Source organism: Astatotilapia calliptera, chromosome 8 (assembly GCF_900246225.1).
Source record: "Astatotilapia calliptera chromosome 8, fAstCal1.2, whole genome shotgun sequence".
Classification (NCBI taxonomy): domain Eukaryota; kingdom Metazoa; phylum Chordata; class Actinopteri; order Cichliformes; family Cichlidae; genus Astatotilapia; species Astatotilapia calliptera.
Genome location: NC_039309.1, coordinates 24549150 through 24621238, shown reverse-complemented (window position 1 = coordinate 24621238; position 72089 = coordinate 24549150). Strand labels below are relative to the sequence as shown.

Sequence of the window (72089 nt, the reverse complement as noted above, 5' to 3'; positions counted from 1 at the left end):
ATTTTACTTGTGAGCAACGGCACATTTAAATCTTACAAATATAGTTATTTGGCTTATATCGTGATAGATATCGTTATCGCCTGAAATGAAAAAAACATATCGTGATATGAAAAAATCTCATATCGCCCAGCTCTACCTACAAACGTCACTGCTGTTTAGTTTTCTGTCTTCATTTATGTTGGAAGTGCTCACGTATGAGCAGTTTGTTTGGGATTTTAAGGCGGTATTTCACCACCCCCTGCGCTCGGATGAGGCCGCGTGGCAATTGCACGGGCTCCGCCAAGGGGGCCGGTCGGTGGCGGAGTTTTCTATTGATTTCCGGGTTAAAGCCGCGGAGACGGGGTGGGGTGAGGACGCGTTGCGCGGGGCTTTCGTCATTGGATTGGACGATCGCATGAAGGATGAGCTCGCCACTCGTGACGAACCGGAGAGTTTCGAGGCTCTAGTTAATCTGGCTATTCGTATCGATAATCGCCTTCGCGAGCGTGAGAGGGAGAGGGGTGGCCGGGTCTGTGCTGGGAGTGCTGAGCGCGCCGCGGTGCGCACAATATTCCGTCCTTCTCCTCCCGTTCCGGCCCGCGCACGGTCTCCTCCGGCGTCCGCCGCTGAGGAGCCTATGCAGTTGGGTCGTACACGGCTGACGCTGGAGGAGCGTCGGAGGCGGTTTGAGGGACGGTTGTGTTTGTATTGTGGCCAGTCGGGCCATTTTGTGTCCACCTGCCCGTTGCGGTCAAAAGGCGGTGCCCACCAGTAACTGTGGGGGTGCTGGTGGGTGGTACTTCCTCTCTTTCCCAAATTCCCCGCATGCAGCTTCCTGCTATCGTGAACGCCGCGTCTGGCGCTTTCTCTACTAACGCACTTTTGGATTCTGGCGCTGAGCAGAATTTTATTGACGGCGGTCTCACGAGCCGCCTCGGGATTGTGACTAAACCCTTGCAGGTTCCCGTCTCTGTTGTGGCTCTCACCGGTCAGTTACTGCCCTCCGTCACTCATGAGACTGAACCGGTTTCGTTGATTCTTTCTGGTAATCATCGTGAGGTTCTTCGTTTTTTTGTTTTTTCCTCCCCGGAGTCTCCCATCGTTTTAGGTTATCCGTGGTTCGAGCGTCATAGTCCTCATGTCAATTGGTCCTCCTGTCGCATTGAGAGTTGGAGTAGCCACTGCTTGTCTCACTGTTTACAGTCTGCTCTTCCGCCTTCGCCTGTCTGCTCGTCTAAGCTGGCGCCCGAGGAGGTGGATCTGTCGTCTGTACCTGAACAATATCATGATCTGGGGGCGGTTTTCAGTAAACGCTGTGCGCTCTCGCTTCCCCCCCATCGTCCTTATGATTGTGGCATTGAACTGTTACCTGGAGCTCCTTTGCCCACCAGCCGGCTGTATAACCTTTCTGGTCCAGAGAAGGCAGCCATGGAGAGGTATATTACGGAGTCGCTGGAGGCGGGCCTGATTCGTCCGTCGTCTTCGCCGTTGGCGGCGGGTTTTTTCTTTGTGGATAAGAAGGATGGATCTCTCCGACCCTGTATTGATTTTCGGGGTCTTAATGACATTACTGTGAAGAACAAATATCCTCTACCACTGATCTCTTCTGCTTTTGAACCTTTACAGGACGCGGTCATTTTTACGAAGCTGGACCTTCGCAATGCGTACCATCTGGTGCGCATGCGCCAGGGAGATGAGTGGAAAACGGCCTTTAACACTCACCGTGGACATTACAAATACTTGGTAATGCCTTTTGGCCTGACGAATGCGCCGGCAGTGTTTCAGGCATTGATTAATGATGTGCTTTTTGAATCGGTGTGTGTTCGTTTATTTGGATGACATCCTTATTTTTTCGCGGTCGTTTGAGGACCATGTTCAGCAGGTGCGCAGCGTTTTGCAGCGCCTCCTGGAAAACAAACTTTTTGTGAAAGCGGAGAAGTGTGAGTTTCATGCTCATTCTGTGTCGTTCCTGGGCTATGTCCTTGCTAGGGGACGGGTGGGGCCGGATCCTGGCAAAATCAGGGCGATTGCTGATTGGCCGACTCCTTCCTTGCGCAAACACCTGCAGAGGTTTTTGGGGTTTGCTAATTTTTATCGCCGATTTATTAAGAACTTCAGTCAGATCACCCTTCCGCTCACCCGGCTTACATCCTCGGCTCGTGTTTTCAGTTGGTCTCCTGAGGCCGAGCAGGCGTTTGCTCGGTTGAAGGAGTTGTTTTGTTCCGCGCCCATTCTCGCCCACCCGGATGGTGCCAGACAGTTTGTGGTGGAGGTGGATGCTTCTGATGTGGGTGCGGGGGCGGTGTTGTCGCAGCGCTCGCCCGATGATGGCCGTCTCCATCCGTGCGCATTTTTTTCGCGGCGGTTTTCTCCGGCTGAGCGGAACTATGACGTGGGTAATCGTGAGCTGCTGGCGGTTAAGCTGGCTTTGGAGGAGTGGCGTCACTGGTTGGAGGGGGCGGAACAGCCGTTTGTGGTTTGGACGGACCATAAGAACCTCTCTTATATTCGGAGTGCGAAGCAGCTTAACTCCCGGCAGGCCAGGTGGCAGCTGTTTTTTAGCCGGTTCCATTTTACGATCTCGTTTCGCCCGGGTTCTCGCAATGTTAAGCCGGACGCTCTGTCCCGTCAGTTTTCCCCCGCGTCTGAGTCCACGGGGGTGGTTCCGATCATCCCCTCGTCTTGCGTGGTGGGGGCCGTGACATGGGAGATCGAGAGCTTGGTGCGCCAGGCGCAGCGGCAGGATCCGGACCCGGGTTCGGGCCCGCTGGGTAAACTGTTTGTTCCGGTGGCCGTGCGCGCGCGTGTCTTGCACTGGGTGCACGCGTCTCGTTTTGCTTGTCATCCGGGCGTGCGTCGTACGGTTTCCCTGCTACGCCGCTCCTTTTGGTGGCCCGCTTTGGCGAGGGATGCCCGCGAGTATGTGCTGGCCTGTGACACTTGTGCGCGCAATAAGAGCCGTCACCTGGCCCCTCCCGGGTTGCTGCATCCCCTGCCTGTCCCTGGTCGACCTTGGTCGCATATTGCAGTTGACTTTGTTACCGGGTTGCCAGCTGGTCACTCGGTGATCCTCACCATGGTGGACCGGTTCTCCAAGGCGGCACATTTTGTCCCTTTGTCTAAACTTCCTTCTGCCCTGGAAACTGCTCGCGTGCTCGTGGATCACATTTTTCGGTTGCATGGGATTCCTTTGGACATTGTGTCGGACAGGGGGCCTCAGTTTGTTTCTCGGGTGTGGAAGGCTTTTTATACTGCGTTGGGAGTGGGGGTGAGCCTTTCCTCCGGCTATCACCCACAGTCTAATGGACAGACTGAAAGGGCCAATCAGCAGCTGGAGTCCGCCTTGCGCTGTGTGGCCTCCTCTGACCCCGCTTCCTGGAGTGGTCATCTTGCTTGGATTGAGTATGCTTATAACTCTCTCACCTCGGCAGCTACGGGGTTTTCTCCGTTTGAGGTCTGTCTGGGATATCAGCCGCCGTTGTTTCCTTCTCAGGAGGCGGAGATTGCGGTTCCGGCCGTGCGGTATCATCTACGTCGCAGTCGGAGGATTTGGCGCCGGACCAAGGCGGCGCTGCTCCGGACCGTGTCTCAGACTCGCCGGGCTGCTGATCGGAGGAGAACGCCTGCGCCTCAATACACCGTGGGCCAACAGGTTTGGCTGTCCTCTGCGAATGTTCCTTTGAAGTGCGTGGCCAAGAAGCTTGCCCCTCGCTTCCTGGGTCCTTTCACCATCCAACGCATCATCAATCCTGTTTCTGTGAGGCTGCAACTACCGGCTTCCATGAGGATTCATCCTACGTTCCATGTTTCTCAACTGCAGCCAGTCTCTCGCAGCCCGCTGTGCCCACCCGTGGAACCTCCTCCGCCCGCCCGGGTGGTGGATGGGGGTCCTGTCTATTCGGTCCGGCGGCTGCTGGATGTGCGCCGTCGTGGCCGAGGTTTCCAGTTTCTGGTGGACTGGGAGGGGTATGGCCCGGAGGAGCGCTCCTGGGTCTCTAGGGCCTTCATTGTGGACCCGGCGCTTATTGTGGATTTTTACAGAAGGCATCCTGACAAGCCTGGAGGACCGCCGGGTGGCGTTCCTTGAGGGGGGGATACTGTTAGGAGGTGGTGGGTAGGTGTATTGTTGTTGTTTGGGTTTTGTTTTCCTTTTTGGTTATAGGTAGGCGAGGCTGGGCTTGATGGCATTCCAACACACCTGCGACGCATCGGACGTCATCAGTGAGCGCTCTTAGGGAGCTGAGTCACGGACGTCTGGTGTCGGAGTATTGTCGCTGTCACAAGTGGTAACTAGTCAGCACAGGCTGCATCTGTTGATTTTACGCTGTGGAGCTGTATGTTTTAAAGGATCCACGTTTCGCCTACTTTTCTTTGTCTTAGCCTGTTCCATCGCCTGCCCGCCTACCTAGGATTTTGTGTTGACTATTGTGGATCCGCGACGGAGTGCTACGTACCATCAGGCGGCGTTCACCGCAGCGGCTGTGGTTTGGGTGGTCAAGTAAGCTCTCCAACTCTCTCCGTCCACTTGTGTTTAACATTCGGCTATCAACGGTATGTCATAAGCCCTGTTTTGTTCCCTGTTGTCAGGTAGCTCCGGTGCGTCTGCTGCCTACCTGCATGCTTCGGCTCCGTCTCATCGCCTCGGTGTTTACCTCCTGGCACATTTTTATTTATCACTGTATATAGCCCCTTCCCTTGTAAATATTCCCCCTTACTCGTGTATATAAAAACTTGCATCACTAACTATTCTGCGTCCGTGTGTGTTTCTGCCACGTAATCCATCTGTGTAATCCAGCCCACCTAACAGGAAGTGATAACAGAGCTGTACGTTTTAATTTGTTTCCAAAACCCCGCAGTCAGGACATGCTATATTGTATTTAGATGGAAGCTAGCGAGCTAACTCCCTGCTAACTTCTAACTCCGTTAAATGTCATAAATTCCGTTTTCATGGATGCCTGGATGTTAAACTCAATTGTTACACCTGGTAGAGCAGAACGCTGATCATTTTATTAAAGATGAAAGACTTTAGACAGTTTTTCAACTCTCAGTAATGCCACAGTGATCGTTTGATATATGGACCTGCAGCGGAGTTTAGGCCCAGACACGGCTAGTGACGTCAGACTGAACAACCGGATTCCACACTGCATCTTTTTGTCTGTCTTTGATCATTTTTTTATTGCCCTGTACAGTCTCTTATATCCTGTTTTTTATTTTATATTAAAATACCTGTCACTTTGCTGCTGGAACACATGATTTCCCAGTGAGGGATATTCTATTCTATTCTATTTCATATTTGAGATATAATGTTCCCATATAAAACTTGTAATCAGATCAGACTTTGTAATGACAGCATTACTGACTAAATTACTGCATTTCTTTTTAAAAATGTATTGTTAATAATACAGAAAATTATTATCCACAGAATATTTTTCTTTGTATTTATGCCTGCAGTGTACTCTTCCCCATGGTCTTTAGAATTTTCAACAATTTTAAACAAAATTCAAACAGAGAAGAGGAAATGACTAAGAACAAACAAACAAAACTCTGTTTCAGAGACTTTGCTTTAGTCTAGACTTCCTGAAACTGATATTTTAGGTGAGCTATGATTTAACATGCACTAGGTGCTTTACCCTGATTTGTCACATGACACTTTCCCAGAAGAAGACAAAGACTTTTAAATGGATGAGAATTTCAGATGAACTTTGTTGTCTGCGATGTATTAGAAGATGCAGTCCAAATGAAGTGATGAACAGATGGGCTCTGAAACTCTTCATATAAACCGTTCCTCTGCCTATGATCCATCAGCTGTTTTACAGCTACTCTTTTAAGGAGCTAAACTAATCATATTAAAGACTGAAGCATTAATTAGTCTGCTCAAAGACTCAACTTTGAGCAGTGTTGTCAGAGTGGGACCTGTTAGCCAGAAGTTAAAACTGAAAGATCAATCAGAGACAGGAAGTCTAAATAGATTAGTTGTATTAAAGGTAGCTGTATATAATGGTATGTCTATGGGATGGTTATGAATAAGTTTTTCACTAATGGTTAACATTTTATTTCTGATGAAATTCATTAAATGAATAATAGTTAAAGGTTAAAAGAATGTCCGGCTCGACAGAGCTCTGGATCTTTGTCAGCCTGGTTACAGTGCTGAGAATAAGGCCAGCTCCTCCTGTATAACACTGAATAATGCTTATTCCAATGAACTTCAGTGACCGACACGACTTCTAAGCATCTATCTGTATATATCTTCAACTTAAAAGAAACCTGAACATGACTGTTTGATGACTGACATCACTTCTTACATCTTTCCCCATAAGTCAGAGCGGTTCCCACAAAGTGACTCCAAACAAACAGTTTTGTCTTCAGAGCGTTAGGACATGAGCAATGCACACACACACACACACACACACACACACACACACACACACACACACACACACACACACACACACACACACACACACACACACACACACACACACACTAATAAAGTGAACTGATGAATGGGTCTACTTTCAGTAAGGTGGCGTTTGTAGTGGAATGATCCGTCATTTAGTAGAGATGGCCTGATGTTATAAGAGACTGAGAGAAAACAGAGAAGAGACGGATGACGAGGTGAATGAGACCATAACAGATCCATAGCCAATATTTCCACATCACTGGCTGTTGCTGTTTTGAACAATAAACACACACACATGCAACAGTCTGCGTGGGTGAGCCACGTTACAAAACAAGCTGTTGCACCAACTGGTCAGAGACGTTCCCTTTCTCAAAGGCAACTAAGCCATACTTCGTCACATCAATACTTTACGAAATTTTGATTAAATGTCAACATTTAGATAAGAATAACATTAGGATCCAGGGAATTCAAGGTCAGTTGTGCCTTTGTGTAAATGCACATTGTTTGAAAGGACTAACACAATATGGGTTAGGAGGCAGGCACACCCACGAGGCTGTTGGTGGGACACTGGTGCAGCGGTGCTGCCTGAGCAAGAAGTTTTTGATTGGCTGATTCTTCTTGAGTGGAGTTTGCATGTTCCTCCTGTGCCTGTGTGGGTCCTCTTCAGGCATAAACACAGCTGAACGATGGGGTGGCTGTAGCTCAGGCGGTAGAGCACAAGGTGATCGGAAGGTTGGTGGTTCGATTCCTGGCTTCCCCCAGACTGCATGCCAAATATCCTCGGGCAAGAGACTAACCCCAGATTGCTCTCCAATGCATCCATCGAAGTATGAATGTGTGTGTGAATGTTAGTTAGAAAGCACTAAGAAAACGTGCTTGTGCACAAGTTGTGTAAAGTGCTGTAGGTGTAGAAAAGAGCTATATAAGAACCAGTCCATTTAGCTGAACCAAAGCATAACTAGAATAAGACTTTTTATGAACCACTCAGCCTTTCTGTAGTGTCACCTTTGGAACCGCTGCTAATTGTCTCAACCTCGCTTTTATTGAGGGGCAATTATGACACACCAGTCATTGTTTGCAACATCACCTTTTTCTGTGCTCGACCACATATTTGACAAATTCACACATGTCGTGGATCTTACAATACCAGACTATTTTTAGCAGCATGACTTGTAAATACTTGACTTGCACACATAGATCCACATACACACAAACGGAGAGTAAGAACTTGCAATCATCTTTGACCTATGATTTGGCTTTGATCAGTCGGTCTCACTTCCTTGTTTTGGATGTGTGGATTCCCCTCATGACACACCACTGCTTCTGCTTATGGCAATAACAAATCATGAGATATCAATCACTCCATTTATGGCCAAAATACTTAATGTTCAGCAGCCCCTGTGACATAAAGCTAAGATTTGTCCTTTGTAATCATCACAAATGTGGTGCAGGAATTTGCTCTTTGCCCAGTTCAACAATGTGCAATACTGACTGATTGTACATATTAAAAGCAGATGCAACTGATAAATGTTGATTGGTTGACAAGTGGGCTGGAAGGGAGCAGGGAGTCACTGGGGAGTTCACAGGAAACGGGAGAACTGCGAAAAAATTTCAAAAAATAAAAAATGAAACCACAGACAGTGGCTGCAGTGGACTCTTCGTTGTTTTTAACACGGCTGTACTTCAGCTCTCTGTATGCTATAACTTTGCTCTCCTCCCCAGCTGGCTCACGGGCCAACAACAACATGAGCAACAGTGGCCCATAGACCGGTTATAGCACATATACAGAGCTCACTGCAGGCAGACCGACGGGCCCTGGAGCAGAGCAGACAGCAAACACTTGCTCTGTTCGACCTTAAGTTCTGTTTTAAAGCTGAAGGCTGACAAGATCAGTTTTATTGCTTAAATGACACATTTTGACCTGTGGTTTTCATCACGGTTAACACCGCTGAGTACAGAGTATTTAGATAATAACGAAATTAGATATCCTTTATTTGGATCTCTCAGCATGAGATCCAAAAAGATGTCAGTGAAAGGCTAAAAAACTAAATAAACCTATGAGAGAAATATCAGAAACTTTAGGAGTCTAAATAAACTATCTTGTACATTCAGGCCTGGAAGAACGCAGGGGACAACCAAAATGGTGCCAGGGTCTATCCGTCCTCCTAGACTTCTGCCCTGGGTTTGTTTGTTTCTGTCTGTCTCATCTCTCTGTGTTTGTTTGTGTGCTTCTGTGTTCATGGGTGGAACTCATTGCTGGTCCCTGCCCTTGACTGAGCACACCTGCTCTGCGTGAAGCCACCATCAGGATCAATCTTCGCTGGGCTGTTAAACTGAAACGCTTAGTTGAAACCCTCACTCCAGCTACTCTGTGTGCTTTTGAGCTGCCTCTGCTGTTGTGGATTCTGACCTTCTGCCTTCCATGTGCACAGGTTCCTAGAAAGTGGTGAGCCCAACCCTGAGTTCATGTTTGGACCACCATTGCCGCTGTCACATTTGTGGTTGTTGTAAATTATTTAATGACTGTAAATAAACGTACTGAACTGATCTTCCGAGTCTGCGCTCGAGTCCACCCGTCCTTTAGCCTTGACAAATCTTTCTTTGGTTAAGAATGACCCTTTCATATAAATCGAGAACAAAGCGCACTCTCAGATAGGTAGGCATATCATTGTCCTAGTCTACAATCAAGCAATGCCTCTATGTATGTAAATACAGAGGATTTACAATGAAGTGGAGAAGGAAATCACATGTTGGAGGCAATGTGTATGTAATGGGCATGTTGCCTGTGGAACCCAGTCCCAAGTGTAATACTGATGGAAGCAGCAGGATGCACGATGCAAGAGAAACATGTATGTGTCCCACACGTGGGGAATTTTTTGGTCATGGCAGAAAGTACAAGAGCAGTAAAAAATTCAGAGAACAAAGAGAAAAACAACAGAATAGAATAAGATCAACAGAATAACAAACTTAGATACAAAATAGAAACAATACTATATGCAATAGAATAAGTACTATACAAATAGAACAAAATACTTTGTTACATAGGGAAAATTGCGATTGGTGGACATCAAGGAGACAGGGTGATAGTTACAATTGTGTATGGGATGTGTGTGTGTGTGTGTGTGTGTGTGTGTGTGTGTGTGTGTGTGTGTGTGTGTGTGTGTGTGTGTGTGTGTGTGTGTGTGTGTGTGTGTGTGTGTGTGTGTGTGTGGTCCTCTGCAGAGACCATGTTGCAGGATGAATTCTGAGGTGTATTCAGTAGTATAGTCTACTCAGATTTAGCCAAATTATTCAGAAATCACTGGACAGCACTTCACTGTGAAGATGTCTAATCACAGAAAGCATACCACAGTGTATCTCATCATGTTATAGCCTTATTCCAAAAGGGACTAAAATTGTGTCCCACCTTAAAATTCTGCACACAATACCTCATAATGACAAAGTGACAAAAGTTTGTTTGAAAGTTTTCCAAATTTTGTTAAAAATGAAAAAAAAAAAAAGAATCATATGACATATAGATAAGTATTCAACAAAAGCAAGTATTTTTTAGTATAATGCCACAAGCATTGTACTCAACTGTTATTTTGGGACAGTTTCTCCCATTCCTCTTTGCCGTCTCCATCAGGTTGAATGAGGATAAGAGAGCGCAGGCCTTTTCAGATCTGTCCAGAGATGCTTAGTTGGGTTCAAGTCTGGGCTCTGGCTGGGCCACTCAGGAAGAATCACAGAATGGTCCTGAAACCACTCCTTTGTTATCTTGGCTGTGTGCTTAGGGTCATTGTTCTGCTGGAAGATGAGCCTTCACCCCAGTCTGAGGTCCAAAGTCCTCTGGAGCAGGGAGGATATTTCTGTATCTTGCTGCATTCATCTCTGTGACCCTAACTAGTCTCCGAGTTCCAAACTGAGTCTCCGAGCTGCCAAAAGAAATACCCTCAGTGTGATGCTGGCACCATTATGCTTCACTGTAGAGATGTTATTGGCCAGGTGATAAGCAGCACCTGGTCTCCTCCAGATATGATGCTTGGCATTCAGACCAAAGAATTCATCAGACCAGAGAATTTGTTTCTCTAAGGCGTCTGAGAATCCTTTAGATGTCTTTTGGCAAACTCCAGGCAGGCTGTCATGTGCCTTTTACTGAGGAGTGGCCTTCATCTGGCCAATGTACCATATAGGCCTGACTGATGGAGTGCTGCAGAAACAGTTTTCCTTCAGGAAGGTTCTCCTCTCTCCACAGAGCAATGCTGTAGCTTTGTCAGACCATCATGTTCTCGGTCATCTTCTTGACTACCCCGATCACTCAGACTGGAGAGACCGCCTACAGGCAGCCCTAGTCATTCCAAACTTTTCCCATTTGCAGATGATGGAGGCCACTGTGCTTATTGGGACATTCAGTGCTGCACAAATGTTTCTGTTCTGACTATTGTCAAGTTTGTACGTTTGTTTTGTTTGGGTAGTCCACTGGCCCTTTAAGAGAAAGGCATGGCTGTGTGCGGACAGGAGAAGTGTCAGAAAGACTCAGACAATCGACTGATTAATGTGATCTATTCTGTGAGAGGCTGATAAAAAGGCATTCCCTGTGAGTATGCATTATTATTCTGCACTTTATGTTGATTAATAGCAGTTACTTAGATGCTGTATTACGCATGCTAATTCATGGTTTGTAGACAGTTGTTTGGTGTTAGCATTAGCACTTGGTCACGCAGCTCCTCAAGTAATTATTTTAGTTTTTCACTCATATACACTGTATTTTGTTGTTACAGTTTCACACCTGCCATATAAAGCAAAGTCTAAACCCACTCTGGCGTCAGCGACTTTTGTGTGGAGGTGTTTAACTCCTGGATAGTAGAAAGTGGTTCTACGAGGCCAGTACAGTTTCTGTTCCCTTCCCCCGGTCTGTGCCATGCTACGATGATGTCTCAGAGGTGTTCAGACAATTTCTTAAACTTCATGGCTTTGTTTGTGATGTGACATGTCTTCTATGGAGCCTGTGTATGTGCCTTTCCAAATCACTGCGAATGAACAGAGTTTACCACTGGTTGACTCCAATCAAGCTGGCATGTACAAATCAACTCAAGATTGTTTATGGTGCGATTAGGCCAGGGTGAGGCAACTCGAGGCCTCAAGTGCCCGTGTCCTGCATGTTTTAGATGTGTCTTTAATTTAACACAGCTTATTTAAATGGCTAAATTACCTCCCCAACATGTCTTGAAGCTCTCCAGAGGCCTGGAAATAAACGAATCATTTGATTTGGGTGTGTTGACACAGGGTGAGATCTAAAACCTGCAGGACACCGGCCCTCGAGGCCTGGAGTTGCCTACTTCTGGATTAGGCTATTCATTTCTGACTTTACCGATTATTTATGCTAAGCTATGCTAACAATGTCTAGACTTTTATTTTATAGATACTGGTTATATTTCAGGAGCAGCACAGCCAGTGGTTAGTGATCTTGCATATATAGCAAGAAGGTCCTGAATCCACTGCTTTTCTGTATAGAGTTTGAATGTTCTCCCCATATCTGCATGGGTTATCTCCGGGTACTCCAGCTTCCTCCCAGTGTTCAAAGAAACAGTCCAAAAACATGCAGTTAGTGATTTTAGGTTAACTTCTGACTTTAAATTGATGGTAGGTGTGATCATGGATGGTTGTATCTGTGTTGGCCCTGTAATAAACGGTCAGCCTGTCTTGGGTTTTAGACCTAGACAGACGTAGATAGGTCTCTCACCTGATGGCAGCTGGGATAGGCCCCACCCCTTCCACCCCACAACCTTCAATTGGACAAGTGAAAGAAAAAGGATGCTTACTTTCATTATTAGTGATGAGATCACCGTCTCTGTTAGTAGGAAGCGGAGCTGTCTTGGCCTGATTTTTAAAAACAGAACAAAATACATCATTTCTCAAATGTCTTCCAGTTGTAACCTTTTCTTTTCTGTTCTTAATTAAATTAAAGATTAAACTACCATTGACATAGCCTCTAAATCCTGTCTGCCATTGTAGCTGGCCCTCTATGTATAGATTCATGCTTTAATGACACTATTATCGTGGTCAGAGGAAATGATTCATCACAAACGTGTGTGTGTGTGTGTGTGTGTGTGTGTGTGTGTGTGTGTGTGTGTGTGTGTGTGTGTGTGTGTGTGTGTGTGTGTGTGTGTGTGTTTATACTAGATGCGTACAGATCATGACTCAGGCAGGAAATTATTTTTATGATCTTTTAGAGATGGAGGCTCAATTATTGAATGGATAATACAATATAATATGTGAACAATGTCCCCACTACACCACTACACAAAGACACGCACACAGAGCACGAGAGCCTGGCAAAGAAGAGCATCCAAACAACCTCTTGAACAAACATACTGTGCTTTCTCTCCCTGCCACTCCACCTGTATCAGTCCTGTTCCATGTTTTTCTTCTCATATTCTTTGGTCTTTTCATCATCCATGCATCACTCTATTTTCTTCTACTTCGTCATCCCTCTAAAACTTGATCATTATTATAATTTAGCCAGGGGTTTCTTTTTGGTCTTGTTCAACATAGAAGTTTTCACCATCACATCAAACTTGCAGTTTTTCCTACAAACTACATGTTACTGCTTTATTTTTATCCAGTTCAATTGATCAGACTTGAAATGCACGCACAGAACAATAGGAGGAAGCAAGGGGATGTAATACACACTCAAAAATGACAATTTTACAGTGTAACAACCAACATTCTGATGATTTTGGCACCATTAAGCTAAACGATGTTGGGTGACTAGGAACAAAGGTGGTGTGATGTTTTTATATTATATTTGAGTGACTTTGACTTTGATATCTGAACTGAAAGGCAGATGTAGTTACTCATTTGTTGCTGACTGCAGTTTGGCTGCTACCATGTTGGATTTTTTGAGACATATTTGAAAGAGAGATTGAAGTGCTAAAATATTAGCTGAGGATTACAAATTTGATTAGCAAGCTGCACTTGGAAACTGCACTTAGCACTTAGTGCTGGGCTACTAAAATACTAGAACTTTATTTTTTTTAAAAAGCAGAAGAACTAATTTCCTGGATTGTCCACATTGTCAGATAATAACATTTGAAATTCTCCAAAAAGTTTTAGGGCCCTATTGAACAATGTGGAAGATTCTGACCTTGCTTCAGCGAGGTGGGTTTCCTGGGGAAAGAGGGGGCAGGAAGGCTAAGTGTAGGCTGCAGAGATCCATGTGGTAGTGAGAAGAAGAAAGAAAACAGCTTGAGTTCTTACCAGAGTGCAGGTAAGTTGATTTGTGAGCCAGCAATTCCAAACGGGCCTCTCAGATGAGCAGCTATGAAGAGCATGTGGGAAAAGGGACGGATCAAATGAAACTTTGAAAGGATTACAAACTGAAGGAGCTGAAGAATCACCACATCAATGGAAACAGTCTGGCACCATGTGTCTTTGTTATACTTGCCTTCAGGTGAAGACCTGAGTCAAGAACAAGAAACTCAAACAAAAAAAACCAAAATGCAGTTCTGTCGAATCACAACACCTTAACAAATCCTCACATATTTTAGGACATGCTAATGGTAAATGGACTGATTCTTATATAGCGCTTTTTTACTCTCCCGGAGTACTCAAAGCACTCTATACAACTCGCCACATTCACCCAGCCAAGCACTACTTCTATACTGAGTGCTTTCTAACTACACTCACACACATTCATGCATCGGATGGATGCATCGGAGAGCAACTTGGGGTTAGTATCTTGCCTAAGGATACTTGGCATGCAGACTGGAGGAGCCTGGGATCGAACCTCCAACCTTTCGATCAGTAGGTGACTTGCTCTACCTCCTGAGCTACAGCCAGGAGCTGTTTTAATGCTGCCTGTCTGATTCCTGCGCATTAGTAGTTTCTGTAGAAGTTGATTACACTGATGAAAAATGTGAGGGGAAGGGTTGTGCTTGAATTTGTTAAGATTTACTAGTTTTGGCCGTCCAACTGGGGTCTGGAGTGTGGGGCCTCCCTGCTGCTGCGGAGTCGAGGCGGTCTGCTTCTCTCCACCGCAGGGAAAAGGGTAACACCACCTGGGTCTGGGTGCAGTTCCCCCTCCAGGGGCAAGGGTACCTAGACCTGGTTCGTAGAGTACGCTTGGGGAGTGTGATCGTGTGTACAGCGTCTCTTTATGTCTGTCTCCACGTTGGTTGAGTGTGGAGTAAGTGCATATGAGAGCATGAGGGGGGGAATGGATGTTTGTATCTGTGTGTGCCTGTATGTCTGTGTCTATATGTCAGGTTGGGTATCAGACGCCACCTCTCTGGGGACATCTCAGGCCCTCCAAGGTTTGGAGGCCTATCTCCCACCACCACTTCCCCTGCCAGTGGCGGACGCCCTCAGACATCGGTGCGTTGGTGGTTCTTTGTGTCCGGGGATGGGCGTCCAGGTACACACCGGCTCACTCCTTGGTGGCTGCTTATCGGGGCCTGGAGCCTGGGGCTCGCTCGGGCCACTTCGGCCACCATACCTGCGTCATGCCCTGGAGGACGGGGCTGTGGCCCCCCCACACCCTCTAGCAGATCATTACATGAAGGAACCTTTTAAAAAGCACGTCCATGCTCACAGGTGTACACACGGGTGATCACACACACAAACTACACCCTTTTTGGCTCCTACCTCAAAGCACACTGTGTTCTGTTGATCTTACGTGCTGCACAATAATGTTTAATATTTAGTATTTACTGTCATATTCCCATATATCATTGTGATGTTGTTTATTGTGTTGCTCTCGTTACTTCTGCTTGTTTTCTCATTCATTCTCAACAGGTGAAATTAAAAAAGTATCTACTGTTATCTATTGTTAGCTAGTTTATTGTGATGGTGTTGTTTTTAATTATGTTGCTCTTTGTTGTTTGTTTTCTCTTCTGGTTTTTTATCTCCATACAGGTGATCCAGGTGTTTTGTTTGTTTTTATTTCTTTCTTCCCCCTTTCTCACCGTCTCTTCTCTCCTCTATTTTTCTTTCTTTCATTCTTTCTCCCTGTCCTTTCCCCCAGTCATGTCTGTCCCATCTTTAAAAAACGAAAATAAAATAAATACATAATTATAATAAAGGTCAATCAAATGGACCAATATGGCAAGGCCATGATGATCCACTTGGTAAAGTAACTCCACTTGGCATCTTTCTTGGCCTTCAGACAACAAATCTGATGGCTAAAGATCCAAATGGAACAGGCAAAAGAATAAAAAAAAGATTTACTAGTTTAAAGTTAGATAGTTAACACTTGCTGACTACGAGATGATTTGAGGAGCATGTCATATTTTGTTTCTTGAAGATATTTGGCCGTAGATGGTATTAATTGAAAAGTTACGAAGCGCTATTACAGTTCCATCTGGATGAGTCACCAATGGCTGGACTAAAATTCCTGGCATTCCATCCAATATTTGTAGTGACATTTTATCCAAACAACAATCAGCTGACATATATTTGTTACTCGTTTTTTGCTATTACTATCCACTGCAATCCTGCTTTGCTGTAGTTTGATACCAGAAATCAAATAACCCTGGCTTGCAGAAATTGTGAATGTGCCAAGGAGATTTTTGCAAACTCAGTCATCTCAGGAATGTTCAACAGGAACTAGAGGACCAGGGATCCCCTCACCTCTCCTCTACTGGTATCCAGCCCACAAAGACCTGTGCAGGTCTTCATCCCCTGATATGCCATCCATCCATCCACTTGTCAGGCTGTGGCAGACCCAGCATCACCAACATACGCGAGCTGCTGTCAGGTTGACTCTTTTCTTACGACAGTCCCTGTCAAAGTGTCCAAGGGCCCCATTGTGCCCTGGAGTGCAGCACCAGCTCAATCTTAGTAGTAGACAAAGTGAAGAGCACTGGAGCCATCCCATCAGTCTCCATTATGAGACAGAGTTAGTGCTCTGCTGTCATATTGCTGTGGTACTCCAAGGGAGATGCTGTCTCATACATCATCAGGGAACAAAGGGCCTGGCTGGGGGTGGGGGTGGAGGAGGTGGGGCCTTCCTGTTCCTCAGACACTCTTACTCTCTCCTTTTAGAGCTCCACAAACATCTGGGGGAAGTTTCACATTGAGCTCAATCCAGACTAAACCTGCATTTTCTGAAAATAAAGCTTCACATTGTGTTTCAGCGTGGTTGGTTCAAACATTGATAATAATGACAATAATGAAGTATTTCAATCAGGGTTTGGATGTGTGTGGCAGCAGTTTGATGTACTTAGCATCAGGTAAATCTTCACGAGCTGTCATATGCAGAATTAATGAAAGGCTGTACAAAATGCACTGTAAAGTTTAATTCAATCCAGTTATATTTACATAGCACTAATCTCCACAAATCAATGTTTCGAGTTGATGGTTGCTCTGATTTGGCGCCATGAATTCAAATCAGTGTTTTCTCTGATTTCTCTGATTTTTTCCTCATTAATATCCAACCAGTTTCCATTTTCTGCAGCAATTCAGAGGTTTGGGCAGTATTTGCAGTTTTGTCTGTATTTAAACAGGAAAAGACGGAGGTAGAGGGTGTGTCTGCGAGAGTGAAGCCTCTGGCATCTGACAAACACAACGTTAGCATAGCAAAAGGCAGCCCTGCTGTCACTACATTATCTGCAGTGAGCCATCCCCCACACAGTTAGAAGTAGTGACAAGTCATGATCAGACCAACTTAGACTCTATTTGAATAAACATTGCGCTCTAATTTGTTTAAGGGCCACAGGGATATACTACAAATGAAGTTGAACACAGCCAGGCTTTTGTTGTCTTAGCTGGCTCGACAAAGCCAGATAACAGATATGATGATGATGGTTATCAACTTCTCAATTTAACTGGAATTTTTTCTTCTAGGCTTGGTGTGCCCTCATGTAAAAAGAGGCATTTTGTGAGTTTTCCACAAAAATGATCAATCAGGGATTTAGTCAGGCAAGGATTTAAAAAGGTGATTAAAATCTATAAAGAATATATAAATATAACAGTAAATACAATTCAGTACCGTCGGAATGAAGACAAGAAATTAGCCCTGCCAGAAATAACTCATTTGGTGATTTCACAACCAAGTTGTGTGTTCAGGGGAAGTTACCACGGGTAAAAACAGAGCTTTCCGTTCTATAGAAAACTGACTTTAATCTTGACACAGCTTAATTACAAATCACAAATTATCCTAGTTTCCAAATGAGATTGTACATCCTGATGGGACACTCAGAGTTCAGGAGCAGCCTTTCCTCTCTGTAAAGGAGAAAATCAGCTTCACCTCCACGCGAGTTTATGTGTAATGGTTACAGATAGGTTAACCATGTATATCCTGTGCATCCTGGTCCCTGGCTTCTCTGTTTATAGTCAAACATAATTTATGGACCTGCAAATGTGTCACTTTGCATACAGGTTTCCATTCGGACAATGAGCAGAGAGTTGTTTTCCCCCATCGCAAACATGCTCCCATGCAGTCCTAAGTTACTGGATGTGGATGACCAGTGGAATGGTCATGACGGTGGAATGCACGACTCGCACGTTCCAACAGCATCGCAAGCAAGAGTGGCCCAAAAACTGCTTGTACTACATCCTTTGTACACTGCCTTTGACACTATCTGGAGACAGGTGTCTCCCCCTGCTCGAGCACAAAACAAGCATTACCTTTCATGTCTTGTATTATCTGTCTTTGGTTACTTCCTGTTTTACCTTGTAGGTTAGTTTCCTTCTATCCGTCCTGCCATTTCCTTCCTCTGTGACTGTCTGTTCCTCCCTTGCTGTTTCCTGCTGTGTTCAGTCCTCACCTGTCTTCTCTGTACAGTCATATGAAAAACAGAGTTTTCACAGGACTCTATGCAGACCTGTGAAAAACGATGATTCAGTAGCTTCAGTAGAACAACCTTTAACAGCAATAACTTTGCATAACTGTTTTCTGTATGACTTTATTAATTAAGAAATTTTGGCCCACTCTTCTTTATAGTATTGCTTCAGTTTGTTGAAGATTTCATGCAACATTTATACACATCTCTCGTAAGGGCCTTCCACAACATTTTAATCTGGCTGAAGTCTGGACTGGGTCTTTTCTTTTTCAGCTGTTATGTTGTGGAATTATTGTCTTGACACAATTTTGGATTTAGCTGTTGGACAGATGACCTCATATTTGACTCGTTGACTTCAGGTGATGGTTGACTCACTGACTCAGGTCCTGTGGCTTCAAGATAAGAAGAAATGGTCACCTCTAATACATTAACTGAGATCCGAGATGTTGTTCTTGGGTTTTGTGCACTTTTCTCAGCATTTCGCTGTCTGATCTTGGAGTAAATTAGCTAGGAAAGTTGTGACACTGTGTTTATGCACACCTTAACGCTCCAGGCCAACAAACTGCTGAAAGCCCCACTAAAACCAAATTTTATAAAGGTGGTTATCCTCGCAAATGATCATTTAATTTAGTGCATTTCATTAGCAGCACCTGTCTGCTACTTACCCTCTTAATCCCCATGCAAGCAGTAAGGAAATAATGACATAAAGCAGGAAGGTGTACTGTTTTTTGAGGAATACACACCATCACATACAAATACCACACATTACAGAGGAAGCCACTCGAGTATACACAAAGGTAATAGTTTCTATCAAAGCAGCAATGGCAGTGATAAATGGGCTGGTTCCACCCCATTGTTTTACACTTTATTGGTGGTTCTGAATGCTGACTGATAGAGATGCAGTAGATTATAGCTTGACCTTCAGTTTTCCCCTCAGAAGAGACAAAAACCAAAAAGTATTCAAAATTATTACACAAGTCAGAGAAGAAGTTAACATCAAATGAAGAGTAATCCAGTGCTCCAAAAACAACTGGATCCTCATTTCAATGTGAAAGCTGAAATAAGTGAAGTACCACTGTATCACTGACTCTCTTATCCACTGTGAGCCAGCACAGCTATGTTTCCCGGCACGTTATTTATAATAAGGAAACACTATACAGGACAGGATGAACTCTTAGAACCTGTTTTATTGTCAGAAATCTCAGCGTGAGAGAGGGAACTCATTCAAACCTGAGGAAAACCTGAATAAAATGATTCTCAATCAAATCTTTATTTTGACATATAAGTAAAAAAATGTTGAGCATGAAATTGCAAATGAACATAAAATCAAAGAAAACGATCACATTCACATGAATATATCCTATGTAGAGTAGGAGGAGGCAAATGCTTGTTAATTCCTACACCTATATAACTTATAATACATATGTTTTGATTATAATATACATATATGGTAACTTACACTCCATTGTTGCATTTAAATATGCATCGTTATTCACTGATCTGTAATTATTTAATTATACCACATGAAATACAAGTACAGCAGGTTAAATAAGTATCAAATCCATCACCAATTTTTAAGTAAATGTGTTTCTAACAGTGCTCCTGACCACCCTACCAATCCTGCCACTTAATGCTAATTAATATCAGCTGGTTCACTCCAAAGTGATGGAACACACAAAATATCTCATGATGGGTAAAGCCAATGAGCTCTTGCAAGACTTTCACAGCCGTATTGCTCCAGAACATACTGATGACATTGGTTACAGAAGAATTTCTGACGGTTCCAGTGAGCGCTCTTGGTGCTATTACCCAGAATTGGAAAGAACATCATTTCACCTTAAACCAGCCACAGCTCCCCACAAGATTTCAGATAAGGAGTGAGAAGAACTGTCAGAAGAGTTGTCCAAGAGCCGAGGACCACTCATGGAGAGCTACAGGAAAACCTGGAATCAGCAGGTACAACAGATTCAAAGGAAACAATAAGTAATGCACTCAGCCACCATGACCTGTGCGCACACTCACCATGCAAGACTCCAGGGCACCAAAGTTTGCTGAGCAACATTAAAACAAGTCTGTGTAATACTGGGAGAATGTAGTTTGGTCAGATGAGATCAAAACTGAACACATTATGTTTAGATGTCAAAAGGCCTTACCAACACAACATAACACTGAAGTCTGGAGGTGGGAGCATCCTGGTGGGGGGCTGTTTATTCAGCGTACAGCACTGAGACATTAAATATAACTCCAGGAAGGATGAATGGAGACATTGTTGATTAAAATCTGCTGCCATCTACCAGGATGATGAAGATGAAACAAGGATGGATGTTTCAGCAAGACCATGATCTCAAACACAGCCAATGGAAACCGTTGGTTTCAGAGAAATCAAGTAAAGCTGCTGGAACGGCCCAGCCAATCACCTGAGCCGAATCTGTGGGAAGGATCCACGGAGCATTCGGGATTTAGAGACCGTTTGTGTGGTGAGTGGGTCAAAGTCATGAGCAATGATGGGACTGGTTTCTCCATACAGAAGCTGCCATGAACTGTCATCACCAACATTTGTATAAAGTAATAAATGTCCGTGTGTTTAATGTCCCTGTGTCATTTCTCATTCTTGCGCAACTGAATTTATGGACATCTGTGGTTTGATTTCTGTGCATGTGTGGATTACAAGGGTTGATCCAGGTATTGGTAAAATGTTAGTCAGTATGCTTCTGTCAGGCGTTGTGTGGAGGCGAGGAAGAAGGAACCCAAACGCAGGACTGGCAGGTAGGTGAAGGTTTATTATTGGGAGTGGGTGAGCAGAGGGTGAACGGACACTGACTGGCTAGACAACTGAACGGCTGACTGAACTGAGGGAACACACGGGAAGGACAACGTGACATCAACATCAATGACACGACAGTGAACGAGTAGAAAGAGAGGGCTTAAATACACAAACTGATGAGGATGATAATGAGAGACCGGTGAGTACACAGCTGAACATAATCTGGCTAATGACACAAGACGAGCTGACACAGGAAAAGCAGGAAGTGAACACATGGAAGTGGCAAAATAAACTGAACATGAACAAAACTGAAAACACTGGGTCACCGACCCAGGAACCCTGACAGCTTCAGTCCTGCTAGGCTCTGCTTAGTGTGGGCAGCCCACACTATGAGCTCCTGCCATGTGACTGACTCCCCTCTGCCCTCTACCTAATGTTGAACTAATAATTACTAAATAATTTACAGCAGATACAGAAGCATTTAACCTGCTTGTGTGTTTTGTGTATGTCTCTCTCAGCGAGTACCTTTTCATGTCATTATTCATGGAAAGGTACATCTCAGCTGTGTGGTCGAGGTCTACAGCCGAAGAATCAGAGACATAAAGAAAGAGGTTGATAGATGAGACAGTACAAACCTTTATTAACCTGCTGCTGTGAAACAGTTTGACTGAACCAGTTTATCTGGATGTGAAGAGATTATCAAACCTGTCATGTTAAAAATACAACAACAACCATTCTAACAATTCTTTTTTAAATTTTCAAACGTAGTGACATAAATGCACACAGGTAACAAAGCAAGCGAAAGGTTCTGAGCCACTCGTGCACCCATAGCTCGTCCTCCACTATCCACGGCTTCTCCAGGTCTCTGGAGCGATGAAACACAAACATAAACAAAGAATATTCCATCATTTGCTGTTTTGATGATGATGCTTAGAGCACTATCTAACACACTGGCCTAAAATCTCCCACAGGTGTTGAGATGTGGTGACTTTAAAGGCCACAGCCATGATTTCCATCATTTGATCCTCATTAGACGGTTCAATGAGCCCTCTTGTCCTCTTGTCCTATGGATAGAAATGTTTAATCAAAGGATCATTTGCACAGACTCTTTCAACTAAGTGGCCCTAAATCCAGCGAGTCAAGACTGTATGATTTTCTTGGAGTGCACCACACGGTGGAATATCCTGCATACCGTCTCAGCCCTGCTTATAGTTAGCACAGGACCAGTAAAGTATAGTAGTGGTAAGTATTACCCTGTATTGCACTGTTAGAGCCCTTTTTCTGATTTCCGGAGAGAAATCCTGTTGAATTTCCTTCCCCAGTCTTTAAACACTTGGGATTTCGGTCAATGAACCAATTTACAGTTGTATCCGAGTCCATTTTTAAGCTTGTGTTTCACCATACGGTCAATATGCAATCACAGCGAATGTTTAGGTTGAGTATTTATTTCTAACAGGACCTTTTCAAACTTCTTACCAACACGTCAGCAGAAATTGTTAACCGCTTTATAAAACCAAAAATGTTTGATTTGCTTGTTTTCATTTGTTTGCTCATGGCGCATGCATCTACTTTTACCCAAAGAAATGAACAGGTTGGAAGCATTTTATTGACTGATTGGTGTAATTGTATTTGTAATTTCTGCTTTCAGTTTGAAATTGTGAGTATTAGCTGCAGATTTTTTAAAGGGGTAAAAACAATAACCACTCTATATCATGTCTATAACTGACAGTGTGTATTTTGCTGCTCTCCAAAGAGTATGAGGGAACACCTTTAGGCTTAAGGTGAAAAGATTGGAGCCCAAATAAAACCCAAATTCAAAAGCCCGAATAATACAATTGTGCATCGTTTGGTATATATAAACATGTTCATCTCTTGCCTCTCACAGTTCGCTGACGGATGAACAAAATCCCCAGAAAAGCTTGGTCTAAAGAGACGTCTTTTTGCTGGAAAGAACAAACATTAGCATTGCATTGTCTTTTTCTGTAAGATATGCAGACATTTTTTCCAGCAAGCTAATGAATTTTCATGTTTGGCCCAAGTTGTTAGCATTTTATTATGAACAACAGAGTTCACTTCTTTCTCAATGATGGCCTGATTCACTGAGGCCACAGGGGCCAACAAATGAAAGACTCCTCATATGCTTCACAGTGGAACACATCGCAAAATAATGACAACTCTGATGACAGAGAACAGGCTGTGTATTGACTGAATACAAAGGCCACTAAGTGATCCATAAGCAGCTGTTGTCATTGTCTCATTGTCCCAATATGCTGATTCCAGAGGACAGAGGAATGTGTGTGTGTGTGTGTGTGTGTGCGCTGTGTTTTCAAAACCTTATTCAGTGTATTTAGCATACTGTTGATTTTCACCCTTACATATGTCAGCGTCCACATATAAACATTATATATGCATCCTCAAACATGCATTTTTTGCAATGCAAAAAGCAGATAGCGAGAGAATCACTTGCTTCATTCAGGTCCTTGGCTGCGACTCTGGCAACGGCATGATGAAGCTTACTTGACTTCTCTGCAATGTCAGTCATGCACATTTTAAACAGCCAGGGAATAATGTTGGCTTTATGTGTGCGTACCAGCACCAAATGCAAATAAGATCTCAAACAAACACGGGTCTTTGCTGCTTTGTCCTCGGTGAACACATAACTCAATATTGTTTTATGCAACTTATATTCTGGACGGTAAAATGAGTACTAGCTGCAATATTTGTTCATTTCTTAAAAGTATCAATAATAAGTTTGTCAAAGGATTAAAGAAAAATACTAGTTCATTTGAACCTGTGCTATTGCATTAATCTTTCTATTGTGATTCCAAGTCAGACACGAAGTTGCTAATTAGTGTATCATCTCCTGTAACGTTAGAGGTTTTATAACATTTTGATATTCCTGTAGTAGCAAATATTCATCCATCCAAGAAGAGATGCCCTGAATTCCTTTCTGGAAGAATTCCAGCTCTGCTGGCTCGTTCTGAAGCAGAGCAGCAGCAGATCTGCTCTGAGCTCCTCACCTTATCCCAAAGGGTAAACCCAGACACTCTTTAAAGGAAGCCCATTTTCTGATCCCTACTCACAGCTTGGCGAGGGTAGCAGTGTAGATAACACTACATCAGCAGCCTTGTGATTTAGCTCCCTCTCTCAACAGTCCTATACAGCGTCCACATTACTGGAAATACTGCACCAATCTCTATACTATACTGCAGTACTATACTGCTATGGTAGCCAACGTTTCAAATGCAGGTTTGACAGGTTTGTGAGTGTACACTTTATCCAAAACCTAGTGATGGTTTACTCAACGTTGCCAGTGGATGGCTGTAGCTCAGCAGGTAGAGCAGGTCACCGACTGATCGGAAGGTTAGTGGTTTGATCCCTGGCTCCTCCAGTCTGCATGTCGAGAGTGAATGTATATGAATGTAGTTAGCAGAAAGTGTGTGATTGGGTGAATGTGGTATGTTGTATAGAGCACTTTGAGTAATCTGGGAGAGTAGAAAAGCGCTATATAAGAATCAGTCCATTCACTGTCTGAACAGAGTTTAGTCACATGTTGTTATTACATGGCTTGATTAAGGTACACATTAGGCTGACATCTGGGGCCAGAGCTGAAACTGTTCTGGGCCAGCACAGGGCCAGCAGTGTGTCTGCAACTGGCCTTGTGCTGGCCCATGTGTGGGCCAGATCTGGGCCACCAAAAGGCAGTCATTCTTTGCGGTGTGTGGGCCATGTGTAAGCACATTGTGTGGGCCAGATCCGGGCCATACCAATATTGCTATGTGGGAAGAGACTGAGATTACCAAACCTAACAGCCTACATGTCTTGGATGTACCTTTACTGCTAAATACTATGAAGTGAATTTGAAACGTCTTTATGTTGTCATCCAAGCTTCTATGTTTGGTGCAGATTTCAGTTTGACAGATTCCACTGCACACTTTAGCTAACAAACTAGCTGATACAGAGTGGCACAAAAGGAAAGGTGATGATGAAAGCAGACAATATAAAAAACATGAAGAAAAGATAAAACGTCTGCAAGAAAAGCTTGAGAAACAGGTTGTTGTGAGCTAGCAGCAAGTAACAGTACTGGAATGGTGCCGTGGGTAAGGAAACTGACTTGACTGGTTAAGGCCTTCATGTGGGTCACATCGTACACACAAAGCATCTGTGATTTAGTAGTTACCACTAGCTGTCTGTATTACCAGCAAAAGATCCAATTTATGCATTTATTATTTCCTTGGCTGTAGTAATCCTTTGATACTAGAGAGAAAAACCACAACAACAAAATGGTCAACTCTTAGGCTGTGTGTGTGTGTGTGTGTGTGTGTGTGTGTGTGTGTGTGTGTGTGTGTGTGTGTGTGTGTGTGTAGATGAGCAAAATACTTTTTTTTGCATTTTCATATCATTATGTTTTTGTATTTGTATTAGAACTGACATCCTGTCGCTTTCAGTTTATGCCTTTCTTTTCTGCCCTTTTATATAAAATATCATATACCATTCAAAGTTACATTGACTTTATCCAGCCTATTTTACACACATTACCCTGTCTTGACTAGTGTGCTTAGTGTGCAAAATATAATAAGTACATTTACACTGAATATGACACCCCCCTCCCCCCATAAAAAAAACAAACAAAAAACTAAAACAAAATAAATAAATAAGTAGAAAAAATGTTTAGCTACTTTGCATGGAGTTGTGCTCACAACCCTAAATGGCAGGCTGTATTACACAAGTGTGGAGCATCACCTCGCCACATGGATCCTGGAATATTTTAACAATAAACAGCATTCTTTCAAAATATTCTCTCACTTGGTGTTTTGATTGGTGGTGCAGAGCACTGTCCCTCTGTAAGAACTGAAGATATGAGTTGCATGATTTTTATCCTGATCAAACCATTCATTCATAGTTCTCTTTGTACTGACGTGCAATGACCTGTCACTCTGAAGCAGGGGTGGCCAATTAACTTTCCCAAGGGACCACATGAGGAACTGAGGCCTCTGTCATTAGGACTGTGAATGGCAGGATTAGGACCCTGGAGACAGACCATGAACTCGAAGGGGACTTGACATTGGAGACAGAGGGGGACGACAAAGAGGACCAAAACTGAATATCATAAAACCAATAAGAAGATCCAAAATATAAACAGACAACAAACAGAGGATATAATAATGAATCACACACACTCACAAACAGCTCAAAACATTGGGTCAGAAATGCAGAAACCCTCATCCTATCTGCTTGAAGCGTCTACAGGTGCATTTCACTGTTAGTGCTTTATGTCAAAAAATGGCAAAGCTTCACACATCTGTTGTGTAAAATCCTTATGGTCGTGGTGTGTGTGGGCGTGGATGGGTGTGAAAAGTTAAAGAGAAAAGAAAGCCTCAGCAGAAGGAAAGAAACGGAGACGGAGGATGTGATGCGGGGGAGGGCCACAGAGAGTTCAGTGGCCTGTCTGGCCTTCCCCTCGACAAACTCGGCTGCGTCCTCGGGACCTCTGGGAAATGTAGTGTCACTGACAGACGGAGCTGTTCTTTATTGTTTCGGGCTCATTTGTACATCCGCCAGTTTTCCACAGTTGCACAAAGGTGTGTATTAAACAGGATCCGATGGCGCAGTGGTTCATTGCTCGCGTTAACGCGAAGAAGACCACGATAAAGTGTTCAGGTTACACTTCACATCCCACGCTGCTTGTTGCTTCATGCGCAGGCTCTTTGAGCGAGGACGCGGAGAATGAGTGGAGGGAGGCTCTGATCTGGGCTTCAAATCAGACATTTTCACTATGAATTGCGTTTGTTTGTTTGATAAAAGTCGCACTTTTTGAACTGGCCGAGCCTACAGTACATCTGCTCACACTGCAGGATTTATGTGGCACTTCAACAAAGGTGGTGGAAATCCTGGCAGAGAGACGCCGAGAAGTTCTTTGCTTTTGTAATTTTGGGGACAGCATGCCGCGAGACAACAAAACTCCTCTCATCCAGAAAATAGCGAAACAAGCCTATACGACGTTCAGAGGCTTGCAGTCGTCTGCCAACGGCGACGTTAAAGTCGTTGAGGACAAACTTAATGGGCTAATCTCCTTAGTAACTGCCGTCAGGGCTTCCGACGTGAAAATTGCTCCTCGGAAAACCAACTCGAGCTCCGGGGCAGCGGAGCTCCAGAGCCCCCCGGTCACCTACATGCACATTTGCGAGACGGAGGTGTTCAGTATGGGTGTGTTCCTGCTGAGGAGCGGCGCGTCCATACCGCTTCACGATCACCCGGGGATGAACGGGATGCTCAAGGTTTTTACACCTCTGTGTTCAGCTAACGCCATTTAAGCTAACTAGTTGAAGCCTTAACTAGCTGGACGTGTGCGTAACATACCTTTAACTTTCCACTCGAACTCACGTAGGGTCAGCAGGCTAAATAACTACGGTTAGCCCACACCTTTAAATACTTGATGGGTGGAGTCATTTATGTCCTTTTTCCAACATGGATGCTGCGTTACACCGTTTGGTGCCTTTCTGATACAGTCAGTTGTGGGCCTATTGTAAAGAAATGTAATTGGTGGCTGTGGTCACAGCATTTGTAACAAGGAACATAGAAATGGAAGTATTTTACTGACAGACAGAAATACATCTGGTGCTGGAGCCAAAGCTCTTCCAGGTCAGACTTCAGATTTGGTGAGTGTGATCACCTATATACAAGCAGACGTTTTGCTCTTCTGCTGGTCTGGAGCGTTCAGGTGTGCACTAACACAAGTTCACCTCGTAGTCAGACCATGCAAAGCTCAGGTGTGAAAAACCCAAGAGCTCCATCTCAGATTGTGCAGGCCTCAGTTAATAAGTTATATGATACAGTTCATGTCAGTACAATTGGGGAAAAGTATGGCTTTTTTGTATGACATGGCACTACAGATAAGTCGTGTGTGAATAAACCACAATGTCCTTTGGACAGACTAGTTAAAGTAGTGATGTCTGCTAGAATGCACAGTGCTACGTTCAGTGAAAACAAAACACAACACATCTGATGTTGCAGCCAGAGGACCTCGGTGCAACCAAAGCACAGCTAGAGCTATCTGTCTGATAGCTAAAGCTTGACCAAAATTGCGTCATACAGACACTGTAATAAATGATATTTTACACAGACTGTGTATCTACTGTATGCAGACATACATCGTGTGGAAGGAGAAAAATCATAATGTATTACTTTAACATTTTGAGGTATTTGGTAGGAGACAAAAATCAGCATCTGCTGTACAAATCTACCAAATCAAATATTTGTGAATAAGGGAGCAGCCAAAAGTAGCTGTTGCTTGTTAAATACTCAGTATGAAGATTGTTTTTAGTTTGGGTTTGTGGTTGTCTTCTACTAGAAGTGTCAGAGTGCACTAATTTGTTTGTTATAAACGCTTTTAAACCAAAAAAGCCAATTGCAAGTTGTTCAGCTCCTGTGCCTGCCACACCAGTGATCACCCCTCCACCACAGTTGGTATGAGGTGCTGATGTGGTGTCTTTGGTTTTCTCCAGTGTGGTGGTGTATCTTATAGCTAAACATCTCCATTTTGGTCTTATCTGTCCAAAGGATGTTGTTCCAGACATCGTGTGGTGTGTTCAGATGTGCTGACATTTTCATAATAGCGAGATGGGGCTTTCTCCTGGCAACTCTTAGAATTAGTCAATACTTGTTCAGTCTATTTCTAGTTGTACTGTCATGAACTAGCATTTAGCATATTAACGCAGGCCTTTAGAAGCCGAGATGTTTCTCTTGGGATTTTTGCACTTTCTCTGAGGATTGCATCGTCTGATCTTGGAGTAAGTTTAGTGAGACATCCACTCCCAGGAAGATTGTGTTATTAATGCGATCGCGATGCGGGGCGATCGTGGCTCAAGAGTTGGGAGTTCGCCTTGTAATCGGAAGGTTGCCGGTTCGAGCCCCGGCTCGGACAGTCTCGGTCGTTGTGTCCTTGGGCAAGACAATTCCCCCGTTGCCTACTGGTGGTGGTCAGAGGGCCCGGTGGCGCCAGTGTCCGGCAGCCTCGCCTCTGTCAGTGCGCCCCAGGGTGGCTGTGGCTACAATGTAGCTGCCATCACCAGTGTGTGACTGTGTGTGTGAATGTGTGGATGACTGGATATGTAAAGCGCTTTGGGGTCCTTAGGGACTAGAAAAGCGCTATGCAAATACAGGCCATTTACCATTTAATGCACATCTGAATGCTCCAGACTAATATACTGCCAAACTGTCTGCATGTATAGAGGTGTGCACACGCAGGAGCTCCTGGCTGCTACTGACCTTGTACCCTGTACCCATAGAAGCAGTAAGGACAAAAACACGGCTGGACACGGATCCATTCCAGCCAAAGTAATCAAAATAACTGAGTACATGTAAAAATGACCTAATACATGTAATTGATTACAATTAGCTGTCGCACCTGTAGAATATGAGCTTCTGTTCACACATGTGACTAAACAGTTATAATAGTTACATGAATAGTTATTTTAAACTGGTTGGATTCCCAGCATGGACCTGGCTTTTAAGTATAGTCCCCACATTGTTAAGGTCGGGGCTTTAGGAAGGCTATCCAGAAGCTGAATGTTCTTAACTTCTGGCTAAAGCTATTTGCATATCTCTTTGTCAGCAAGTAACTAGTTTCCATTCTTGCTAACTTTTTCCTGTCCTGTGGTCCAGGTTCTCTATGGAAAGGTGAACGTCCGCTGCTTTGACAAGCTGGAGCAAAACCTGGCTGTAACCACAGTCCCACCCGTATTTGACCCCCCGGTACCCCCACTGCAGATGACCTCCGTGTGGCGTGCCGTGCTCCGCTCAGTGGTTGAGTACTCAGAGAACAGCGGGCCATGTCTCCTCACTCCTGTGCGGGATAACCTTCACCAGATCTACGCAGTCGATGGGCCCGCCGCCTTCCTGGACATCCTGGCTCCTCCGTACAATTCAGATGATGGGCGAGACTGTCACTATTACAAAGTCCTGCAAAGTGCACTGGAAGATGAAACCGATGCAAAAGGTCACCAGGAACAGCAGGGAGAGAAGGGGAAGGAAGAGGAGGTGTGGCTCTTAGAAATCCCTCAGCCGGAGGATTTCTGGTGTGGTGGGGAATCATACCCAGGGCCTGCAGTCTCTGTGTAATAGAAGCCTGCGCTCGAAAGCAAACACACTACAAAGCATTACAGACTTGTTTGTTCTGCCATCTTCCAGAAGGAAAACCAAAAATTGAGTCATAATCACCTGGAAGTTACCTGGACTGACTGCCTTGCTCTTGGTTAAGGATAATATATTAGTGCAGAGGTATACACAGGCTTAAACTGACTTAAAGCCCTCCTGGAGTCAGGACAACTGAACAGCCTTCCACAAATATCCCTGTGATCCCGGGGAATTCTCATTCCTAATATGGTGTTTTCCTTCAGATCATTATGTGGCCGTGTACACTGATGAATGTTATTAGCAACACTTTGTGAATGGTGGGGTATCATTAGGATCTCTGCTGTGCTGCTTGTTGTTGGTCTCTGCTGCAGAGAGCCTCCACATTGCCAAAGCCTGCAGCTCTCCTGTCTGCCTTATATGTGAATAATGAATGTACACTTATGAAGAAGGCCATGTACCCACTCACTGCACACATTATATTTACGCTTTCTTTTTATTCTTTTCACTTATCCATGACATGCTTCCTAAACAGGTTTGGTCAGTTATTAGAGGAAAGAAAAAAGCCGTTTTTACAAAGATGGCTATGGCTAAGTGCTGGAAATGGAAGATGTATTGGATAACTTTAATATTTTAACCATTTTCACTGTCTTTGACGTGAATCCTACGTATGTCACCTGAGCTTATGCCTGGAATTCCCTACGTTTGACTCCACACACATTTGTGTCAGTATGACCATGATGCTGTTACTTTGATGATGAATGTATGTGGAGCAATAAAACAGATGAAGATGCTCACAAATAAAAAATGTCTTTTATCGTTAATAGAGTTTAAAATCTGACGAAAGTTACTATATTTTGGGAGGAGGGTGGGTGCTGAGTTACTCAGCAGAAACCTGCCTGGCCCTGTCAGTGACCTGCACCACTGACAGTCAGAGTGTAGTCTGCAGTGCTGATCCTGAGGGAAAGTGCTGTCAGCTGTTGATGGGCTGTTTTGACCCAATCAACATATTGTATTTTTCCAGAATGCCTGCAGAAACTCGTACTGTCCTGGGTCAGTGACCAGGTGTTTTGAGTTGTTGTATCGTTATTGAACTTTGATTTTGTCTTTGTTTATCTTTTCTCGTTTTGGTTTCTGTTTCTGTGTTCCATGGTTGCTGTTCCCTCCTAGTCAAGTTATGTTTCCTGTTTTACTTTGAAAGTCTGTGTCCTATCTAAATGTATTGAGTTTTGCTTCCTGTCTCGTCTTGTCAATAACTCCCAGCTGTGTCCTCCTTCTATGTCTCATTCCCTCGTTATCCCTCTGTGTATTTAAGCCTTGTGTTTGCCTCTGTTAGTTGCTGGTTTGCCTGTGTGGTCTCCCTCCTTTGTCTTATGGTTTCCCTCCGTGTCTCCCTGCGTCTCTGGTTTTGGCTTCAGGTTTGTTAGTTTTATTCTCGCCTTGCTGTTTCTGTTTGTTTTCTCCTACCTCTTAAAATAAAGCTCACTCGCATCAAAAGTTGCTTCCTGGGTCCTACTTCCAACCTCCACTCGTCTGCCACTGCCGACGTGACACGTACAGTATTTTGCAATATTCACAAGCCACTCCTGATTTTTCTTATTCTGCTAGGGAAAGTAGAAGCATATGGAAAATAAATAGAAATACAGTGTATAAACAAAAATAATCGCCTTTATTCTTCATCATGGTCTGAACTCTTCTAGCGAAGCTTTCTAGTAATTTCTCTGAGTAGTCTTCAGGAATAGTTCTCCAGACTCTTTGAAGGATATTTCTTCTTTGGATGCCTTTTTGCTCTCTGTCATCCCATGATTCTGAGGTTCAATTATGTCGCACAAAATCATAACAACAGTTGCCTAACGGTGCTTAAATTGTAAGTTAAAGACTACAATAAGAGAAAACAGTAAAAATGAGCGATGAGATGACCCGCGTTGGGAACAGTGGGAGATAAAACACCATTTTTGTTTCCCTTTTTGTTCTTCGTGACAGCCAACCTTACACTGAGAGCACTACACAGATTCTACATTCCAGCAATATCCACAAATATTATAGACATATAATAATAAACACCAATAAATAGAATGTTTCTATATTTTAATATAAAGCTACAAATTTAAAAGTCCACTATAGATAACCTTTTGATAAAGGTGCATGGTGAACAGTGTGCATTAGACTGTGGAACAGTGAGAAATGCTGACAGTAATGTTAAAGTCTCTACACCCACCCACTGGCGTTAGCGAGTCGCGTGCCCTGTGGGAGGAATGATCTCCTTGGTCTGTCCGTGGAGCAGGAAACCAACTGCAGGCTGTTAGTGATGCTGCTCCGCTTACTGCCCGCTGGTCTGTTAGGCTCTTCAGCGCTATGCAAACAGAGGAGGCTGCCTTCCTCACCATTCTGTCCAGATTCAAAGTGTCCCTCTTCTCTGTGCAGCCCCTGAAGACCATCACTAACTCTCTGGTTTTGTTGGTGTTAAAATGCAAGTAGTTGGATTGACAGCGTTCAAGAAAATCTTGGATCAGTGTCTTGTACTCCTCGTTGTATAAATTGTCTTGTTTAAATAATTGTCTGTCAGAAATCAAACAATGGTTAAATGACAATTTCCTTCAGTTAAATGCAGATAAACCAGAAACTTTGATTATTGCACCTGATCACATGCTCTCAGAAATTAGGCAGTATCAGTTTTTTAGACCCTTCATTTCAGTCGAGTCTCAGAAACTTAGGTGTTGTATTTGACAGTTCGATGTCTCTTGAGAAACACTCTAAACAACTTGTCCGCAACTGTTTTTATCATCTAAGAAACATTTCTAAACTCAGGCTACTGGTGTCAAAGGCAGAACTTGAGATGATTACTCATGCTTTTATCTCTTCTCGTTTGGATTATTGTAACGGTCTTTTTACGTGTCTTAACAAATCAGCTCTGGATCGCCTTCAGTCTGTACAGAATGCAGCGGCAAGACTTTTAACTGGTACAAACAAGAGGTCACACATTATTCCAGTTTTGGCTTCTCTTCATTGGTTGCCTGTAAATTTTAGGGTTCATTTTAAAATTTTCGTTGTAACTTTTAGAGCTCTGCACGGTGAAGCTCCCCAGTATATCTCTGACCTGTTGAAACCTCATGCTTCATCCCGAGCACTTAGGTCTTCAAGTCAGAGGCTACTGGTGGTCCCACGTACTAGGTTTAAAACATGTGGGGATCGGGCTTTTCAGGCACCGAGGCTGTGGAACTCTCTGCCGTTGCCTTTACGCTGTCTAGACTCCACTGACTCCTTTAAAAAGCAGCTGAAGACATTTTTATACAAACGGGCTTTTAATTCATTTTGACTTGTATGTCTGATCTTATTGTGAAGCACTTTGTGATTTTTATCTGTGAAATGTGCTATTTAAATAAATTTTACTTACTTACTTACTCGTCGTACTCCTGGAGCTGACAGTAACAGTAATATAGTGTACAGATTCCCAAAAGGAGGGCCTGATACAATCTAGTGATGGCTAAAGGTTACTTTGTGTCTAATAAACGATCACGTTTTCTTTGCTATAGTCAGCAGCTTCACTGACGTAATCTGAACACAAAGCAGTGGAATATTTCTCTGTGCACTTAGAGCCCAAGAGCCCCATTGTGTAAACTAAAAAACTTTGTCCTTAATTACTATTAACATAAATATTAAAACATAACAGAGCAAACAAAAGTTTCTAAAAGACTAAAACGGAGACAAGAGCCTCTAAAGAAGATGTTACTGTAAAACTAGTCCCCTGTGATCGGAGATACATCCATGTTATAAATAAAAAGATGAACTGGTTTATCGATAGTAACTGAAACACGCACACATTCAACAGAAACTTTAACAACTCGACAACTTGTAAGGATGAACCAGTTAACCGATTAACAGTGTCACCTAGCCACTGTCAAGTTATATCTCAGAAAACAGATATAGCATCTCCCATGAGGAGGCTTTAGAAGCGACTGGAGATTAAAAGAGGAAAAGAATCGTTTGTATTGGCATCTCTGACTTATAAATTGTTTATTGAGCAGTTGTTTCCTTTTTTGGTTAAAGTCGATTGAAGGAAGTGTTTTCAGAAAGAAGCCAACAAGTATGACTAACGTTGTTATGACTCTGACTCTAAAACCCAAATAAGGAAAGGGATCGAACTGTTGTTCACATCACTCTTGGATTAGGGTGAAGTTTTGTAAACTGTTGAAGAAGAATCAAATGATGTGTTTCAGTTTAATCTGAATATATTATACTTTTATAAGCAGTTTTTAAAGCAAAGCCTTTTATTTGGAAATACAGGAGCACACTTCACAAAAATAAAAAAAGAATAATGGTTTTATGCATTTTAGTATATTAATATATATTTTTTATCATATTTTTATATGTCATAATAGTGGGTGAAAAATTCACACTGCATCTCACTTGTTACCTTCCTGCTGCTTTTTCCACATCTCACAAACACTTTGTTTAATGTCAAAGGAGATTACCAACTGCCAGGGAAAAATCGCTACTGAGGGTTTGAACTGTGACTGTGATTGTTGGAGTCACTATCAGAGGCTCAGATAGGCCAGCAACTTATCAGCCATACGCCCTGAAAATGCCGAAACCATTTTGGCAGCAATAAAATAAAATAAATAAAATAGTAGCTGCCTGTAAAAACTTTCCTGTAAAAATTTCTTGAATGATTTTTACATAGTCTACTGCACCATTAGGCACCTGCAAACACAGGTGGATAATTATTGAAATTTTGTGCTTGATCTACTTTTAGAAAAAATAATAATTAAAAATATTACATAGATATTTCATTTAATGTTTTCATTAATATTTTAATTGGTTGTGATTCTGAGGTAATGTCTGTGAAGGTTCTCATCCAGGTCATCGTAGTCTAAGGAGCTTGGAAAGAAAAGCATCTGAACTTCTTTAAGTTGCTTGAAGACGTTTCACCTCTCATCCGAGAAAGTTCTTCAGTTCTAAGGTCAAATGGTGGAGAGTCCCACATTTAAGCTCTGTGGGAGTGCCACGGGGGAGCCCATGGCACAGCCATGTTTTTGTCTGTAGAAGCCCTCGTTGTACTTGAAATATGTAGTGGTGAGGCAGAGGTCTAACAGTGTGCAGATCTGATCGGGTGTGAAGTTGGTCCTGTCCTCCAAGGAGCTGTCTTCTTGTAGTCATTTTCTGACAGTCTCCACGGCCTCCGTGGTGGGTATGCAAGTGAAGAGAGAGACTACATCAAAGGACACCATGGTTTCATCTGGATCCAGGGTAAGTTTCTGGACCTTGTCGGTGAAGTCGGTGGAGTTCTTGATGTGGTGTAGGGTGTTCCCCACAAGAGGTGCCAGGATGGTAGCAAGGTGTTTAGCAATGTTGTAAGTGGCTGAGTTTATGCTACTGACTATGGGTCTGAGTGGGACAGCTTCCTTGTGGATCTTAGGAAGTCCATAGATGCAGAGTATGGCATCCCCTGGGTAAAGGTGATGATATGTAGGGCGGTCAATGGTTTTGTCCTTTTCAAAGTCTTGAAGGCAAGCTATAACTTTCTTTTTGTAGCTGCTTGTGGGGTCTCGCTTTAAGGCTTCGTAGGTATTGTTGTCACTGAGGAGTGTAGTGATCTTTGTATGGTAACCCGTTGTGTTTAGAACCACGGTGTACCTTCCTTTGTCAGCTGGTAATATGGTGATGTTGTGGTCTTTGCTCAGGAAGCGACGGCCTTCTTTTTCTTGTACTGTGAGGTTAGACGGAGGGACTGGAGCGGGTGGCAGAAACTTTCATCCTGATTTGCTCTGCTTCTGTTTGTGATATTTTATCAGTCCGCATGGCTGTTTCTGTGGCTGTGATGAGGTCCACTATGGACAGCTGTTGAGGAGAAATGGCAAAATTGAGTCCTTTGGCTAACACTTTCTTTTCAGGTTCAGTGAGAAAAGTTCTTCACCCATTTTTCCTGACTGCTCTCAGGTGTGTGTTCTTCTCTGTGTTGTGTAGGTTCTGACTCCGTAGTAGAGCAGGGAGATATGGCCAAAAATATTTATCACAAAATAAATTTGAAAATTTGCTATAACGATATAACTGACGATATAATTGATGGGAGACAAAATACTTTACAACTCCACAGCTTTATTAGTGAAAAAAAAAACCATCAATGTATTTTCACTTAAACAAGCAGCTGTTTTTTATGTGCATTAAAGTTATATAAAAATGTAACAGTGCAAATTCCTCGCTGACAGTTTAACCAAAAGGCATTTCCAGTGGAAACTGGCCGACACATCCTCAGCATAACCATGTATAATTTCCACAAAACTTAAAAACAGTTATACACACACAACACGGTAACATTATGTTGAAGCACAGCACGTATCACTCCGCGAAGCTCCGCCTACGATAGCCGTAATGCTCCGACAATCCATCAAACGCTGCGGCTTCGTAGCTCAGCAAAGTCGCACTGAAACATTTGACAGATTTTTGAGCGCCGTGTACATAAAATCATTTCGAGGTCAGTAAACACAACCAGAGTTCATACATAAGGCACACGGGATTATAAGGAGCTCTGTCGACTTTCAGAGAAATCAAAGGATTGATTTTAAGTGCGCCGTATTTTCCAAACAACATGGTAATAACGACGGCCCGCTAGCATGCGCTACCAAAAATAGTGCTTTGTTGTGTATCTGACAGACGAAAGCTAAACCAGTTGCACACCAGTGAAGTTACAGCATTTTTACAAACCAGTTCTGGTTCATGGTTTCACTCAACGATCCGCTTTCACCCTTCTCATTCTCCGTCGCCGCCATACTTTTTCCGCCATGCGCGTATGAAAACAAAGGCACTGCGCCTGCGCGTTTTATTCTATATTTATATTTATTTTATTCTATATTCTATATTCTATCGCGATATCTCATTTTCTTATCGTTGCCCAACATTATACCGGTATTACCGTGAACGGTATGATATGGCCCAGCCCTACTCCGTAGTGAATGTTTCCGAAACGTTCCTCTCAAAATGTACGACAATATGTCCGTGAAGGTTCTCAGTCATCCTGGTCATCGTAGTCTAAGGAGCCTGGAAAGAAAAGTGTCTGGATTCTGAGGTAATGTTCCTGATGCAATAGAAAGCACTGACTGGTAAACAGCAAACTAAAGAGAGCCACTAGAATGGTTTAAGTTACTCCTGTTAATACAAAAAATATGAACACAGAATTCCATGAATGAAATTAGACACCAGGAGCAAACAAGGAAAAGGAAGAAAATAACACAACAAAATGACAAAGAAAAAGGGAAGGACAGAATAACACATGAAAACAAATGTTGATAGAGATTACACTTCATTTATTCATTTGATCAATTATTAATTCATTTTTTGCAGAGTAAAATACCAGTTTGAAAGCTACTGCATGTGCTGATACAGTGACAGTACAGTGGTTTGCTCAATTGTTGACTGCAGAGGGTCACAGTTAAAAGTTACATTGACAGATTTTTTTAAATGCGAGATTAAGAAGCAGACTAATGATCAGTAGGCAGCAGCTCATGCCAAGAAAGAGGAGGTGGAAAGGTGAGTAGACATGGAGTAGAGATAGTGAAGATGAGCTGAAATACTTGGGCTCAACCATCCAAAGCAATGGGCAGTGAACAGGAGAGCTGAAGAGGAGAGTGCAGACAGGGTGGTGTGGGTGGAGATTAGTTTCAGGGGTAATTTGTAACAAAAGAAAGCAGCAAGAAGGAAAGGGAAGATTTACAAGATAGCAGTGAGACCTGCTATGATGTATGGTGTGGAGACGGTGGCAGAGTTGATGATTTTCACAGCGACTGACCAAGATGGAAAGACTGAGACAATCTGAGAAAATCCCGAATCAAACAGCTCCCTTTGAGCAAAAATCTTCCTTCCCACTTTTAAAAAGAAGAAACTGCCAGTAAAGGCAAACTCATGGAAAGGCAACCATCCTCTGCGACCTGGTGACGGGAGAAAGACTAGACAAAAACCACACTGTAGAGGAGAGATTAGTAATAATTCATGATGTGTAATCACACGGTCAGTGAGGAAGAAACACCCAGTGCATCATGGGGAGCTCCCAGCAGCCTCCACCCACTGCAGCTTAATTAAGGGACCATTCAGAGTCACCTGATCCTGCCACGACTATGTGCTTTATCAAAAAGGCTGGCTTCACTCATTCAATCCCAAATCCAACTTAAAATCATCCAACTCACATACAAGGCCTTGAAAAATCAGGCCCCATCCCATCCAAAAAGCCTTGTAGTACCTTATCAATAGAGCACTTTGCCCTCTGACTGCTGGTTTCCTTGGGGTTCTTACAGTAGTTAAAAGTAGAATGGGAGGCAGAGCCTTCAGTTTCCAGGCCCCTCTTTGGTGGAACGAGCTTTCAGACAGACACACTCTCTACTTTTAAGATTAGGGTTAAAACTTTCCTTTTGGATAGTTAGGACTGGATCAGGTGACATGGATCGCCTCCCTTATTTACGGTGCAAAAGACCTAAACTGCTCCCATGATGCCCTGAGTGTTTCTTCTTCACTCAGTTTTTTCATTTAATATGCATTTATACACCACTCTGCATTTAATCATTTCTTCTGCAGTGCGTCTTTATCCCACCTTCCTACCCTCACCCCCAATCAGTCGTGAGAGATGGCCCCGCCTCCTCCCTCAACCTGGTTCTGCTGGAGGTTTTTTCCTGTTAAAAGCAAGTTTTTTCTTCCCACTCTCACCAAGTGCTTGTTCAGGCGGTTGTCTGTTTGTTGGGGTTTTCTTTGTATTATTAGGGTCTTTACCTTAAAATATAAAGGGCCTTGAGGCGACTGATGTTGTGATTTGGGACTATAAATAAAAGAATAATATAAATTTTAAAAAAATTGAACTGAACTGTTGTAATGAAGCTAGAGTGGGCGTGAACGTTCAAACATCTTTCACTTCAGTTTAGTTTTATTCATATAGTAACAGTTCAGATCAATGTTTTTTATACTGTAGAGTGAAGATAGGACAATATTATAGAGAGAGCCTGATCAGCTGATCACCTGTGAGCAAACACTTGGTGATTGCAGGAAGCAAGAACTCCCTTTTAACAGAAATAGGCCTTTGTCTGAACTAATATCAATTAGGCAACCATCACCATCCTAACGAATTTGTAAAAGTCACTGGGAGCTAATGGTCACACTACTATACTGACCCATGTAGAAGCATATATGCATTTCATGTTGGCTAACATTATATCATAACACAGCAAACTGAATTTACTATAAATAAACCCATAATTATTATTTTCCTTACATTTCCAAGTAGATGAAATCAAGACTTGAAATATTACTTTTGGCTCTCAGCTTTTGCAGACTTCGGTTTTTAGCTCAAGGTTTCTGGGTTTGTCCTCTAAGAGTGAATCTCAAAAATAATCACAGTACTGTTAGCTTTCATTCATGTACGTATTTGGCTACATACAGCAAAGGAATGTGGGTATGCAACCCATGCAGATGCGTTTGCATGCAGACATGCAACAGATAAATAGACAACAGTTAAATGTTGACGCTCACCACAAAAGAGAAAAGGATGAAAAACACCAACGATCAAAAACGCAGTAAGGGCCAAGAATAGCACAAACAGCAGCCCGAAAACCGGTTGTTCCACGTATTTTTGACGCTGCCCCCTACAGACAGACAGCTAAAGCATACTGTTTGCAAGGCTGTGCGTGTGTCTGTATGCCAGAAAGTGTTTGTCCGTATCACTTTCTCGCATACAACTTTACTGCCAAAGTAGAATCTGCAATCGGGTTTTAGTGAAGTCACTTTATATCCTTTATTTATCTGCGTAAAATGTGTCATTAAAACGAAGAGCGCAGCAGTAATGGCAACAAATTTAACATCACAGTTTTATCAGGATAAATGGCCAGAACGGACTCGGGTACAAGAGACACTTTCAAAAACAGGTCATTTCTTTATTTCGTCTCAATTCCTGTTGACTACGCTCGATTTATCAAAAAAGAGAAAAAGAAAATGTAAAACAAATATAGAACACTAAGAAATATCGAAATCACTTTTTGCCAGCCGATCGTCTCAGACTGAAAACAAAGAAAGAAAAACGTAGAAGACAAATTGGACAACCCAGTCTCAGGTTAACTTACGTTCAGCTTTACACAGAAACAGGTAGAAAGGACGGTGTGCGGCTGCGGTCTGCTTTTCTGCTTTTACTTCATATTTTTCTCATTTTTCTGGACTTTCAAGGCAGTCAGGCAGGGGTTGGACATAGTTGCATTTTTCTCATTAGTAAACAGTATTTTTATGGAGTGTGTACAAAATTATTTCGTGAATATAGTCTTAAAACTGTAGTTTTGAGAAAACAGTGCAAAATTTCAACCAATATCTGAACATGCGTAACATTAAAATGACTCTTTAGAAGAATTTCACGGTTTTCATGAAATCGTATATTTTCATTAATAGAAGATTCTTTATTGCCAAGGAAATCCCTTTACTTTGAGAGAAATCGAGTCTATATGCCATCTGAGGGGAACGAGAAACCCGAATAAAATTGTGTTTTCTCTCACTACTTCTCAAAGGCACAGCAAACAGCAGTTTTTCCTTAATACGACCAAAATTCTGAAGCATTTAGTACTCTACATCGCTACATACTGTTTATGATGTGTAATACACACTAAAAAGCCTCAAGTAAAACAGCCATAAATAATTCGGCTCCACCACAAGTGAAAAGAACCACATCCGGGTGTTTATTCATATACAGACATTTGGTAAATGGAAAGGAAACAGGTGACCGCCGTTTTCCCATTGCTGAGAGGCGTTTGCTTCTGATTCACAACAGATAATAATAATAAAAAACACGCACACACACGGAAAAATAAACATTTGAAGATAAATAGGAGACCCATTAAAAAATATTTATTAAAGTTTGTAAAAGTAACAGTTTGAAGGAGCAAATTAAACACAATTTACTTTATATACCAAAGCTTTTTATTATTATTATTATTATTATTATTATTATTATTATTATTAATACTATTTTTTCTAGAAATGCTGGTGAATAGGAATTCCACACTGATCAATAGACCTGAAGTCGATTAGTCTCCGTGATTCCAAAAATAGTTCTTTAACTATTCAACTAACAAATAACCCCAGAGAGTGAACTTTCGGATTAAATGTCTTTGTTGCAGCACTTGTAAAATGATTTCATTTCATGAATTGTGTGGAAGCATCGTTCGTCTTTGTTGTTGCCTCTCATAAACATATATTTCCTCTTAGATCTAGTTCATTTTTAAAGTAACGAACCGCATCAAAGTGGTGTGAGATGTAGATGTTGTGCGCTTCGCATGTTTTGTCTAAACTTCTAAAGTTTGCGCAAATGCTTTGTTTCACCTTCGCTGCGTCAAAGGACGGACTTGTTCTGCTGCTGTCGGCGAGCGTAAAACAAATCATTTGCATATGATAGCCTGTTTGTAACCTGATGTGACACCTAAATAAAAACTGAGTGGGCAAAAGTCTGAGTCAGAGATGCCATTGGTGACGCAACGTGGGATTTACCCGTTAAAATTTCCAGCGTCAACAGATCTTTTTAGAATGCAAATAAAAAGTATCGTTCACTACTTTCAGCGCAGTGACCCGGTAGGTCTCATAAAAGCAGCTTTCGGGTGCTGCAGATTAGAGCAATGAACCAATCGGACTCTACCGGCTGTGTTTATCATTCTGATCCATTTAATAAGTCTCAAAACACACATCACAACAACAACAGCGACAACAACAAAAAATCAAATCAAATCAAAATGGTCAAGTCGCTATGAGTCAAACATTTACACTCCAACATGGTTTAAACATTAACCACAACTGCTGAACAAATGGAGTTACACGAGACAAAATGCGTACAAAAATAGAATGTCTTCCAACTTTACATATGAAAGGACAAATATACATTGCGATAGAAGCGTCCTTGAATCAGTATGTGTACAAAAAGACACACAGCAAGGCACTAAAGGGAAAATTAAGAGTTCCACAAACATGTTAAGATGAATTCATTGTCAATTTAATAACTTAAAATTGTTTAATTTCTTGGAAACGTTATTGCAGTTATTTCACATTCGCGCACAAAAGCTGGGCTCTTAGTTAAGTGTTGGCTAGATTTTATTTCATAAAGTCCCTTTCACATTACAAATGATCTATTAATTTTGTATGAATTGTATTGGCTTTTTTATTTGTATTTTCAATAGACTGTGCAGTCAAAGTGCATTCGTGTCAGTCTTTCACTCAGTTCTGCGGCAGGAATGGGAGAATGTGCGTATCTGCGCACTACTGCACAAAAGTTCTTGTTTATTCCCATCCTGGTGATTGGACCGCGGTCTTCAGTTCACAATAGCTGAAGAACTGTTCTGATCGTACCCTTCTTTTTTAGGTTTTCTTCTTAGTTCAGTTTTAGTTCACACTGCCTCGGTGACAGCAAAGCTTTCCACGGAAACCTACGAACAGATCCCGTTGGCTGCGCTGATGCCGCCTGATAACCGGTCCAGTCCGGAGCTGCTGGATGAGGAAGAGGAGGAAGAGGAGACAGTGGAGGACTTCCTCTCTTTCTGTCTCAGGTGAATTTTTGTATGTCTCTTTCTCTCGTCGCTCCGAGCAAACTTGCGGCCGCAGAAGTCGCAGGCGAACGGCTTCTCTCCCGTGTGCGTACGGATGTGAGTGGTGAGGTGGTCGCTGCGGCTGAAGTTACGCATGCAGATCCGACACTGGAAGGGCTTGTGTCCAGTGTGGATGCGGATGTGTCTGGTCAGTTCATCCGATCGCGAGAAACGCCGGTCGCAGCCCTCCGCTGGACAGGGGTACGGCCGCTCATGGATTGGTGTCTTGCTGGGTCTGTTCGGGTACTTTCTGGGTCGCAGGATTGGCCGCAGGGGCAGATTCTGTGGGCTGTACGCAGAGGGGAGCCGCGGCGCCCCTCCCTCGGAGGCACCACTACCCGGAGCCCCCAGAGTAAAGTTCCTGATAGTGTTCAGGGGGGTCAGAGGTGGAGGGACACGGAAGGTATCAAGAGGACAAGAGCCAAACGGTTTCCGATCCTGGATGCCTGCCGTGTGCATGTCCCGCTGGCAAGTCGGCTGGAAGAAGCCCGAATAGTCGGGGATGATGGGGAAAAGCCCTGGTGCGTCTGAGCTTCCGGGCTGCTTGGGTGACGAGTAGGAGGGTGGAGGGTAAGAGGCGATGGGGCAGGTAGAGGTGGACAAAAATGCAGAGGGGTCCTGGTATACCTCCCCACAGCCGGAGGTGGAGTAAGGAGGCGGGGGTGAGTACAAGTGGTGGTGGTGCTCTAGCTCTGCCTGGCTCTGAGCCGCCATGGTGCAACTCAAATTACCACTGGAGAAGTGATTGGGAGATCCTGAAGAAGCCGGGGAGGAGGACGCTGAAGAGCAGGGAGGAGGAGGAGGAGGAGGTGGCTGGGCCACGTTGAAGATCCCCGAGACGATGTTGATCACTCCCTCGGGGTTCCAGTTACCTGGATATTGAGAGTCGATGGAGAACTTCCCCATGTAGGTGAAGGTCTGGTTGCGATGGGCTGCAGGCTGCGAGAAGCTGCTGGAATATGAAGAGAGGTCCAAGGAGCGTTTTTCTGCACTCATGTCTGCGCCCATCAAGCCATCTGCGGGGGGAAACAAATCAGAAAGCATGATTCATTAACCTCTTCACACTAGACCGGAAAGTGGGCTTTAAGTGACAGAGAGCAGGTGCATCTGTGTTCCGTTACGCACGGACTGCGCTCCTACCATCCCAAACTTCTTAAGTACAGCACTCCAAAATTTAACAGAAATGTGTCCGTGTTATTCTTTCTTGCAGTCATTTGCGAAATGTTGAAAAAAAAGCAGTTTTTTATTGTTTTGTTTTTGGATGTTGGATGTATAAAATGTTTCTCACACACACACACACACACTGTTTTCTTACCTGCTGCCACATTAATCTGGTCGTAATGCGCGCCCAAGTCGTTGTTGGGGAAGATCGCCACAGAGGTCGGCAAACTGGTAGCAATGTCATCCATGGAGTAGACGCTCTCGGCATGCGCGAACCCTCCGAGATTCACCGGCACTTTCTCCAGAGTTTTAGCCGTCATTGTAGAAGGATCGAAGTTAGCGCGTCTCCTTGCCCTCTGTCCTGTTCTTTCTGTTCTTTACCTCAAAGCTTATCACAAATAGGGGATATGTAACCCAGCCACGCAGGGGGTCACCACTGCATGTCTCTGTCAGTCAGCGTGTGTTAAAGGATGAGCTCCGTGTTCTTCATATGCTCTGATGATCGAGTTAAAAGGGTGTAAAGTAACGGGAACGGGGGCCCTGACACTAGTATGTATATATGGGGAACCTTTTCAAAACGTCATTAACCAAATATGGAAGTGGGAGGGGTAGTCGAAGAAGAACGAAGAAGCTGATTGGCCGGAAGGCTCCATGACGCTTTCAAAGGGAATCTCTTGTCAATGGAGAGCCCGTTGCTCCAGGATAGATAAGAGCGACTTTTTCCACCTGCTGCAAAATTGCAACAACCTGCGCAGAACCTGACAGCAAGAGCACACAATAAAAAGCGCATGCAGCCCTCACTGATGCACCTGTCTTATCATCGTTTACACGTTTATTCTCGCGCATATGCTGTTTAATAGCGCTCTGCGATCAAAAGAGGAGGAATTCCGGTCTCAGGCGTAACCCATATAAGGTTGAATCCGGCACGAATGGGCCCACCCTCCATGTTCCATATTTGGGTTAGATTCCGGAAAACGATCATCGGAAAGTGACGAGTTTTACCGAGCTGAGCATTATGAGAGTGAAAGAGGGAGAAAGACACTGAGGCATAACCACAAACAAATGAGACGGACAGAGGGGTGGAATTTACTTCTTTGGTAGACGGGCTGCATGGGCACGGAAATTTCTGACGCTCTCATTTGACTATGCTCTAGGAAAGACTCGATTTAGTTCACCGAGGAGTTAACTATAGTAATTGAGAGATATTTATAGAAAAGGAAAAGGAAGCCAATATTTATAGAGGCAGCGGTTATAGGTTTTGTGAAATAACCACACACACGGACCACGAGTTTACAGTGGTACACATACATACTCTTGCATTTTTATCAGCATAGCGCCATTTTTCAATGAAAATAGCAATTGGGCCAAAATTTAGTTTAAACAACTGGGACGACACAGAGTGTGTTTATTAGTACTCGTGAAAACTGCATGCCCTCCTGTGGCCTCTTTAGGAAGTGTGCCTTCTCTGGCTCTTCCTCTCTCTCGCACACACGCGCACAGAATTCACAGACCTGTTCTGATCTTGTAAAGTCCCTTCGTGGGTGGAGAAAGTTGACAGACAGAACGCAGAAAATATCGGGCACCTTTAGTGGAATAAACTTTCCACTGTGTGTGTTGCATTGTACAGATACATTGCACAGTCACTACTGTCTTGCTGTGATCCAAATATAGGCCTGGCAGTGACCTCAGGCTGTGAGACGCTTGAAAATATTCTGTAATCATCTCAAAGAAACCTCGAACTGACCCTGCTGGAAACCAACAAAGAGGCTGATGATGAGCTTACCAGATCATTGATCCATATCTCACTGCTAATATTGGATAAAGAGTGATGTACACTCACAATAATAATGCTTAACACCACTATGAAATCATTCCAACAGGTAGTCAAAACAACAAATCTCATGTATGTTAGGAGAGGGAATTTAACCAGGGAGTTGGTACAGAGAAGCTAATGAGGGAGAAAATAAATAAATAAGAATAAAAGTGCCAGAGTTAGAGGCCTCTATGCTGTATTCACACACAAACACACACAGAAACAGGAGCTGGCCCACTGGTGCAGTAGGGCTATGTTTTAAAAGTATAAGCTGATGGAGTCAGTGATAATTAATGATCTCACCCGACTTACTTGACCTACTAATGCTGTTTCACTCAGTGCCCCCGTCATCATCACTGTTGCTGCTACTACAGTTTTCATATTTTTCAACTGCTGCTGGCACCGCTTACACTGGGAGTTATAAATGAATGTACTGTCCAGCCTGCTGCTAGGCTTTGTCATACTGGCTTTTGCCTGTTGTCTAATATGACTTCAGATATAGGCCATTGAAAATCCTTAATAAGCGTTTCAGTTCTCCATATATGGTTATTCAAAGTCAGCACTGTATGTGTCCCAGCCACTGTCTCTGTCAGGTTTTCAATTCCAACCATATTATCGTTCTCACAGCTGCACACTCATCGTCTCTCTCCACCCCACTCACACACTTTAAACAGCCATATATTTGCATGCACACACCCAACTCCCACACAGAGAAAATATGTGGGCTACAAAAGCAAACTGTATCCAGTGTGGGCTTTGTATTGATGACTGTGACAGTTAAACAGACAAGGAAATTATTGTATATTCTTGCATATTAAACTTGTGACAGTGATATAACCTGAGTGGTAAAGTCTACAAGTTATCTAACAGGAAGATAATGACAGTATGATATAATCAGAAAGGTATACGGTCCACAAGCTCAAATCTCATAAATAAAAGCAGTTGTCAAAGTCACAGAGAGACCACATATGTTTTGTACAGTAGGCCACACAGGTCATAATGTCATGTTTTATCCAAATGAATATATCCTCCAGTCTAATCAAGCAGCAGACACTGACAACCACAGGCACATATTCATATACAGAGAGTATTCGAGGGACAGTACAGGGATTTTCCCTGCTGGGTAGGTGGTAGGTTACAATAACTGTTATATGGTGATGTCAAAAGTGAGCGGTGACATACTGTGCTAACTCGAGATGTTTACCATATCACACTCCCATGAGTTTTCAAGATGCTGTTAGAAGAAGATGGTTTTGGTATTTCCAACAGATCGTTAAAAGTGTTTTCCAAATCAGGAATTGATTTTTTGTTTTTCTCTGAACTACAATGTCAATCGATGTTAGCATTAAGCAGATTTGACTGAAATTTGTGGCAGTAGCAACCTTTCATGTATTTTAATGTAGTGACCAGATGAGACATTTTATGATGGACAGCACAGCATTTGATCTCTCGTCTCACATTTTGACTGGGCCAAGTATTGGAAAGTCAGCACTGCCAGACTGCCAGGGTTTTATTAACATTATTTCATTTATTTCTCTTTATTATTTCAGATGAGATTCACACACACACACACACACACACACACACACACACACACACACACACACACACATCAACTTTGTGTTCAGATAAAATCACATAGAGCTGAAAAAGAAGACGTTGATCTGACACGAGCGTCTCATGTGAAAGCAAAGCCAACAGCTTCCTGAAGATTTAGCACATGTGCTCGGCCTGTCGGCACCTGTCAGCTGCCTCCAGAGTCCCACATGCTAACCAAGCCTGATAGGACTGCGTCTTCACCTCTGGTCTCCACCATTTGGTTCGGGGGTCACCACCACGGCAGGCACCACCTTGCGGTCGCAGCTCAGTACAGTGACTTCAGTAATGGAGATGCTGAACGTGGTCCAGTCAGACTCAATGTCCCCAGTCTCCCTCTGAATGCTGTTGAAGCTCTGCCTGAGGTGGGAGTTGAAGATCTCATGGACCGGGGCCTCTGCCAGGCGTTCCCAGCGCACTCTCACAACACGTTTAGGTGCACCAGGTCTGTCCATCATCCTCCCCCGCTGCCTGATGGAAAGATTCCATTCTGATGCATTATTCTTTGTTTAACAACACTGCAAGAGTCTGGAAAGTGAGGAGACCAACTGTAGTTGGACTCTATATTGCTTTGTTTCCATTCTTTACTGAATAATAAAACAAGGGAGGCCTTCCTTTCTTCTTACTTAAAAAGACGGAGCTTTGGAAGCAGCAGATCTGAAACCTGTACAGATTACAACAGTATTATTGGAACCCACAGATTCCAGAAAGATTTGTTTTTAGATTTTAAATGGTCAGGCCAAAGGTTAGTTGCTTACCTCGCTTCAATTCCCCTTAAAGGAGCCCAGAGAAAGTGGAAGTGTTGCTTGATCCTTTTGTATAAAGGTTTTTTCTTTGTGTGTTGCAGTAAACTGTGTCCACTGACTGTGAGTGTTGCTGAGCCCATACAGTGATTTTAATTCCAGAATGATGTCTGTTTTCAGCGCAGTACTATCTGAAAGTCCGGTGATCACACTACCAGCCTCTGTTCAAGAAAATATTTATATCTTAAATATTGTTTAATTGATAAGCCCTTTGCCCGGCCAGCTTATTGTAGGGTCATGAACTCCCCATCTTTACTTCAGCCTCTTGCTAAGAAATATAATTAGTAGTAAGATATCCTGTCTGTATTACACAAGGTTTCTTTTAGTCTTTTGTTGGTCCTGTTTTTAATGTTGAAACTTTAAATTAATACATTTTAAAAAATGTCTCATGTTCAATATGTCATCTTCCTATTTTAAATGTAATGTTCTTTTATTCATTTCTTATTTTATTAACTGTATAGTTTATAAAATAATCGCAACATTTTGATTGTGTTTGTGAGACTAAGTAGCACAGCACAGGAAACTGTACCATGATTGGAAGATTTATGCAACGTTTGCATCTTTAAAATGTTCTTTGCCTCTTTTCAGACTAGTCTGGGTAAACCAGCAACATAGCTCACACACTGAAGTCCAATCTTACAATGAGCAGCATGTTTTTACCTGTCCTGCCCAAAGTCACTTCTACAGCCTTTCTAACCATTACACCATTGCCCACCAGGACACACACTCATCCATTTTTTCTGAGGTGGAAGTTCATTGCCCTCCTTTTTTCCCTGAGAGTCACCACTCTTAAATCCATAATTCTTCTTGTAAAGCTTTTAAAACTCCATGACTGTTAGCCTTTTGCACTCTCGACTGACAGCTTTCATCGCCTGCAGTGTGAAACATGAAAGCAAGTGGAAATGCTCTGATATCAGTCCAAAGCAGAAAAGAAGGGAAGGAGAGAACCCATACCAGTGGATAAAAGAAGAAAGCTCCAGTCTGCTGTTACACAGAGACATGCCTTGTCTCAAACAGCCTAGAACAGGAGCTTGGCTGGGATGAATTTGTCTGGGCTGGAATCGTACTGTCCTGATACTTCCTAATATTATTCAACACACCTAGGCCCATGTTTACTGAATGCTGCCACAATAACAAAAACTGATGGAAGAGAAAAACTGCTCAGATAATAGTCACCAATAAACTAACATAGAAACAGCAGCCAGTTCATTTTCTCTGCTGACAACTCACATCATTGAGAAGCATCTGATATCCCAGGCACAGTAGCTCTGTGGCTACTGAAACTTTGTTAGTGGTGCTGTTGAACCACCACTCCTCTATGCAAAACCCAGATACCAATAACGTTTTTGTTGTGTCCCAATTTCCACTTTTTGAGCATCTTTAATAACAACAACATTTTATGGTGGGTTGCCCTGCTGCATCTTTTAACCCAATGTTCACACAAAAACATTATCATGGTCTGAACGTCCTATTGATTACATTTGAGGTGTCAGTGAGTGGAAAACTTCTTGTTGTAACCAAGCCGTCACAGTGTGTATGTTTCTTTTACATATATACAAAGTCTCAAAGAATCAGGTCCCATCTTATCGGACCTCATAGTGCCATATCACCCCAACACTTCGCTCTCACACTTGTGTCACCCTCAGTGCCAGAGCCGACCTGTTCAGTATGCCTGCAGTAAACATAAGAGCAGACTGTAAGTAAATGTGGCCTTGATATTACATTGATATTCAATTCTGGATAGAAATATTTATTTATTTATGACTTTTATATAAATCTAACTTGAGTGACTAATTCAACTTTTGGAAACGTTGAAATCCTGGATGTTTTCAGATTTTCTTAAAAATAACAGGTGAACTGTTGTTTCTTCTTAACACTGGATTAACATGGCATGCTACTGGCTTTCTAACAGTGCACCTTAGAAAGTAAAAGAAGCGAACAAAGCAGAGATCACAAGTTTGTTGTATTTCGGTTTGTGCATGTATAGTCTGAGCAAAAATGATTAAATTAGTGTCATTGATCACAACAGGAGTTACATTGATGTTGGCCTGTTCATGCACTGTTCTTGACCAGAAGAATGTTGGAAACCACTTAGCAAATCCACACAGATCAAAGTCTAAACACAAAACCTATTGATTCTCTTATCAGTTCTCATTGGCTCCAATTTAGGAGCCACCACAACATAGTAAAGACATTACAGCCAAATTAACTGCACGTTGTGTGGTCAAATGTTTGTACATGTTGGAGCTACAACAAAACAGCAGGTAGAAACGGGGACTCCAGCCTGACTGCTCATCAGTTACCTGCTGAAGTCCTGGGTCTGGCTGCTGGACTGGGGTCACTCATCCCAGCAGAACATCATCACTCTGGGTTCTTGGCTAGCTTGACGTTAGCATGTTGTCTGTGCAGCTGCTTGCAAAGAGCCAAAGTTGTGTTAGCAACATAATGCAGTTGTTACCATGGCGCTCTCGTCTTTTTGTGCAATAGAAATAGTCATGTCCATATCAATAATTTGAAATGAAACATTAACAGTCCCATGAGTCTTTGAACAAAGCTGTTCCATCCTCAAGTACGCACAGTTACACTCAATACGCAGCTGAAATTTACACATCACTCAATATAAGAGTCATGACAAAATTCCTAGTAAGTAACTAGAATCCATAACAGCCACAATTATTTAATTATTTCATCTCATAAGAGTTCAGTCAGTAAATTAACTTAAATGTTTCATATTTGCGTACCCCTGGTTCAGACAATAGCTGTAATATTTTGTGAATGCAGGTTGGATGGTTGCTGCAGGGTTGACAAAACAGAAAGACTAGCAAAGCACAATCTCACGTGTGCTGTTTAGGAAACACGTAATTACAGACTCCATGGATGTAAACCCAAACACGAGGGTTGCCTTCAAAGTTGCATTTTATAAGCCAGCATGTATGAGAAATAAACCATAAATCAAATCTGTTCGATGTGAGATTCGTCCTCTTGCATGCTGCCTTCCTCTTGGGCACTTTCTGTTTAAACACCCATGTGGCAAAGGTTCAACATGATGCATACACGTAACCCACAAGTTCACCACAAGAACACACAAAGGCATAACCAGACACACAGTGCACGGCTCCGCTTTATGTTTCTTTTACTTTCATGTTTCAGTTCATTGAAAAACTGCTAATAAAACTCTACCATTCACAATTTAAAACACTAATTATACCATGAACATAATCCGCTCAGCACAACAGCTGTTCATAGTCGACTGTAAGCTCTGTGTCAGTGATGACAGTATATGTGCTGGATTTAAGCATAGCTACAAGCCTCCCACCTTACTAATACAAACATGATGCCGCCCCTGTAAAGTTCCAGAAAGCGTACAGTCATTGTCCCCATCACCATCCACCTCTGCTGCACACTACACTGCAGTGCTGCTGTGGTCTGGCTCACTGTTCCACTGTGGAAACACTGCAGTCTGCCTTCTGTCCAGTCCTGTTTGGTAATGAATGTGTGCTTCGCACTCTGATAAGAAAATATATCGCTGAATAGATGGTGACACTTTGTCATTACTTTGTCTCAGTATCACTTTCTTGTCTCTTAGGAAATCAACCCTGAAATGAAGATGGCCAAACCTCAACCAGTGTGTAAGTGTGTCAGTGGCAAAAGCGATTCCTCAGGGCCTGAACAGATATTAATGAGACACACATGCTTTAAACATATACACATACATATATAGTTCCAGTGAAACGGTGGAAGGATGGCACATTAGCACACTGACACATACTGCCGTGCCATAATGAAAGCTGTGACTAATGAGGCTGGTCCACATTTTATAGGTTGGATTTATTGTGTCCCTCGTCACTAGCCATAGATCTCTGGCTGCCTGTGCTTGACCCTGGAGATGGTCACCGCGGGGAAATTAATTGCCTGTTAACGTGTTCATTCGTAAACCCATGCACTGAGTGTATGCATGTGTCTCCGTACCACGGCCCAGGCAGCCTAATGTGGAGATGATCACTGGACAATTAGGTCGTTCAGTTCTATAAAGTTGGAAAACTTGGAATATAATTGGAATACTTGCCTGTGTCATATCCAGGCAACATTCAGTTAGTTTTGCTGCTAGTTTTCACAGTACTGATCCATCCAAGAAGCTCAGATTATGAGCAGAAGAGCTCCTACAGTTTATTAAAAGTGATCTTTCAGTGCTCAATTTAGGGAAGTGAAAAAAGTTGATGGGAAGCAAATCTGGTGAGTAACTGACAAGTTTATTAGTGCACTTTGTGGGAATATGCTGACATGCATGACAATTCAGTTTGTGATTGTTTTCTCTCAGATGACTCATCTGTCAAACTGCCTTAAAATTGCTTAAACCTTAATCATCACAGATGATGGCACAAACTCGTTTGAAACAGAACTTGATGTTTGGTGTCTGCAGAACCTTTCCTTTCTGGTGGGGGTGTTCTTGCCCTTTTTATTGGGTAGTGGTACAGTGGACAGCGAGGACATGCAGCAAAGGGCCCTGGATGGGACTCAAACCCCGGTCGCTGCATCTCAGCCATGCGGCCGAGTGTTTGCCTGCTAACAGACTGATGCTCAGGACCTTTCATTGCACAGTGGAATTACGTAGTGCATAGTTAGAACAGGACCTCCAGAAACTGTAATAACCGAATGCTGAGGTCAGTTTTTGTGTTTTTGCCCATGAAAATGTAATCGGGCTGTTCTGTAATTTAATCATTTTTGGTTATAATGTGCTTCATCAGCCTGGACAGACCTGGGCAGTACTCATCATTATACATGTACATTCCCTTCACAGGTACATAATAAATGAACAGACCAACAGGCCGTCATGTTTATGTAACTTTGGTTTTTGTATTTTTTCATCCTTTACTACTTTTCTCCTCTGTCCTGGCTCTTGATCACAGTTACAGATGTCCACACGATGCATTTAAAATGCAGCTTTTTTTGTTGCTCTGTAATATGTACGGGGACAAAGTAGTCACCAAACAATATATTAGTATACACATTATGATGACAGTTGTACGTGTAAGGCAGTATTGTTCGCCGTTCTGTTTGGCCCGAAAGCTGATGTAACTGTCATGAATGACTGAGGAAGAAGAACTCCTCATCCTCATCCGGGTCCTTCGTGGCAGTGTGGAGCTCATTTTCAGACAGCTGGGCAGTATTATTAGTTTGTATTCAAAAGATTGAATTTTTACCAGTTATTACATGATGCACTGATTTCTTAGACATATTTACACCAGTTTACACAATTTTGAATCTCCTGTGGACCATAAGGCTGGAGTCTGGTCATTAGGGAAATCAAGGGTCTAATATAACATTGTAAAAATCATTTTCAAAGAGATCCTGTTGAATATTGGACAAATCACCTTGCAAGCACTGCACACATCTCAATAAATGATCAATACCAGCCCAGATCATTCTGCCAGCACACAGTAAAGCCCTGGGAGTTCTGCTTACATGATAATATTTGACAAGCTCTAATTCACCAGAGGTACCCAGCCAATGCTGGGCTTCCTTTAACACATTTTCAAACATCTTTACTTTTTTCTCTGTTTTAGGGGGTGTTCAGGAAATTATCGACAGCTGTCTTAATCCGGTAGGTGAGAGAGGCAGAAACTGAAAATATCACATGTTCCACCAGCTCCAGTCACTTTATATTCTTCTGATACATCAATAGCTCTCTTTTTATTTTCTTTTTTTCTCCTTGTGAACATGTGTCCAACATCCCAATCCCAACACCCCACAGGAGTGGACCACAATAAGATCCAGAAACCAAACACTCAAGCAAGGACAGAGAACAGGCAGTATGCTGGTTCATCTGGTGAGGATAATACCTTCTATACGTATCTATACACTATTATTAGTTTTACCTCTTGTATTTCTTTGTTCTCCCTCCTCGGTGATTGTCTGCCTCACACTAATTATGTGTATGTTTGTGAATAACATATTTGTTTAATATGTGCAATGAAGGACACATCCTGGTCAAACATGACTCCAAACTTCCAGGTTTCCACTTTGGAAACTTCTAAACACAAACTGCATCATTTAGCACTCTTTTGTCAGCGAGGAACTCTGGCCTTTAAAGTGCAACACATTTCTGCCCTCATCCCCAACTGTTCACGGGAGATGGCTCTTTGTGCCTCAGAGTTCTTCCTTATAAAAGGAGTTTTTCCTTCTCACAGTTAATGCATAAGTAAAAGAAATTCCTATACATGCCCCTTCCTGATTGCTTATGTTTTAACATGTTTGTCACACTTACATGTTTCCAAATGTTAACACAGATGTTCAGAGTAAATACAGATTGTAGTTTTTTAAATGATGATTTCATTTAGTTTGGGGAAACAGCTCCAACTTTACCTCATGTAGAAAAAGTCATTTCCTTCTAAACCTAATAAGTGGTTTTGTCATCTAGCAAGAACTGCGATCAAGCATTTGCAATAACTAATAAAAAAGCTCTTGGGACAATTGTGTTGGTGACAGCTTTTGTTATAATATCAATAATATTTCTATGAATATGGGATACTGTTACATGTTTGCACAGACTTTTGTGGAATATGGAGACACTCCTGGCACTATATGAGCAAAGTGAGACTCATTTTTTAGGGTTGGTGGAGATGAGTGTGAAGATCCAAACAATTGTTATTTTAGTCACGTGTTTGTTTATTATCCTTATTGTTTTATCTGGGACAGTTTGCAGACATCTCAGAGAGAGGAGACACCAGCATCTGAACAGAGACTCAAACCAGCAACCTGCAGCTCCCTGCTTGGCTGCTCCAGTTTTCTCCTCACTCATGTTGCCCACCAGTGATTTCTAGCTGCCCACCCACACAGCAGGCTAGAATATGCGCTGAGCCTCAGCACCCAATACTTGGACATGTTTTCTTTATTAAATAATGAACCAGACCCCAAAAGTAAACAGCTGTTATTGCTAGGCAACGGGAGCAACATTTGGTGATGCAGCACCTGACATTCCTGACCATGTGGGCGGAGCATGCATGAAATGGAATGTTCAGTAGAACTGTGCAACACAAGCACTTAGTTCCAGCATGTTTCATTGTATCCAGACACAGCTAGAGACACATCTACAGCAGCATCTCTGTGCAGGACAAACGACAGTTGACGAAGAAAACAACAAAAACTTCACTTCACTCCTCTACAAAACGTTGGCTCCTTTGTTTAAAAGGCCAAAATGAATCGAGGGAGAACGAGAAGAGGATCGGCGAGTGCTTCACCATGCATTACAGTACAGCTGATTCATTTTAAATTTCAAATGATACAGGCTGAAAATGTCAAATTAAAAGAAGAGGCAGAAAAATCAAGAGGAGAAGCTAAAAATTCACAGTTTGAAACTCATGTAGTATTGCAGGAATTACTGCATGTGGGCCTCAAACTTAAAGGAGAGAAGATGGGAAAACAACAGGCAGAAAAGGAGAATGAAAAGATGAAGAAAGAACTGTTGGAAGCTCAAAAAGCATTGGAGGAAGAGAAAAGCACAGCACAAGAAGCCAACAATAAATATCAAACTGCAAAGAAGGAGGCAGGAAATGTGATGCAGGAATTACAGGAGGTGCAGGAAGCTTTTGAAGAGGAAAGAAGGAAAATGCAGTTGGCAACACAAGAAGCTGCAAATGTAACGGCTGAAGCTGAAACACTAAGAAAGGAATTACTGCATGTGAAGCAACAACTTGAAGAGGAGAAAAGACGTAAAGATGAGGCAGAAAATGAGATTGAAAATATGAAGAAAGAATTGTTGGAAGCTCAAAAAGTGTTGGAGGAAGAGAAAATTAAAACACAGGAAGCAAAGAAAGAAATGGAAGATACAAAGAGTCACACTGAAAACATGAAGAAGGAACTGATGAAAGTGCAAGAAGAACTTGCAGAAGAGAAAATTGAGATGAAGGTATTGAAGAAAGAAATGACGGTGACCAAGAAAGGCTGCAAAGACGCACTGAAAGAAATGCGAAAGCACAAAAAGGAAGCTAAAGAGCTCCTCAAACACAAAGGGAAACTGGCCAAACAGCAGCTGAAAGAAACATTTAAAGATGCCGAGGAGCAGCTCAACAAGACCTTAAACGAACTGAAGGCAAAAGAAAAGCAAGGCGAGGACAGGAGGGGATTCTGGAGCAGACTGCTGAGGAAGAACTGACCCAGCAGCATCAATAGTTTCTTCCTCCTTCCTCCTCTCTCCACCTTTCTTTCTCCCCATCCTTCTTCTTGGGACGTTTGTTTGTTTTTTAAAAACTCTAATCTAAATACATGTACTGAAACACACAAATAAAATTGCCATAACTTGACCTCATGTTGCCTGCTTCTTTTCTTGTGTGTCTGTGGATGTAAAACAGTAACACACTTTCTGCTCTGTGTCTTTAATTGTAAATAAATGTAATATGTTTTCATTTTAAAATGCAGTGCAAAAAACTTCTGCTCTGAATCTTTTTTTTAGCAAAAAGCTTTTTTTTGCCTGCTGTGGAAGTTTTCCATTCAAATAAAGCTGCAGACGAGCGGTGAGCGGTAGCTAACGTTCTTTAATCAAACACACAAAGAACAGACAACCAAGCTTGATGAAGTCCCTGCATGACCGCGGGACAGACGGTCAGCAGAGTCTGAGCCCAGCATGGCTCTCAGTTAAAAACCTTCTCCAGGAACAAAAGGCAGCACACAGCTGTTTCACACCTTAAGCTTCACACTCCCTTGCTGCCTCCCAGAGTCCTCGAAGACACAAAAGACTCTTCCTGTGGAGCTGTCTGCTTCCCCCAGCTTCCTTACTACACCCCCACCATTTGTCTTACTGTATGAGTGTGAGACATGTTAAAATCCAGTGGCACCAAGGCATCATACAATAAAATAATGTGATTAAAAGAAGCACTTAGAATTTGCTAAGGGAAAAAATCACATAAACAGGAAGTAAACAAACATGAGATCAGCTGGTCTACTGACGTTTTCTGCAAAATCCTGAACTCACTGTCACCTCAACAACATTATAATGAATGTGAAACATTACAGATCTGAGTTGTCTGAGTAACAGATGCATTTTCATTTGTCACTTTACTACAGGGAGTGCAGAATTATTAGGCAAATGAGTATTTTGTCCACATCATCCTCTTCATGCATGTTGTCTTACTCCAAGCTGTATAGGCGCGAAAGCCTACTACCAATTAAGCATATTAGGTGATGTGCGTCTCTGTAATGAGAAGGGGTGTGGTCTAATGACATCAACACCCTATATCAGGTGTGCATAATTATTAGGCAACGTCCTTTCCTTTGGCAAAATGGGTCAAAAGAAGGACTTGACAGGCTCAGAAAAGTCAAAAATAGTGAGATATCTTGCAGAGGGATGCAGCAGTCTCAAAATTGCAAAGCTTCTGAAGCGTGATCATCGAACAATCAAGCGTTTCATTCAAAATAGTCAACAGGGTCGCAAGAAGCGTGTGGAAAAACCAAGGCGCCAAATAACTGCCCATGAACTGAGAAAAGTCAAGCGTGCAGCTGCCAAGATGCCACTTGCCACCAGTTTGGCCATATTTCAGAGCTGCAACATCACTGGAGTGCCCAAAAGCACAAGGTGTGCAATACTCAGAGACATGGCCAAGGTAAGAAAGGCTGAAAGACGACCACCACTGAACAAGACACACAAGCTGAAACGTCAAGACTGGGCCAAGAAATATCTCAAGACTGGTTTTTCTAAGGTTTTATGGACTGATGAAATGAGAGTGAGTCTTGATGGGCCAGATGGATGGGCCCGTGGCTGGATTGGTAAAGGGCAGAGAGCTCCAGTCCCACTCAGACGCCAGCAAGGTGGAGGTGGAGTACTGGTTTGGGCTGGTATCATCAAAGATGAGCTTGTGGGGCCTTTTCGGGTTGAGGATGGAGTCAAGCTCAACTCCCAGTCCTACTGCCAGTTTCTGGAAGACACCTTCTTCAAGCAGTGGTACAGGAAGAAGTCTGCATCCTTCAAGAAAAACATGATTTTCATGCAGGACAATGCTCCATCACACGCGTCCAAGTACTCCACAGCGTGGCTGCAAGAAAGGGTATAAAAGAAGAAAAACTAATGACATGGCCTCCTTGTTCACCTGATCTGAACCCCATTGAGAACCTGTGGTCCATCATCAAATGTGAGATTTACAAGGAGGGAAAACAGTACACCTCTCTGAACAGTGTCTGGGAGGCTGTGGTTGCTGCTGCACGCAATGTTGATGGTGAACAGATCAAAACACTGACAGAATCCATGGATGGCAGGCTTTTGAGTGTCCTTGCAAAGAAAGGTGGCTATATTGGTCGCTGATTTGTTTTTGTTTTGTTTTTGAATGTCAGAAATGTATATTTGTGAATGTGGAGATGTTATATTGGTTTCACTGGTAGAAATAAATCATTGAAATGGGTATATATTTGTTTTTTGTTAAGTTGCCTAATAATTGTGCACAGTAATAGTCACCTGCACACACAGATATCCCCCTAAAATAGCTCAAACTAAAAACAAACTAAAAACTACTTCCAAAAACATTCAGCTTTGATATTAATGAGTTTTTTGGGTTCATTGAGAACATGGTTGTTGTTCAATAATAACATTATTCCTCAAAAATACAACTTGCCTAATAATTCTGCACTCCCTGTAGGTGGAAGATTCTGCGCGAAAGTTTTATTTTCATTTGATTTCTGTGAAGAAGACTGCAGTAAAAAGTAAACTGCCTAATGTCAGACCACTGCTCTGAATCCAGCCCAGCCCCTCCCACACCCACTCCTTATATATCACATAGTAAGTGTTTTCTCAAATTGTAACTTTAAATATGAAAATGAGTTCGCTGTAAACAAAGTAAGATACACACATCTGTGTTCTTTTCTTTCCTTTGATCTGAAAGAAAATGTTTTCTTCTAGAAATTAGAATCAAATGAATGAAAAAAGATATTTTTTATCTGAACATTTATTTTAAGAATATTTAAATTTATCTTTGTGTTACTTTTGAAGTACATTTTTTAAGGCACGACTTTTACTTTAAAAAGAATGATGGGGTTTACCACGAGTTCCACTTAACAAATAAAATTCAGTCATTTCAGTTTTAATGATTTCCAGATTGGCCATCTGTGAATGAGCCCCTGTGTAATTCCCATTAAGACTCAACCTTTCAACAATGAAACCACATGTATGAGCCCACAATAACAAACATCATATCACGAGCAGTGTATACGTGAGGTCAGTGACAGCAGCATACATCAGGACAAACATATAAGATGTGATTGTGTGAGCAGTATGCTGACAATAGCTCAGCCACCACAAAAGCTCCTAAGATTCTGCAAAACACTGAAAGCATTTGAAAAGCCCCAGCGTTATTAAGCCTCATCTGAATGTTTCGCATTTTCAGGAATGTTTCTCATCCGCCCCCACGAACTCAGATGAGGAAACCGTTTGGCTGTGGGGACGTCCTCAGATAATGCTGCCTGTTTTTCTCTTGTCTCGCCCACAGACGCAAAAATGTTTGCACACTGTGGCAGAGAAGCAAGCAAGCACTAAAAGCTATGCCAGATAAGGGAGAAGGAGAGGAAGAAGATGGAGCATTGTGAGGATGGAGGAGTAAATACAGAAAAACAGCAGAAAAGGAAGAAGAGGTTAGAATCACAAAGACATTCATCAGGAGAGACAAAAAAGGGGAAGGAAAAAAGTGAACTGAGCAAAATTGGGTTACAAGAAAGAGAAGAGAAAATTCCAGTTTCTCTTGGTAGGGCGCAGGAAGCCAAGGAAAAACAGGGAGCAAGAGGTAGTAAAAGAAAATACTGATGCAGATGTGCCGTAAAGAGAAGGAATGATCTGACAAGGAGTGACAGTATGGCAGGAGCAAAGGAAGAAGAAGGAAATGGAGAAGGCAAAGAAAGAATGACACAAAGGACAGTAAGACAACCAGAGGGCAGGACGGGACAGAAGTAGAGCGAGACGGGGGGTGTCATGGCTGAACACATGGCACACCCACACCTCGCAGGGCCTTCATTACCACTTTTGTTTCAACATCAGGTCCAGACTGAGTCAGAGGAGAACGCAGAACAAGTGCCTAGCTCTCCCTTATCACCACATCAATCAACATTTGTCTGCTGCTGCACCAGCTTACATAATCCCTCTGTGTTCAACTCTTTCTCTTTTTAACATCAAATGCAGTTCCAAAGCCCACTTGGAAATCTGGCCCCATATCTGCACGAACTTTATGTTATTTTATCTTTGTGCTGTTTCATCTTTCTTCTAAAACCCACTATGGGTGATGAAGTTATAAATTAAAGTAACAAGGCAAATTGTGCTTTATATTTAATGGGGAACTTGGGGATCAGAACGAACTGTTGTTCTGACACAACAGAGAAATGAAGTTAAACCGAACTTTGTATCAAACTGTTACTTCTATGTTTTCATTTAGTAATAGTTAGTGGACAAACACTCCACATACCAAGCGGATCGTTTTTTTACTCCACAGCAGTGAAGAAAAATACTGACGTAAATGATTAGTATCTGCTTCTTATCTGTTATCTACTATTTCACGTATCAACACAGGCAACCATCCAGTGTCACAGAGCGTTTGCAACAAACTGCTTTAAAATCTCTTCAAAATACAGTGAATTGTGATCATTTTTAATCTACCTCTGCTTTCATGGACATTTCCATTCTTTCCATGAAAATATACTAAACACAGTTACCAGTCACACATCAGTCAAAACACAAACAGTAAAGTTAATCTTGAAAAGTCCAACGTTAAAAGTAGAAATAACACTTTCTGTTTTTCATCATCATCATAATTATGACCATTTATTATGAGCCAGTCATTTGTTTCATTTCCAAGTCAGACTCTGAAGATGCATTAAAACAAGACACTCAGGAGTGAACCATTAAATTCTTTGGATTCTTCTAAAGATTCACCCGAGAGCGCTGCACAGACCAGGAGATTTCAGCTTTTTAAGGTTATGCTATTTCAGATATTGGGGGAAACAAACACAACAAATTCTCTAACTCTAACTAAGCTTCAGCACAGTTCCTTTCCATCTTAAAAATGAGGCTGACATGTGCACGCTAAAATATTAACTAAAAATTTCTAAAGAAGTTTCCTAGAATGAAGCGTTAAATTTAGTCCAAACCACAGACAAAACAGGAAAACGGCGACAGCTTACATTTTCTGTATAATTAATACCAAAGGATGTCACCATTTCCCAGAAACATGGTAGAGCTTCAGTGACTCTATGAAGTTAAAGAGAGCTGTATATAGGGCCCTCGTAAGTGTTACCACAGCAAAGAATCAAATAAACTGGAATTTTTAAAAGTTAAATAAGGAAAGTGCTGACAGTAAGTACAGTGTTGAAATCATTGCTTGCCACTTCTCCTTACCCCTCATTGTCTGTTTACCTTAATGCAACCCGTCACTGTCCGCCCACATCCTCAAATTCCCCCTGTCACCCCGCACTGTTAGAGTACCCCTAAGTTACACACACACTTGCAAAGAAAGCGGTGAGGGTGACCATGTGGGAGACGGCTGCCTGTTTGGCTCTTTCTTCTACCTTTTCTGTGGGAGGTTTCTATTTTTCTTTGTAAATTGGTGTAGGTGGCTTTTTCCTCATTGAGACTGACCATCAAAGGAATCGAAGAAGGAGGGCACTGAAGTGATGTGACAGTGGAGAGGAGCGCACTCATTTTGTTGTGGCTATTTTAGAATATTGCTTTACTGAACTCATTCCTCTGATGGAATTAATGGTGAAATCCAGATGATCAAAGTATTTTTGGTGAAAGTGACGGTGGAGCTTTGTTTCTGTTTTACAGGTGGTCATCAAATTTACACCCGTAACACGCACGCAGCACTTTTTGATTTTGATAGTTGAAAAACAAGAACAATAGAATTTTTTCTGCTCCTGATGACATGTTTAATTAATCTTATTACCCTGAATTTGAAAAAAGGTTCCCTAAATAAAATGCTAAAAAAACAGCAACCCAAAAGCTTTAAACCCACATAAGAATTTAAAAGAAAAGAATAATCTCATCTTTGCAGAGTTGTTGTAATCCAGCCACACTGGGAGCTTTTCAATCATGAACCACCTTTTAAAGCTACAGCAGCTCAGTCAGATTCAGCTCAGGACTTTGACTGGGCCACTCCAAAGTCTTCATTTTGCTTTTTTGCTCATCATCAGGATGTTTTGGTAAACAGCAGAATTCCTGGTTCCATTTACACAGCCAGTCTTTCTGAGCAGCCAAACAGCCCCAGACCGTCACCACCACCATATTTTACTGCTGGTACGATGTTCCTGTCCTGAAACGCTGAGTTACCCCAGATGTAACGGGACACACACCTTCAGTTCAGCCTTTGTCTCGTCAGTCCACAGAGTATTTTCCAAGCATCTCGGGATCATCAAGATGTTTCCTGAAACTGAGACGAGCCATGTTGCCCAGTCTCTTTCTTATGGTGGAGTCATGACACTAACTGGATGTTGTTCTGGGTCTTTTATCACCTCTTGGATGAGTCCTTGCTGGGGTTCACCACTGTTCCAGGTTTCTGCCATTTGTGGGTAACGGCTCTCACTGTGGTTCGCTGGAGTCCCACAGCTTTAGAAATGGCTTTCTAACCTTTCCCAGACTGAGAGATCCCAGTTACTTTGTTTCTCATTTGTTCCTGGGGCAATCACTTTTTCACACAGGACCATGTAGGTCTGGATTTTCCCCCTTAGTAATAAATACCTTCATTTAAAAACTGCATTTGTGTTTACTTGTGTCATCTCTGTCTAATATTTCAATTTGTTTGTTGATCTTAAACATTTAAGTGTGACAAACATAACCAGTAAAGGGCCAAACACTTTTTCACACCACTGCATGTGTGAATATTATTGAGGTACAAGATAAAAATCTCCCTTTTCTGCCCATTCTGCGACCCACTCCATTAAAATGAGCCTCCCACTCCTCCAAAAGAGAAAATTTCCATTTGTTCTGCTCTCTGCACACCGATAACATACAGAATGTTAATACTAACAAAATCTTGAAATCTGCACTGATAAAGGAGAAAAAGTGAGCGAGAGAGAAAGATAAACTAATCATCTGACTGTAATTAATATTATTTATTAATGAAGAAATCTATATAAAAATATAAATGTATGTTTTAGATCACAGGAGATATGATTTTACAAAGGATACAGAACTGTACAGTCCACATAAAGAAACCAGTGCTTTCACTTTGACTGTCTATAAAGGATTTAATTACCACTGTCCCCTCTGTTAATTACCATCTTAAACCATTGTAGGGATCTGTGTGTACCAGTGATCCCAACAACTATGTTGTCAGGGCTGTTTACCTCTGGTTGGGTCTCCCAAGACAAACCGGTGAGGGGCAGACAAGGAGTGATTCAGAAAATTCCTGTGAGGAAAATCTAGACAAGATACCGGCTCACCCTGTCCCCCACCTGGAGCACGGTCTGGGGAGGAGGTTTGAGGGACAGTGCCTGGTCGGGCTCAGCCCGGAGAAGCAGCACCGGCCTGTGGGCCAGCTGCAGGAGGCAGCATAGGGGCTGGAATGGGCCGGTCTTATTTTTGAGAAAAAGAGCATCCCTGACAAATCTTACGGCTGTATATCTTTAATGAGGGGCTGGTGAATATGAGGATATTTAAGTTCTAGCCTCACTCCTATTTTTAAATGCTACATAAAATATAAAAGGTAAAAGAAATTCCTTTTTTTAACTAAAAAATAAACGGATAATAAACAGTTTAAATAAATAGAGTGGTAAGTAACTCAATGAAAAGTATAAATTAAAATAAAATATAAAGAAACAATATATAAATTATATTAGTTACATGTGATGAGCCGTGTGCCTGACATGAGAATACGTTTTTCATTCATACCTAAAGCCATTTAAATAATTGCAGATGTGATATAAGAAACAAAAAGTCTGTTTATAGTTTTAGGATATTTCCTTTTCAAAGCTCTGGGGCAGATAGGATTTCTCACATATGAGGATCCCATTTTTTTAAGTGATGGCTTTACAATTTTGAAATGAATGCACTGGTTCCCATTTGTCATCCACCGCATGTGTGGAGGATCACCAGGGAGCAGCCAAAGATCAGCAGGTCAGACTTTATCGGCTTCCACTCATTAAAGCGATCCCCTGCCTCACTCATTAGACCAAGCTGGGCTCCACCATTGACATTTGACTTCTGGTCCATCATCAGAAAACATTAATGATAATGTTTTGTAACAGCAATAAAGCGTTTAAAAAAAGTCATTAGACAGCTATGGAGACAGCGCTAATGTGTGTCTGTTGTAAGCATGTATGAATGTAGGTACGGGCATCTGCATCTATATCGTGTGTGTGTGTGTGTGTGTGTGTGTGTGTGTGTGTGTGTGTGTGTGTGTGTGTGTGTGTGTGTGTGTGTGTGACAGAGAGAGAGTTAGGGAGAGAGAGAGAGACAAAGCAAGAGCTCATTTGCTTGTTGTGCTTATGTTATTGGAAACACCTCATATTCAGTTCAATTCAATTTCACTTATACAGCTTCAAATCAAACAGACGCCTCAAGTTGCTTTTTATTGTGAGGTTTACAGAGAAAACCCCAACAACCATATGACCCACTATGACCAAGCACTTTGGTGATAGTGGGAAGATACAAGAGGGGCATCTGCCCCGACCAGTTGGGAGTGAGACGAGGGATGTGGAAGAGCGCCAGAGAGAAATAATAACTCATAATTAAACACAGAGAGTGAAGAAGAAACAATCAGGGGGGGGTTTAGGGTAACCTGATCAGGTGCTAACTATGTGTAAAAGAAAAGATTTAAACCTAATCTTAGAAGTGGAGATGGTGCATCCAAGCTGGGACCTGGTTCCAAAGAAGAGGAGCCTGAAAACTGAACCCTCTGCCTCCCATTCTAGGAACCACAAGCAAATCAGCAGTCTGAGAGCATGTGAGGTCTTTAAGATAAGATGGGGCCTGACTATTAATGACTTTCATATGATTAGAAGGATTTCAAATTCATTTCTGGATTTAAGGGAAGCAAAAACAGGAGAAATCTGCTCTCTCTTTCTAGTCCCTGTCAGGACTCTTGCTGCAGCATTTTGGATTAGCTGAAGGCTTTTCAGGGAGTTTCTAGGACTTCCTGATAATAATGAATTACAGTAGTCCAGCCTGGAAGTAATAAATGCATGAACTAGTTTTTCAGCGTCACTCTGAGACAGGATATTTCTAATTTTAGAGATGTTGCACAAATGGAAGAAAGCAGTCTTACCTATTTGTTTAATATGTGCATTGAAGGACATGTCCTGGTCAAAAATGACTCCAAGGTTCCTCACAGTGTTACTGGAGGCCAAGGTAATGCCATCCAGAGTAAGAATCTGGTTAGATACCATATTTCTAAGCTTTTCAGGGCCGAGTACAATAACCTCAGTTTTATCTGAATTAAGAAGCAGAAAGTTAGCGGCCATCCAGGTCTTTATGTCTTTAAGACATTCCTGCAGTTTAACTCATTGGTGTGTGTTATCTGGCTTCATGGACAGATAGAGCTGGGTGTCATCAGCATAGCAGTGAAAATGTATGCTATGTCTTCTAATGATGCTGCCTAAGGGAAGCATGTATAATGTAAACAGAATTGGTCCTAGCACTGAACCCTGTGGAACTCCATAATTAACCTCAGTGTGTGAAGAGGACTCTCCATTTACATGAACAAACTGGAGTCTGTTAGATAGATATGATACAAACCACTGCAGTGCAGTACCTGTAATACCTACAGCATGTTCTAATCGCTCTAATAGGATATTATGGTCGACAGTATCGAACGCTGCACTGAGGTCTAGCAGGACAAGCACAGAGATGAGTCCACTGTCAGAGGCCATAAGAAGATCATTTGTAACCTTCACTAAAGCTGTTTCTGTGCTGTGATGAGCTCTGAAACCTGACTGAAACTCTTCAAATAAGCCTCTGCAGATGATCTGTTAGCTGTTTGACAACTACTCTTTCAAGGATGTTTGATATGAAAGGAAGGTTGGAGATTGGCCTATAATTAGCTAAGACTGCTGGGTCTAGAGATGCTTTTTGAGTAAAGGTTTAACTACAGCCAGCTTGAAGGCCTGTGGTACATAGCCGATTATTAGACGCTAATCATATTTAAGATTTAAGGTTGAAGCATTGATTAATGGTAGGACCACTTGGAGCAGTTTTGTAGGAATGGGGTCTAAAATGTTGATGGTTTAGAGGAAGTAATTACTGAAGTTAACTCAGAAAGATTAGTTGAAGAGAGTCTAAATAAATATCACTGTATTAAAAGTAGCTGTACATATTATTGATAGCTACTTTTATGGGGTGGCTGTGGCTCAGGTGGTAGAGCCGATCAGCTATTGATCAGGAGGTTGGTGGTTCGATCCCAGGCTTCCCCAGTCTGCATGTCAAGTGTCCTTGGGCAAGATACTAACCCCTAGTTGCTCTCCGATGCGTTTATCAGAGTGTGACTGTAGATTAAGTTTGCACTTGCATTTAGAAGTGCTTGTGTGAATGAGGCGTGTTGTATACAGCACTTTGAGTACTCTGGGAGAGTAGAAAGGCGCTATATAAGAATCAGTCCCTTCACCTGTAAGATGGTTAGGAATATTTTTTTCTCTAATGGTTAAAATTTTATTTGTGAAGAAATTCACTCAGTTATTACTAGTTAAGATTAAATGAATGCTTTGCTCAACAGAGCGCTGGCTTTTTATCAGCCTGGCTACAGTGCTGAAGCGAAACCTCGGGTTTTTCTTATTTTCTTTTTAAAAAATAGAGCTGCAAACTATTTCTCTAGGCTAAATGATGATCTTTAAACAGAAACATTAACAAGTGGAGCCTGCAGATAGTCTCCTCGAGGTAAAGCAAATACGTCTGGCACTACAAAGCATTCAGAATTCTGCTGGACAGGACAGGCTTAAAGAAAAAAATAGGGACACACCATTTCCTCTTCACCTTACGATTATCTGCTTTAAGGCACCCATTTGAAATTTATACCAAGAAGTCAAGTACTTGCGATTTGAGGCGTTTTCAGCTACAGTATCCAGAGTTGTATGCAGTGAAGATGTACAATTATTAACAAGATATTCAACCTCTGTGGGAGTTCAGGTAGCTGCTCTGTATCGGCACAGGGCAGTGAAGAAGATAACAGTGGAGGAATTATATCCATAAACTTAGTTACAGCACTTTCACATCTACTGTGAAGAAAAGTATTTCCCAATTCTGTGTAATCGATTACTGCAAACTGAAATGTTATTTAGAAAATGATCAAACAAAGAGGGTTTACAGTCAGTCAGTGATCAGTCTGTAGTTAGTAAACGCTCCATCGCCAAGCGTGCGATACAAGGGACAAAGACACTAATAGACTTTTAATAGAAGCTTATGTTACAAGACTTACAAAGCAACACGTAGCCATTTCGCTGGTGGATAAATCACAATGATTAAGAAAAACCAACTGATAAAATAATCAAAATAAAGAATAAAAACAATAAAACATTTTGGGGGTTTTGAATCGATGCTGTTCTCGACTATACTCTGAATTTTCCTAATTTTTCCCAATTCTCCCCACACTTTACTTTCTTTGTGGTGAAAACACAGACAGCGAAGTAGACAGAAAGAAAACAGCAAATACATTAAGCAAATGGCATCATTAAAGCCAGTTAATCTTCACCTGTTGACTTCGTACTCGTGGAGCGCTCCATTCGTCTTCCAGGACCTCCCGAGAGCCGGTCAGGTGTCAGACAGGCAAACAAATGACTTCAACTAATCGCTATTTAATTTACTACCTGTAGTCACATAGAGACATAAGGGCTAGATCGAGTCCAGCTAACCATCGGGGTGTTTGTGTGTTGATTTGTGTACATTCTAAACAAGGTGGAACTTTCTCCATTAGTCAGTGCGAGCATTAATCATAGTATCAGGTTTCTCAGCAATAGCTTGTTGTCTGTTGAAATTATTTACCACTATAGTAGCCTTACTTAATGTTGGACATCAGCTTTATGTCTTCACTTGTCTTCTGCGTTGCTGCTGTTGCTGCTGTTGTTTGGAAACTAATGACTACTGGCAACGCAAGGGTTCAATCAAAATCAGGTTTTTAAAGACCCCCGCACATCATACGGGTCAATATCTGCCAGTTCATTAACATTAATGCGAAAAACCAGTGCGTGCTGCATTTAATGACATCCACTGGCTTCAGACTGATACATGAAGCTAATTTGTGGTCTTTTGTTCTGTTCCAAAGTAAATTATCCATCACAATCAGCAGCATTAGGGTCATTACTACAATAAAGGCAATATTACTCATTGCTCAGATAAAGTAATTTGTTATTCTACTCGTATTACTTTCACATTACCCTGTAACGTAAACTGAAATGCTGGATTGCATAATTATCAGTTAATAATATAAACTTGTAGCTACAGTCCCACAAGACCAGCTCATAGGCATGTTGTAATGAGGGCACACATGCAATCTATGTAACTGCAAAGTGATCATCACAGTGATTCTACTGTAAAAATATGTAGGCACAGAAATGAAGGTTACCGGCCCGACTGCTCATCACTGTCACAGCCAAACTGACCAAACTGCAGCACTAAAATAGGCAGTTTCATAGCTGTTGTTACAAATTCAAAGAAAATACTACAATGTAAAACTCAGGCAATGCGTGAGATGGGAAACTATCAAAATAAACAGAAAGCAACGCACAACACTGAGACCCAGACAGTGAACTTGACACTAGGACTGATTGAAGAACACGTCTGATGATGTGACCCGACTGATCTGTACGAACACAGACGCACACATCGACTGTACGTGTAGATCCTCGTCCACTGAACTCGAATCATAAAATTTTACAGCCCTGATAATGGCAGACTGGCATTCAGGCATTATTAAACGTGTATCTCCATCATTCGATGACTTCAATGTTTTTATGAAAACTGATCATCTTCATTAACTTTTACTTTCACAATTTCATGCTGTGTTAAAATGTAAGATTTGCTTTTTAATTTGAAATATGACATCCTGTTCCTGTGTGTGTGTGTGTGTGTGTGTGTGTGTGTGTGTGTGTGTGTGTGTGTGTGTGTGTGTGTGTGTGTGTGTGTGTGTGTGTGTGTGTTCATGTAGGAGGGTGTCAAAAAGATGAATGACCCCGCTGTCATGCAAGAGTCCTGTCATTAGCAAACAAAGCAGAGAATTAAGTGTGTGTTTGTTTTACCTTTACTGCGTTGCTCCTTCAGTAATTCATGCATTTCCTTACAGTTCATTGTGACCAGGAGATGTCATTTAATATGCACAATATTTCGTTGGCTTTCTTTCTTCTGCGTAAAACTTGAAACAGTTTGTCTCAGAGTTAAAAAATTGGTTCATACAGTTTTTCATACTAGACTAGTACAGACATCTCCACTCTTACGATTAGACGAAAGCTTTCCTTCCTGATACATTTAGGACTGGATCAGGTGACTGGATCAGGTGACTGTCTCGTGCCAGACTGTGAGGAAACACTGAGCATCCCTGTTTCACTCCCCGACTTCAGCTATACATTTGTGGTCAACTTTAAAAGCGCTGATCAAAGGCATCAATATTGTGCTCATTTTGTACTTAAAACCCTTTAAAGTTAAAGGAAACAAGTTAAAACTAATATATTCAAATTAATATTTAATTTCGTTTTTTTTTTTGTCAGAAGGTTCAATAAAAATACAAATAAAAACCAGGGCTGAATGAATATTGTTTTTAAAGTCATCTTTAATGAGTTAGAAAAAGATGTTTTGGATTTTCTTTCATCCACACAGGTTCAGAACCAGAGATGGGCAGTAACGCGTTACTTGTATCTGATTACTTTTTTAAGTAATCAGTAAAGTAACTGGATTACTTTTGGGGGGAAGTAATCAGTAATTAGTTACTGATTACTTTTTTCAAGTAACTTGACCAACACTGCTCAGATCTGTACATTTACAGAAACCTCGCCACTAGTTTGGTCATATGTCTCCTAGCAAGTTACAGCTCAGCCACAAGCTTCTGGCATAATTGTTGGTGGATATTTGGTCAATCTGCTGAATTGGTTCATTTAAACTGGTTGGTTTTTAAGAAGGAATTTTCCATAAGGGTGAGGACAGACCTGCTTTATCAAGTCCCAAACCAGCTTTGATATGTAGCATTGTTCTGCTAATCTCCAGGTTTTAAAGTTGAAGAATTTTTAGGTACTTTTCCTTCTTCATTATTACAACAACCCTTTGTGCAGTCTCAGCCTCGGCGCATGGCGCTACCACCACCACGCTTGACAGTTTTCTTAGGTTTCAAAGCCTCACCTTTACTCCTTCAAATACACCTCCTGTTCAGTCTTTGTCTCATCTAACCATAAAACACTGGGCTTGTTCATGCACACAGTTGCAGTAAGATTTCGATTTTAGTCACAAAATATTCACTTCACTGTGGAGACTGAACATCACAACCCTTCCTCTCATCTCAGGGTAACACTTTGGGTCTTTTCCTGAGTTTGGCAAAGTATTGACACATCTGAATATGTTGTACTAACACAGAATTGTTGGAACTGATGATCAGACGTTGGCCTTATCAAGTTAAACAGCAGTGCAGAACATGGTACAGTGTAGATATGAATGACTCCAGCTGAGTGAGTCGAATCAGGAATGAGAGCTGGCAGACACCAAAAGGCTGTCATGTCACACCACACAGTCAAAGCTTCCACACACCAAGATCATGATTCGAACTATTCATAGAGGCATGATAGATAGTATCTACGCGTCCACCCTTTTCCAGACAATTTTCACTGTTTGGTTCTGTAGAACAAACCATGCACTACCACAGATACATTACACTTAACATTTATGAGTAATTCTTCTATTATACAACACAGTCAGTGTTTAAAGAAGGGATGTAAGATGTTTACTTTGTTTACATCAACAGCAGTCTTTGAGCGCTGGTAACCTGAGACTGAATCAAAGAAAAACATGATCCACCAGGTCCCAGGCCAAATGGGCCAATCAGCCAATTAAGTCTACTTATTAGCTATGTTAATGGACTTGTTGAGCAGAGTGAGTCACAGCAATAACATACTGATTGGATTAGACTCATTTGCAGGGAGGCGAAAAGAGGGGGAGGCTAGATTTGAATCAATGCTTGGAGCAAACTGAGGATCACAATTACCACCTCGCATTTTTATTATGTTGCAAATAGTTAATAATAATGTTTAGTCTTTAAACAAAAGCTTCAAACGGTCAGACCTGCTGAGAGTTTTTTATGATCGTAACATGATAACAAATGTCTCTTAAGACTATTTCAAAGCCTCATCGGCCTTTCCAAGATAAACTACAAAATAAAGTCTTTTTTAATCCAACCAAACCTTGAGCACAATGTGGTTAAATGTCACCAGAATTATGCTAATAGTTCTTACTTTTAAAATGCACTTAGCAATGATGTTAGCATTTCAAAGTCCAAAGACAATTATTTGAAAGAGAGACAGAAACAAAGTCTGCCCCAAACCTGAAAACAAGCTTCTTAGTGTTTGCTTAGAACTCAGACCTCCACCGTTTTCCTGCCAGTACTCCTTCACAGGATGTGCTGGGAACATTGTGAGTACTGGGAGTCTCAGACAAGTTATCTGACATTAGCCGTTTAATGCAGGGCTGTACGCCTTGACCAAGCTACGGTGTCATAAGCTGCACAGTTGACCAACACTGATTGGTGAATAACAGAAATGAGTTATTCCACCCTATTAATGATTACCTTTATCAAAATGATGATACAGGAGACTGTTAATGTAAAATGTGAAATTTGCATCTCATAAGATACGTCTACTGGGTCATGGATGCAGGTCGTGTTGTCGTCTGAGACCTTTTATTTAATAAAGACAACACGCTCTGTTTGAATATGTTAGCAGGGACAATTGAACGTTAAGGTCAAAGGTTAACTCTGATCTTCTTTGACCCCCAGAACTAAACCTCCAACCCTTGTTTGTCAAAAGCGGCCTAGACTGCTGCCCGAACCATATGTCAGAGCTTCTCACTGTCAGGCCCCCAGTATTGACCATCCATCAACATTACAACATGGCTGCTTTTTTTCCAATTTCCATCTTCGGGGAGGCCAGGCGGTTCAGCATAAATCAATTAG

At 42.3% G+C, this 72089-nt stretch overlaps 2 protein-coding genes across 2 annotated transcripts; one reads left to right on the top strand and one right to left on the bottom strand.

Annotated features, from left to right (window-relative positions):
- Positions 1-26495: 26495 nt before the first annotated feature.
- On the top strand, positions 26496-31534 carry adoa (2-aminoethanethiol (cysteamine) dioxygenase a). The gene is made up of 2 exons (XM_026177553.1): positions 26496-27183; positions 29570-31534. Exons 1-2 carry the CDS (start codon positions 26848-26850, stop codon positions 30023-30025), a joined length of 792 nt encoding a protein of 263 aa, XP_026033338.1. The 5' UTR covers positions 26496-26847; the 3' UTR covers positions 30026-31534.
- Positions 31535-41688: 10154 nt separating this feature from the next.
- Positions 41689-44301, bottom strand: egr2b (early growth response 2b). The gene is made up of 2 exons (XM_026177677.1): positions 43940-44301; positions 41689-43640 (listed from the first exon to the last, which is right to left on the bottom strand). The coding sequence occupies exons 1-2, from the start codon at positions 44103-44105 to the stop codon at positions 42466-42468; spliced, it is 1341 nt and encodes a 446-aa protein (XP_026033462.1). The 5' UTR covers positions 44106-44301; the 3' UTR covers positions 41689-42465.
- Positions 44302-72089: the final 27788 nt, after the last annotated feature.

Excerpts from the sequence above, each read along its gene's own strand:
- adoa (XM_026177553.1), top strand. The coding sequence starts at position 26,848 with ATGCCGCGAGACAACAAAACTCCTCTCATCCAGAAAATAGCGAAACAA. Across the intron at positions 27,184-29,569 it reads GGATGAACGGGATGCTCAAG|GTTCTCTATGGAAAGGTGAA; the intron begins GTTTTTACACCT and ends CCTGTGGTCCAG.
- egr2b (XM_026177677.1), bottom strand. The coding sequence starts at position 44,105 with ATGACGGCTAAAACTCTGGAGAAAGTGCCGGTGAATCTCGGAGGGTTC. Across the intron at positions 43,641-43,939 it reads CCAGATTAATGTGGCAGCAG|ATGGCTTGATGGGCGCAGAC; the intron begins GTAAGAAAACAG and ends TTCCCCCCGCAG.